Source organism: Triticum urartu, chromosome 2A (assembly GCF_056163025.1).
Source record: "Triticum urartu cultivar PI428250 chromosome 2A, HENAU_Tu73, whole genome shotgun sequence".
NCBI lineage: Eukaryota > Viridiplantae > Streptophyta > Magnoliopsida > Poales > Poaceae > Triticum > Triticum urartu.
The window spans coordinates 740,547,722-740,619,810 of NC_141874.1; the positions used below are offsets into that span (position 1 = coordinate 740,547,722).

Below are 72,089 nucleotides of genomic sequence, written 5' to 3' on the forward strand. Positions count from 1 at the left end.
ACTTTATTAATTATTTATACAAGACCTTACAAAGGCATACAATAGTAAGACTGAAGCCACCGTCTAGGCAACAAAAGTGTCGCTACTCCTATTCAATTGATGAAGGGATGCTGATAGTCTGGGCCTAATACCAAACAGACCACGCAGCCAAACCTAACATCTAAGATCTGAGGTCCCAACCAGGACGCCTGGCGGGTATGGGCACCCACCACTCCGGCGTGCTCCTCAACCAGGATGCCTGCCAGGTATGAGGCCGCCGCAGCCACCTGCCACCAATCCATCTTCAGAGCTATACTGCTGCATGAACGTTGCCCGGTCTAGTTGCCGCCGACGCCACCACGACGCCAGACAGCGATGACCTCCTGCGCGAGTCCATCATCGCACATCAGACGCCAAATCTCCAGAGCGCCATGCCATCGAGATCCGACACCATCAATGTGTGTGATGAAGCACCGCTCCTCCTCTTGTCACCTCCAGCCATTACTTGCTCCAAAACGATGCCCCCATGAGGGAAAGCGTTACTAAGAACGTCATCATCGTCCGATCCGGGAGACCCAGATTTAGAGTTTCCCCCGGAGCATCCCGAGCCTGATGACGCCAACTGCAACAACGATGCCTCGACAAGGAAACGACATCAAAGACGCCGCCATCGTTCGCCATGACCATAGTCGGCGCGATTTTCATCGGCACTTGCGCCACCGGGCATACGACACCGGCCTCGCTGGTTCCTTCGACCGTAGCAAACTCCAAAACGATGCCCTGAAGAGGGGCTACGGCGCAAGAGCACCGCCATCGCTCGATCCCATGAAGATCTAGGGTTTCCCCCAGAGTTGCCCAGGTTGTCAAGGACCAGACAAAGATGCCGACGTGTCGCACTTGCCATCGCGCCGACCGTGACCCGGAGACCAAGCTCACGCCTAAGCCCAGATCCGGCCGCGCCGCCGCCGATCTGGTCACGCCGCCGTCGTCCCTGGCGACCGTGGCGCCCCAGATCTTGAAGCCGCTTGCCATGGGGAATGGGATCGCCGGAGCGCCGCCAGCCCCCGTCGTGACGTCCGGCCGCACGCCACGCTCCAACCCGGGGGCGCCGGCCTGCGCCAGCTCCTCACGAGCAGGAGGGCACCTAGTCCCCGCCGCCGCCGTTGACGGCAAGGCTTTGCCTGGCCGCGCCCTTGGGCGGCGGCGAGGGAGGAGGAGGACGAGAGGGGGAGTCGGGGGCGACGGGATCTGGGAGCCTCCCCCAGCCGCCGCACGGGGGCGACTCGGGAGGGACGGGACTCCCTACTTATCATGGCGTATCTAGATGTGCTTTAGCAAAATGGTAGAAAAAAAAGGCTGTTGGCTCTATGGTATCCATCAGACTGGTAACATTGGTAACGAGCTGGTGGGGTTGGGTTCTCACAGGCACAAGAGAGTTACGACTTTGAAGTCTAATGGCCGGATGCTAATGGCGATTAACAATAAAAAGCTCCCTACTTACCATGGCGTATTATTCTTGGCGTGCTGCTTTAATCGAGTCCATCATGCTAAAGTGTGTACATATGCATGCTTGTTCTCTTTGCGAATGTGTACGGATGCTTGTTGACGATTATTTAATGAATGATGATTTCCTGATGGTTGCTTCTTTATAGGCGATCTGCAGGTGGATGGGGAGAGAGCGAGAGAGAGGGAGATCGAGATGGCACAATGGTGGTGGGAGGGGCGGGAGCTGCGTATCCTCGTCCTAGCCAGCCTCAGCGCCCAATACTTCCTCGTATTATTTGCCGGCGTCCGTAAGTTCCATATCCCGCCATGGCTCCGAGTTTCATTCCGGCTGGCACACATCGGCAGCGACGCTCTGGCCATCTTCACCCTCGCCACGCTCTTCAGCCGCCAAAAGAATGGGCTGAGCTGCAGCTATGCGCGTGGCAGCCATGGTTTGGAGCTGTTATGGGCGCCGATCGTGCTGATGCACCTCGGTGGGCAGGTCGTCATAACCACCTATAAGATTGAAGACAATGAGCAGTGGAGCCGCCACATCCTAACCTCTCTATCCAAGGTCAGTAGGAAAAAAAATTCTAGCCCACTTTTCATTTAGTCATATATATGTCCCAAGAGTTCAGCCGGTGTCCGCATCGCAAACATGTTTTTCTTCGTATACCCTGTTAATTATCCAGGTTTACTAGTGTTCTCTACATACATCATAAATGTGTATATATCCGAACTCTCTCCTCTTGTCCTCTTAAGAGTTGTCGTTTTCGACACCACTCGGTCTCTAAAATACAACCTTGACCATTTTTTTCTTCTGTTAAAAGGCATTGCAAAAATCCAAATAATTATACGATGTGGAGGTACTTTTCGATATAAACTGATATGTATGATTTCCAAGTATCAAATCCAAATACTGGTAAATACATTAGTACTAAAACTCAAACTTGTACTCTATTAAAAGTTTAAAACCATAAATTCTTACAAAAATAATAATTAGGGTTACTTTATTCACTTCAAATATTATTTGTTCTTTACGGAATGCAAAGTACACTCGTGTATAAAGCTGGGCGAAAGCCTATTTAGAGAATGAAGGAGCTTAGGAGAAAGCAAAGTGATTGATCAGTAGTTTCTAAATTTTTCTTAAATTTAAGAATTTCATGATTTTTTTTGTTAGTGGTCGGACAAAACCCAAATGGAGGGAGTAATTTCATGCTTACAACACTAGTATTAATTGGTACTTTAGGAGAGTGGTGCAATTAGGTAGCATCTTGAAAATATGTACATCCTATTAATTGGGTTATATCCACCTTGTCAGGTCGTTGTCGCACTCTATGTGTTTTACAGGTCATGGTCGTCAAATGACAAAAGTTTGTTGGCTGCAACAATTTTGCTTTTCGTCATGGTGATTATCAGATGCTTCCAGAAGGCCCTGGACCTTAAGAGCAGTAGCTTTAATGCCCTACGGAAGGCCAGCTCGTCCGGGATTAGCATCATTCAGGACACCTATGTCACAGAAAAAAGCAGGCTTGACAAATTTATAAAAAAAGCAAGAAAGGTCGTGCACCGTGATGGACCGCGGGGATCATCGGCAGACCTCCCAAGGCTACCATACCAGCTATTTTTGGACTTTCCATGTCTCTATTCTGATCGTGTTGGAATCCTGAATTTCTGGTTGCTTGACCCAAAATCAGCTTATCAAGCAATAGAAGGCGCACTGTCTGCTATGACCAGTTTTCTCTACACCAAAGATGATACTGTCAAACCCTACCTTGGTTCGAAGGAAGCATCAGCAACGGCCGTCTTCCGTCGGTGCACACAAGTACTAGCTTATGCAACGGTAATCGTAGCCATCTGCCTGGTACAGACTAGTAGCCAGAAAAAAGATTATAACAGTGAAGATACCTGGGTTACACTAGTGCTGTTGTGGGGCACTTTTGTGCTGGAGCTGGTTTACTTGGGCGTACAAACAGCTTTCCGGGACAGGTTCTCTGGCAGAGTTCTCCAACATAGTCTTATTGGATTATTAGCCCATAACAGAAGGCACTCGAGGTTGAGGACGATTGCGGGATGGTTGCAATGCAAGGACTTCCTCGACGATTGTTGGCACATGAAGCCTATCTATTCGTGCGAGGAGATTACAGAACTGGCCCGTCAGCATGTCGAGTCATTGTGGAAGCACTGCATCTTGGACAAGGAGACTTATAGGAGGCATAATGATACCAGAGGCGAATGGACGCTCAGGAGTAAGCGATGCCTAGGAGAACTGGGTTGGAGCATACGGAGGCCATTTGACGAGAGCATTATTCTCTGGCACCTGGCCACAGATCTGTGCTTCCAGGCCATAGATTTAATGTTTCATGGTGAGGTCACGTCTCCTGATGATCGTGAATGTGCCCGTAGGTGCAGAGAAATGTCCAACTACATGATGCATCTCTTGTTTGATAATCCTGAGATGCTAATGCCAGGCAGCAGAAAGAGTTTGTTCACAAGGGCCTATCAAGAACTCGAAGACATGCTCCGCTATGAGGAGGAGGCACGGCTGAACGAGGACCAGATTACACTGTTAGTATTTGAGAGATGCCACAGAGGCATCACTGGTGATGCTTTGAGGCTTGCTGAAAGTTTGTTGGTTGATGCTTACCATGGCGACGCGACCCGAATGTGGAAGGTGATCCAGGGCGTGTGGGTGGAGATGCTCTGCTTTTCTGCCGGCCGGTCTCGTGGATACATGCATGCAGAGACTCTGGGAACGGGGGTGGAGTACCTCTCCTATGTCTGGGCCCTCTTGGCACACGCCGGGATGGAGACATTTCCGGAAAAGCTTCAGAGGGAGGGTCTGTCGGTTGACGGCGATGATCGGGTTTAGCGCGTACCACATTTGTTCTCGAGGAGATTGTGATTGGTTTCGCCGTATGTGTTGTCTCCTTAATTGTTGGTTTTGCCTGCTAGCAGACTCCTCTACTTCTTAACTGAACTACTCCCTCCGTTTCAAATTACTTGTCGTAGATATAGATGTATCTAGATGTATTTTAATTCTAGATACATTCATTTCTGCGACGAGTAATTTGAAACGGAGTGAGTAGTATATAAGCAGCACCATGTCATTCTCCGTGCCCTTCATGTCCGGCTCCGTAAAAATAAGTCGTCAAATGGGTGTGTGCCGCAACTCTCAAAGAGCAGATGATGTGTAAATAACCGACACTTCGGAGAGAACGCATGTCTGTTCGTACTCTTAAGGTACATTGAGCTTCTTGAAGGAAGGACACTGTCAGCATTCTTATGTAAGCACCTATACAAGCAGGTCATTTCTGTGTATGGCTGAGATCGATACTGATGTTTAAGCACTAGTTTTTTTTTTTAGAAGAATGTTGAAGCACTAGGTGGGCAAGACTAGTATAGGATCTGGGCTTTACCTGCGATCAAGTGATTCTGAAATATGGTTGTTTAGATGGTATGCATCTAGAATTTTTGTTGTATTTAATTGGATCATCCACCATGTCGGGTTATGGTTGCGCTCTATGTGCTTTACAAGTCATGGTACGCAGATGACAAAAGGTAGCTGGCTGCACCAATTTTGCTTTTCATCCAGGTGAATATCAGATGTTTTCAAGAGGCTTTGGATCTTAAGAGCGGTAGCTTTATAATGCCCTAAGAAAGGCCAGCTCGTCTGACCTTATATAGACAACAATGAACTCAAGAAGTTGCACGGTAGCTCTGGCCTCTACATCAAACAGTGCACACAACCATCTTTATTATATTATTCAACGAAGCCTTAATGCGCACCGGCACCCGCTCTATATTGGGAGCACCAACCGGTCTAGCATACCCTCAATACGCACCGGCACCCGCTTTATACTCAGTCGTCACTATCTTCCGTCGTCTCATCTTCAGAAGTGATAAATGCATTGACCTTGCCAAACCCTTTTATTGTCGACACCATCATGAGGCCAGACAATACCACCCTCCTATGTGTGCCCATCAACATGCGTCCAGTATCGAGACCCCACTGCACCACACCGCCGAGACCCGCTGCCGTCAACGCTAAAGATGCAACACCACTCCACCTCCTATCTCTTTTAGCCAGCACCTGCTTCAAAACGATGCCTTCGGAAGGGAGAACGACATCAAAGATGTCGTCATCGCCTAATCTGGGAGACCCAGATCTAAGGTTTTTCCTGAAACATCCCGAGTGTGGTAAGGCTGTTAGAATTTTGCTAGTAGGTCTTTGGCCCAAAGCCCAACTAAAATTCTGAAATTCTCTTGGCCCATTCATGCACACATGTGAGTGGAGTGAGTGAGACTAAAGTTTAGTCCCACTCTATGTGGTTTTGCTGCGCATCTGAAGCCGCCCGCCTTTAAGGGGACGCAATATAAGAGGTGGCGCACAAGAGCAGTCTACTGGTTTCAGACCATGGGCTGCTATGACGCCACCAAGGGCAAGCCTGAGGGCGATCTTAATCCATCACAACTGGAAGCTTTTGAGAAGATCGATACTCTCTTTAAAGCCGCTCTTCTGAGTGTTCTGGATGATTCCATTGTGGATTCGTATATGTCGTTTGAAAACGGCAAGGACATGTGGGCTGCGCTCGAGGCCAAGTTTGGTGCCTCGAACGCCGGCAGCGGGTTGTACGTCATGGAGCAATTCTATGACTACAAGATGACTGATGAGCGCTCTGTTGTACAGCAGGCTCATGAGATACAGTCGCTCGCAAAAGAACTTGAGTACTTCAAGTGTGTGTTGCCGGACAAATTTGTTGCCGGAGGCATCATTGCCAAACTTCCACCTTCGTGGAACAATTTTGCTACTTCCCTGAAACACAAGAGACAAGAGTTTTCCGTTGCGGATCTCATTGGTACTCTTGATGTTGAAGAGAAGGCGAGAGCAAAGGACACATGTGCTCGAGTTGCTGAGGGAGCTTCTAGTGCCCACATGGTACAGAAGAAGAACTCCCAGCCCAACAAGTTCAAAAACAACAAGAACAAAACTCAGGGCAAAGGCAAGTTTGATACAAAGAACAAGCCATCACATTCTAGCAAATTCAAGAAGAATTCTCATAAGAAGGGGAAGGGACCTTGCCATGTCTGCGGTGATCCTAATCACTGGGCTCCGAAGTGTCCTAACCGCTTTGAGGAGCACGAACATGAGAAGAGCGACAAGTCCGCTAATGTTGTCATCGGTGATATTGATATGAAGGAATCAGGATACGGTATTTTTCCTACCATCCTTTCAGTATTTCAATCCTCTGTTTGGTTAATTGACACCGGTGCCAACGTACATGTTTGTGCTGACGCCTCCATGTTTTCTTCTTACCAGGCAACAGGGATTTCACCCGTGCTGATGGGGAACGGGTCACATGCCATCGTTCGAGGTGTTGGTACGGTCGATCTGAAGTTTACTTCCGGGAAGACTGTGCGTCTGAAGAACGTTCATCATGTGCCGTTCATAAATAAAAATCTCGTTAGCGGTTCCCGTTTATGTCGAGATGGTTTTAAGTTGGTTTTCGAATCCAATAAAGTTGTAATTTCTAAGTATGGACAATTTGTTGGAAAAGGCTATGAGAGCAGAGGCTTGTTTCGCCTGTCTTTGTCAGATATTTGCACTAAAGTTATTAATAATGTTTGCCACAACAATGATTCTGATATTTGGCATTCACGACTTTGTCATATTAACTTTGGTTGCATGACGCGACTAGCCAATATGAATTTAATTCCGAAAATCTCTACTGTCAAAGGCTCCAAGTGCCAAGTATGCGTGCAAGCTAAGCAACCTCGCAAGTCCCATAAGACTGCAGAGGCAAGAGACTTGGCGCCACTAGAGCTTATACATTCTGATCTTTGTGAGATGAATGACATGTTGACAAAAGGTGAAAAGAGATACTTCATGATGTTGATTGATGACTCCAGTAGATATTGTTATGTGTATCTTCTGAAATCAAGAGATGAGGCTTTAACTTTCTTCAAAAACTATAAAGCTGAGGCAGAGAACCAACTTGATCAAAAAATTAAATGGCTTAGGTACGATCGTGGTGGAGAGCATTTTTCCAATGAATTTGATCTGTTTTATGCGGAACATGGTATAATCCATGAGAGGACGCCTCCCTACTCACCTCAGTCAAATGGGGTAGCCGAAAGAAAGAACCAAACTCTAACTGATATGCTTAACACCATGTTAGGCACATCGGGTCTTTCCAAGGAATGATGGGGGGGGGGGCGCTAATGACTGCGTGTCATGTCCTAAACCAAGTTCCCACAAAGTATAAGACCATGACTCCATTTGGGGAATGGGAAAGGAAAAGATTGAAACTCTCTTACCTACGTACTTGGGGCTGTTTGGCGAAAGTCAATATACCAATTCCCAAGAAGCGCAAGCTTGGACCAAAAACCGTGGATTGTGTTCTTCTGGGCTATGCTTTTCATAGCATCGGCTATAGATTTTTGATAGTAAAATCTGAGGTATCCGACATGCATGTTGGTACGATTATGGAGTCGAATGATGCAACTTTCTTTGAGGACATATTTCCTATGAAGGATATGTCGAGTTCATCAAATCAGGAGATACCTACTCCATCTACTGAGGAATTCGCTATAATTTCTGAACCCACCATTGCGATGGAACACGTTGAGAATCCTGTTGAGGGTGACAATGGAACTCCTGTGAGGAGAAAGAGACAGAGGACTGCAAAGTCTTTTGGTGATGATTTCATTGTGTACCTTGTGGATGACACACCCAGGACTATTTCAGAAGCCTATGCATCTTCTGATGCTGACTACTGGAAGGAAGCTATTCGTAGCGAGATGGATTCCATCTTAGCTAACGGTACCTGGGAAATCACTGACCGTCCTTATGGGTGCAAACCTGTAGGATGTAAGTGAGTGTCCAAGAAGAAGCTTATGCTTGATGGTACGATTGAAAAGTACAAGGCACGACTTGTGGCCAAGGGTTATACGCAGAAAGAAGGTGAAGACTTCTTTGATACTTACTCACCCGTGGCTAGACTGACCACAATTCGGGTGCTACTATCACTGGCTGCCTCACATGGTCTTCTTGTTCATCAAATGGACGTTAAGACAGCTTTCCTTAATGGAGAGTTGAAGGAGGAAATTTACATGGATCAGCCAGATGGTTTTGTAGTACCTGGTCAGGAAGGAAAGGTTTGCAAGTTATTAAAGTCTTTATATGGCCTTAAACAAGCCCCTAATGAGTGGCATGAGAAATTCGAAAGAACATTAACTGCTGCCGGCTTTATAGTAAACGATGGTGACAAGTGCATGTACTATCGCTATGGTGGGGGCGAAGGAGTTATTCTTTGTCTGTATGTCGATGACATACTGATCTTTGGAACCAAACTTGATTTAATCAAGGAGGTTAAGGATTTCTTATCTCGCTGCTTTAAGATGAAGGATCTAGGAGTAGCTGATGTTATCTTAAACATTAAGTTGTTGAGAGATGAGAATGGTGGGATCACACTGCTTCAGTCTCACTATGTGGAAAAGGTCTTGAGTCCTTTTGGGTATAGCCACTGCACGCCTTCTCCAACTCCATATGATGCTAGTGTGTTGCTTCGAAAGAACCGACGGATTGCTAGAGATCAACTGAGGTATTCTCAGATTATTGGCTCACTTATGTATTTGGTGAGTGCCACGATACCTGACATCTCTTTTGCTGTGAGCAAGCTGAGTCAGTTTGTGTCAAAACCGGGAGATGATCATTGGCATGCGCTTAAGAGAGTTATGCGCTACTTGAAAGGCACCGCGAGCTATGGGATTCACTACACCGGGTATCCAAGGGTACTGGAGGGTTATAGTGACTCAAATTGGATATCTGATACTGATGAGATTAAGGCCACAAGTGGTTATGTTTTTACACTTGGTGGTGGCGCTGTTTCCTGGAAATCTTGCAAGCAGACCATCTTAACGAGGTCAACTATGAAAGCAGAACTCACAGCATTAGACACCGCCACTGTTGAAGTAGAGTGGCTTCGTGAGCTTTTGATGGACTTACCTATGGTTGAAAAACCAATACCCCCTATCCTGATGAACTGTGATAATCAAACTGTGATCGTCAAGATAAACAGTTCTAAGGACAATATGAAGTCCTCAAGGCATGTGAAGAGGAGACTAAAATCTGTCAGAAAATTGAGGAACTCCGGAGTTATAACGTTGCATTATATCCAAACGTCGAAAAATTTGGCAGATCCCTTCACAAAGGGTCTATCACGTAATGTGATAGATAATGCATCGATGGATATGGGTTTGAGACGCACCGCATGATTTTTCCATAGTGGTAACCCACTCTATGTGATCGAAGATCCCGTGAAATAGAAGTGGCAGACAAGCTGGTGGTCAGCTGGGAGGAGAGTATCCCTATATTAACTATCCCACTCCGTGAATATGCAATACTCTCCTGATCTGCATGGCAGATTGATACTTATCTTAATGTGTTTCAAGTGGCTTATTCGGGTAAGCAGAGATGTTGTCCTGCAGAACATCTTCTAAGGAACACACCTATATGAGTTTGACTGTTAACGTCGCAGTCTGTGAGAATTGGGTGTTCTCTAATAAATTCATGAAAAGCCCTGGAGTACGACGTATACGCTCCACCCGCGGGGAAGCCTTGCGGCAGCCCAGTATCGGTTAAGAATTTGTGTAAAACTAGTCTCGCAGAAAACTTGTAGTTCAAGGCATAGTCCACTATTCAAGTTGTGATCTAGTGTAGCATAAATCTCTAAGTGGAAGTTCAGCTTCACAGTCTCCGCTAAGCACCGATATATAAACAATGTTTTGGAACTAAATGATGAGATGTGCCAATAAGACTTTGTGGTGGATTGTTGAAATTTTGCTAGTAGGCCTTTGGCCCAAAGCCCAACTAAAATTCTGAAATTCTCTTGGCTCATTCATGCACACATGTGAGTGAAGTGAGTGAGACCAAAGTTTAGTCCCACCCCGAAAGTTGAGAGAGAGTTGCACCTCTTTATAAGGTGAGCTCTTCTACGACTTATATGAGCATGAGAAGAGGAGACCTACACGCGCGCTCCTTCTCCTCGCTCGCCTCGCCACGCCACGCCACGCCACGCCCTGCCTCGAGGACAGAGCTATGCACGTTGTCTATATTTTTGCTGCTCGGAAAAATTAATGAGTCATTAATTAATAACTAACGGACGCGTTTTTCGATTCTTTTGGATCGTGACGACTCGGATGTGGGGTTTACTCCCACGACCTACCCGCCCCGCACTATATAGTCAGGCAGACATCTACCCTAGCCGCCGCCGCTTCGTATGGTTTCTCACCACCGTTCCAGATCATTGCGCCGCCAAGCAAGTCTTCTGCATCCCTTCTTCCGGCGTGCACCGCGAGAAGGGACAGCAGACCTCCAGAACCCCGCTTCTCGTGATCCTGTACGAGAGAGGGGCGATCAGGTTTTTGGGGAGCGCACTCGCGCGACTGCTGGCAGCGACGACTTCGTGAACGACGACTTCTTCCCGACTTTGGCGACCTCATCCTCGACGACATGGGCGACAACGTCAACGCCGGTGGTACTGCTCCCGCTGCACCATATGTGACTCTATCCTTATTGTTCGAGATCGTGGTAGAATTCATGTTTCTAGTGTGCGCCCTAGATGTGATCTACTCATCTGCTATGCTAGTTCGCATGATTAATTTAATCTCTGCTGCTGTAGTCATGATTTGTCTTCTGTTTATCCGGATTAAATCTCGTATTAATTTGCTCATATTTCCAACAAAAGCAACTTGCAACGACGATGCCTCAACGAGGAAGCGATGTCGAAGACCCGTCATCGTCCGCCATTACCTAACTCGGCACGCTTTTTATCAAAAGTCACACCTCCCCGATCTCGCTGCTGACTGCATCCGCGTGCAGCCCTGCCATGTAGACGTACGTGTCGCCGGAATGCCGGTAGAGAGCCTTCAGCCACCCCACATCGGTCCCATCACGCATCGTTGACGGTCGACCGGTCAAAGCCTCGTGGTGACGGATCTTTCTGGTACGCCAGATCCACGGCCGCCGCGGCCGCCCATCACTCAGCAGGGTAGCTTACCGGATCACCCAGCCGGTCATGCGATTACCCCGCCGTCCATTACACAAAGAAGCTTATAGCGGTGAAGATATTAGAGTCGTATTTGTGTTGTTGTATGGCACTCTTCTGCTGGAGCTGGTTTACTTGGGCATACACTCAGCTTTCCAGGACATGTTCTCTGGCAAAATTCTGCAACATAGACTTATTGGATCACTAGTCCATAACAGAAGGAACTCGTGGTTGACGAGCATCGCTGGGTGGTTGCAATGCAAAGACTTGATCAATGATTTTTGGCGCATGGAGCCTATCTATTCATGTAGAGGAGATTACAGAATTGATTTGTTGCCATGTTGAATTTGGGTGGGCGAACTACATAGGGGGTAATGAGAATTACAGGAGGTTTAGGGTGTGTTTGTTTGAGCTTTTTTCGTAGCTTCTCTGACTTCTACCGCCCAAAAGTTGAAGCCCAAACAAAAAAGCATTTTTTGGGCTGGCTTTCAAAGCATCTCCAACAGGTGCGCTATCTTAGCCGTGTGCTGGGAAAACTGCTTTGTTTGCGAGCGCGGAGCCGAAACGAATGCTCCAGCAGCCGTGGAAAAATCGTGCGCGCGGTATGATGGGTTCAGCTCGCGGAGGAAAACGACATCGCGCGCCGTTTATATCGTGCGCCTGCTCCCGCGCGCTGGACATTCGAGCGCCCGTGACCAACTGCCGCCAACCTCTCTGGCCGCCCCGCCTTCGCCCCACCCCGAGCCCCCGCCGGCGAAATTCGACCGATGGAAGGCCGCACTGACATCCCCCAACCCCTCCCTACACCCGTGACCCCTCCGCCACCGCAAACCCTAGCGCGGTGTTGATCTTCGGCTTCGCCGCCGGCGGCTCTCCTCCAAGCACCGGTCTCGTGTGCGGCCTTTTCATGGCGCCACGAACGACCTCACAGGGTGACGTCGCGCCGCCGCCCGCCGTGAAGCCACGGGCCTCCGTCTCCAAGGCGACCGAATGCGGCGGCGGCGACGGTGTCCCGAAAGAAGAACAAAGCTGCGGACGGCTCTTCTAGGCGGCCGAAGAAGAAACTTGCAAGGCGTCCGGCCGCGTCTCCGCCAGCCAAAGCGCCGGAGAGCTCACAATTTGTTGCGCCGACGGCCGATGTGCACAAGGTGTTTGATGAAATGCCCACAAGGTATGATTTCGCCCCCCTTTTTTGTTGTTGTTTTTTACATGAATGGATACATATGGTTAGCTTAGTTTTCTTCTACATACTTTGTAGTTTCAGTGATAAGACATATATGTCAATTATGGGTGTTGGCTCCACAATTCTCATTGGTCTCAAACCAATTAAGTGCATGAAGACGATCATGAGTTGGGGGTGGATGAGGATGGTGAGGGTATCGTCGATGCATCGAAAGGAAGAGTGGGTAACTACACCATGGACGAAGACATCTTGCTACGCAATACATGGTTGCATGTGTCTATGGATGCCAACGTTGGAGGGGACCAAAGTAAAGATGCATATTGAAACTGGATAAAGGAACGCTTTGATTTACACAACAAGAGTGGAATTGACCGCACGGGTAGATCTCTTCGCTCCCGGTGGTCGACAATCAACAAAGATTGTCAAAGGTGGGCGGCGGCAATTAAGGCGGTTGACACGATAAGCCCAAGTAGCACTAATGATAGAGATAGGGTAGGTGTCATTTCTTTTATGTTCCTTCCATGTTCATGCTTCTTTTTTGGTGTTTGAAATGCTAAATTGTTCTTTTGTTTGTAGCTCACTATTGCACAAAACTTATTTCAAGGAGAAGAGAAGAAGACCAAGAAAGGGAAACCATTTGTGTTCACCCATTCCTACAATGTGTTGAAGGATGAAGAGAAATGGAAGCCCCGTGATGACCAAGAGGAGAGCAAGAAAAGCAAGGCAACTATTGATTTGGATGATGATGACGATGAGGTAGCATCAAGTGATGGCGGCAAGAGAAGCCCTACACCAAACTCGGCTGCCTACTCCAAGCCAAAAAGACCAAATGGAGACAAAGAAGAATAAGAAGAAGAAGAAGAAGAAGAAGAAGAAGAAGAAGAAGAAGAGATGATAAGGTGATTTAAAGAATGCTATGGAAACTATTGTGAAGGCAAGAAAGGAAGCAAACGAGGTCAGGATGATGGCAAGGAGCCAAGATGTGGCGGCCGAGGAGATGAAGGTGGCATTGGAGGGAAGAAATTGGCAATGAAGGAGCGATCTAGATTGTTGGAATGGGAGAAGTACTTGTTATTCATGGACATATCTACCCTCGACGATAGGCAAAAGGAGTACGTCAATCTTTCCCATGAAGAAGTTTTGGTTCAAAAAAGAGCCATGGCCATGGAAAGCATGGGAGCTACCATGGGAGGCATGTGTGGCTTCGGAGCTACCATGAGAAGCATGAATGGGGTCGGAGCTACCATTGGAGGCATGGGAGACATGAGTTTTGGGTCTCTCATAGGAGGCATGGGGGCACCTCCGGGTGACATGGGTGGACGCGTGTCTTCTGGTGTGCCTCATACATTCGTATGATGCCGTTGGAGATCTTGCGAACGCCATCCGAGCTCCCGATGACGATGCAGCGCTTCAAAATGAAGAGGAGGAGGACGAATCGTCTTCGGATGAGAAGGAAGAATCGGAGTAAGAAGAGGGCGATGATGATGTGGCGTGATTGTTGATGTGCCATTTGTGTGAACTTTTGTTTGTCATGAACTTGGTAGGGTGATTTTGAACAATGCCGGCAATTGAACTATGCTATATCTTTATTTTGCACATTTAATTAGTGTTGAAACATCAACATATTGTCAAATGGGCATGTTCACGCGCCGGCTGCTCACGCGTGCTAAATATTAGCGCGCTTGCTGAAGCTGCTCGCGCGCGCCATATTTTGCAGTGGCCGCTGGAGTCAGCGCCCTACTGCGTGCAAAAAATGCTGCTTCGGCACTGTAAAAAAGTTTTAGCACGTCGCGGGGTTGCGCGCCTGTTGAAAATGCTTTCACGCAGCACATAGTAGGAGCGCGCCTGATAAAATGACCGGAAGCTCAGATTTTGGGCTTCTTCCGGCAGAAGCAGGCTCGAAATCGTCAAAGACAAATTTGGAAGCTGTAAGGCGCCAACTAGGAGTTTGGGTGCCCACGCAGCCGCGCTCTTGGGCCGACCCAATACGAGGGCACACGCAAAAGGAAAATAAGGGAAAAAATTGGCGCCCATAGAATGAATCGAACCTACGACCTCATGTTTCGTGCTAGGTGGGTGTGAATGTTTACATCTTTTCCCTTTTTATATTGTTTTCTTTTTTCCTTTCTTCTTTTTTCCATTTTTTGTTTTCTTTCTTCTTTCTTATTTGATGATTTTTTTTTCAAATTCATGAACTCTTTTCAAAACGATGACCTTTTTTCATTTTTGATGAACATTTTTCAAATTCAATGAAACTTTGAAAAAAGTCAAATTTTAAGAAAAGTTCATTAGATTTGAAAAAAGTTCATTGGTTTTCAAAAAAAGGTTCATCAAATCTGAAAAATTCATTGAATTTGAAGAAAGTTCATTGAATCTGAAAAAAGTCCCTTTGATCTTGCATGAATATTCGTACAAATTCTTTTTTCAGTTTTTTCTTCTTATGCACTATATCACTTGATTGAGACTTGGTTAAGGCCCAGTCGACTGAGACCTAGACACATCCTACATATATCTGCAATATTCGTCAAGGAGTACAAAGGATCCAAACAACCCAGAAAATAGAAAAACGAAGAACAGAGCCGGTCCAATAACTCGATCGTCATCAGGCATCACTCGCCGTGATCCATTGTCGTTGCCTCCGGATCCAATACCGGTGAAGTGCTGGAGCCCAATTCGCCACACAGGGCTACATACACCATAGCAGAAGCTCGCCTCAGGAGGCTAGACAAAGCCCAGTGTTTAACAACCATCGGTCGGGGACACAGCCCCGAAGGCAACTCACCACAGAACCGTCGCCGGAGCACCGGAAAGCAAGGATTGGAGCACGAACCAGGAGCCCAACAAAGAAACAATCTGGATCCAACACCCCTCCACGCACCAAGCCATGTAAAGGATCAAAAGAGCAGCCACACCGTCGAAGACCAAAGCCGCGGATGCCAGGGCAAGTGAAACGGGCCCGGCTCGACACCACCACCACAGCCACAGCGACGAGTGCAGCGGAGGTCAACGGCGAGCCACAACTCGCAGGACCCATACGCCCAGATCCACGACACCAGAAGGCTCAAGGTCCCTCACCGCCGCCGAGGATGACGACCGACGGGCAAGACGGGACCAGGACCACTTTATTCCAAACGCTACCGCCTCAACACCAAGACGGCTTTCTATTACGGCCTTATTTGTTTGGTCTTTTGCTTTTGCTTTTACAGGTTTTTCACTTTTGCCAAAAAGCCATAAAAGCTCCTAAGTAGGTGCTTTTGGAGTTTTTTTTGGCTTTTGACGAATCAATACAACCTATTTGAGCTCCAAAATCCATAAAAGCTCCAAAAGCACCTATTTCGGAGTTTTTATGGCTTTTTGGCCAAAGTGGAAAAGCTGCCACAGCAGAAGCAAAAGCCCAAACAAACAGGACCTACATGGTCAACATTATTTCTATACACATGTATATTTTTCAGATGCTTGATCAACATTTTTAAAATATTTTTAACATATTTTAAATGCTTGATTAACATATTATACACGATATAAAACTTATGATTTTTTAACACAAGGTCCATATTTTTCTGTACACATTTAATATTTTTCAAATACTTGATCAACATTATTTAAATAATTTTTTAAAAAATTCAAATGCTTGATTAGCATTTTTGTAATACATGAGCAATTTTTAATACATTTTCCGTACAGATAATAAACAATTTTATGTACACATTGAACATTTTTTAATGCTTGGTCAATATTTTTACAGAGTTGTTTTTGTAAAATATATATTTAGAATATTTTAAAGTATAAAAAATAAATACAGAAAATGTAAAACAAAAACAGAACATGTAAAATAACAGTAAAAGGCGTCAGTGGCCTCGACCGCTCCAGGGTCGGCCCATCTTGGTCTCACATCTCCAAGCCCAGCCATGTCTCAAGAAAAAACATCTCCGAGCCCAGCTAAGGCCCGTGCAAGCAACAGCCAGATGCTCTATTTGGCGCTTGAGGCGTCAAATAGAAGCTAATACTGTATCGGTTCTTCTAGCGTTTTTTTTCCTGACGGCCGGTTCTTTGTGTTTTGTTTCTGTCTATTTTCGAAAATTAAAAAAATGATATTTTTTGAAAAATTATAGATGAAAAATGTTCAAATATTTGAATTTTTTCATGATTCCCAAAAATTATTCGTGAATTTAAATAAAAGTTTCACAACTTCAAAAATTGTTGGTGATGTTAAAAGGTTTGAAAAATGCTCGTGAATTTTAAAAATATTCGTGAGTTCGAAAATGCTCATGGATGTTAAAAGGTTTGCATAGTCAAAATGTGTTCACTAATTCTGAAAATATACACGAATTTGAACATACAAATACAAAAGACATCCAAAAAAAGAACTAGAAAAAAAGGTGAAAAAAACGTGCCAGAGGAGATTTACACAGGAGATATCTACATGATTTTATTTAATTATTGTTGCAAATATTCATTAGTGTGGCATTATTTTGGGCTCCTTAGTTCATTATCCCAAATCCACCGTGATCTTTACATCTGCACATGCTTTTCCGACTGGACAGATAATTACCTTTTTTGTGGATGTCCTTGCCATTCCAAAGGCATCAGCTGAGCTCGCTTCGTTTTCTTTCAGCACATAGGTTTTTTTCTATGTTCACTTCAAAAACGACGGTTTCTCGGCAATTCTGTTTTGAGAAAAGCAATTCTGATTTCAGATTCATAAAACAATGAAAAGACGAATCCTTATGTTTCAAAATAACGGAAACAAACTCATGCATATAAAAACGAATGGAAACAAATACAAATAAATTTTGATTACTTACTATGGAAGTATTTTCCGCATGAAAAAGTTACAATGGAACTAGCTGGCAGTGTTTGGAATGGAAGAGGAGCGGCGATGGTTTTGGAATGAACGAGGAACGGCGATAGTTTTGGTTGGAAGAGACGAAGAGGAGCGGTGGTGCGCTGGGAGAGGATAAATCATGATCCCTCCTAATGACTAATTTACCCCTCACTTAAGAAACGACCCCACATAAACTTGAGTATTGACCCCACGTTATGTACTCCCTCGTTCCATCTATATAGGGCTTAACACATTTTTCGAGGCTAACTTTGACCAAATGTTAGAGCAATAAAATATGACATGCAACTTACACAAAGCATACCGTTAAATTCGTATGTGAAAGGAGCTTTCGATGATATAATTTTCACATTATGCATGTCATGTACTATTAATCTTGTCAATAGTCAAAGGTTGTTTTAAAAAATGCATTAGACCCTATATAGATGAAAAGAGGGAGTAGCATTTTTGAGTACTTTCTTGCCAGTGCTATCTAGTACTACTCTTTTATCTACCAACAGGCGGCTTATAAAAATGACAGGCGGCTTATAAAAATGACAACTACCCTAAAACTTGTATTCAAAATAACGGGAAACAAATGCATGCATATAGAAAACAAATGGAAACGCGTACAAATAAATTTCGATTAGTTACAATGGACGTATGTCTACCATTTGGCAGGTAACATGCATTTGTAGTGGGCGCCCGGGCATGGGCTCTCGCACGCACGAGAGTTATAACTTTGAAGCCTAGCGACTGGATGCTAATTGCGATCAACAATAAACCGGGAGCACTGATGAGTATTACTAGCTTGTGCTCTTTTTGTCATGGCGCCGATGATTCTTGGCGTGCTGCTTTGATCGACTGCAACATGGCAAAGGTGGCTGTGGATTGTTGATCACGAACCATCGGAGCATATGACAGCCTGTGCGTGCACTGATGCCAAGCAATAGATCTTGTCCTTGCCGGATTCTTTAACGAATGGTGTCCTCGTAAAGAAGTTTGTTTCTTTATTCGAGATCTGGTGGGCAAGCCGCAATTAAAGCTATTCATTAAGACACCTTCTGGCCTCTTTTGATTCATAGGATATGATTATTATAAGAATAGAAATTTTGTAGAAAATGAGATGGCATGTATCTCAAATCCTATGAGTAGGAATAGGAAACGAGATGTCATTTGATTGACACCAAAGAAATTTTTTCATTGAGTCTAGGTTTATTTTTATTTTTCTATGAAATGTGGAGGACAGAAACCAATCATATGTAGGAATAAGAATCTATTTCTATGAACCAAAGAACTTTAAAAGAAAAATTTTATAAAAATCCTATCCTCTTGATCAGTATTCATGAAGCTATTCACGCGCATCTGATTAAGAGAAGCCATTGGAGCGCATCACGCTGCAGCTCAATCGTCGCGCGCGCGCGAGAGAGACATGGCGCAATGGTGGGAGGAGTGGGAGCTGCGCACCCTCGTCCTCGCCAGCCTCACCGCCCAATACCTCCTCGTATCGATTGCCGTAGTTCGTAAGTCTAATCTAAAGCCACGGGTCTTCATCATTTTGTTCCGGCTGGCGCACATCGGCAGCGACGCTCTGGCTATCTTCGCCCTCGCCACGCTCTTCAACCGACAAAAGAATGGGCCGGGGTGTCACTATGCGCGTGGCAGCCGTGACTTGGAGCTGCTATGGGCGCCCATCCTGGTGATGCACCTCGGCGGACAGGTCGCCATAACCACCTACAGGATTGAAGACAACGAGCAGTGGGGCCGCCACATGCTAACTTCTCTCTCCAAGGTTAGTGCTAGCGCCACACTTTTCATTTACTCACCATGTCCCATGTCAATACAAACCACCGAGGAGAGGTCATCGCACACCGGCGCTTGGATTGATTTATCTTGAATAGTTGAATGGTTTTACGTCGTCCAACTTTATGCATGTGTCAGTATAGTAATATGATGTCCTTGTAGAAGACTCTTAAGCACAACAATATAATATGGCGTATTACTTCTTTCTTTACGGGCCTCGCCAAGAGAGCAGGTTCCTGCAGTTCCATTTTAAAAGAATAGAGGTGATCCAGTTTACAAACAAAAAATGACCAAAATACTCCCTCTGTTTAAAAATGTAAGATTGTTTTTTTGTATCAAAAATAATTTAGGCCTCATTTGGTTCATAGGGTAGGAAAATCGTAGCGATAGAAAAGTCATAGGAAATGAGATGACATATATCTTAAATCCTATGAGTAGAAATAGGAAAGGAGATGCCCTTTGATTCACATCATAGGATTTTTTCCTTTGAGTCTAGGTTAATGTTTATTTTCCTATGAAATATGAAGGATAGAAAGAATTCCTTCATAGGAATATGATTCCATTCCTATAAACCAAAAGGCTCTACAGAAATTTTTTCTATAAAAATCATATCCTATGAAATTCCTACAAGATTCCTCTAAACCAAAGGAGGCCTTAATGTTTTAGGATGGAGGGAGTAGTATACAAGCAAAATTTCTATCTCTACTGCTTAAAAAGCATGTAACGTTCCCATTTCACCTTTCTTCCCACCATCCCTTCGTCCAACCTTCCATGCATATGATAATCAATCATCTTAATTTACTTAGCTTCTGAACCAGTTCTACTTTAATTTACTTACCAAACTTCTAATCAAAATATAAGGTAATTCTCGGTCAGAATTTGATGAACATTTATTTACACAATCACTTTATTAATGTAAATTAGAAGCTAACGTACTAGAATATTTATATCCCGTTGCAATGCACGGGCATTGTTCTAGTTAATTAAAGAAAACCAGAATTAACAACACCAAAACCCATGGCCACAGTACCTTCTGGAGCGCTGCCAAACAAAAGAAACACCAGCAAAGAGCACCAAATTCTGGTATTCCCTAGGAATAGAGGTCTAAAAGAGTTCTGGTGTTTTTTTCTCAAGTGGAACTCATGTGTAAGGGTCAAGTCAGGTCGCGGGGTTCCGCATGACACTATCAAAACCGATAGTGATCAATTTTTTTAGGGAACGATTTGATCAAAATTTAGTCTGATGCAGGTTGTCTAACCGCTATTTGGTTATATACCAAGGAACCTACAAGAGGGTGCCACTTTATTTGGTCCAAAATAATTCCAAATTAAAAAACTGTTTGCGAATTTAAAAATTATTCAAAAATTCTAAGCTCCCTAGAAATGTTGGTTCTTGGTGCATATGGGATTTGACGGTCATTAATGGGCCCACCTAAGAGGGTATTTTGCATTTTAGGATATTTGGATTCGTTCTCAGGCTTTCACGCTTCCGACTTCTTAGTTGTGGGAATAGGGAGATCACTTCTCTTTCGCTAGTGCCTGCCAGCCTCAGAGGCTGTTAATTTGTCTCATGCGTCATGATGGTTCCCTACAAACCCATACCAGGAACTGAGTGACGAGTTGTGGTCGTATGGTTCTCTTTGTGTTACGTCTCGAATGTATGTTGTTTGCTTATACTTGATTGTTTTTGTGGGCTATAAAGGAGCTCACATAACCACCACTGACCGCCAACGATACTAAAACGAGTAAAAAAGCATTACTACAGCCCAAAACCAAACAATTCCACCAACATCTCAAAACAGATACCGCACGAAACAACAAGCAAAGCTGTTAACGAAGAAACAAAACACAACCATGCCCAAGATAATTACCCAACATAGAGAAAAGCAAATTGAAACAACTGATCGTAGTAATGAAAAGTTCGAGAGCTCCGATAAACACAAGATAACAAGTAAATGTGCACTATGTCGCGGACCGTGTGGCACTATGTGTGTATTATGCTAGCGATTATTTTTCTCAATCAGTTTTTCCATCAACCTTTTTTATTTTGGCCGGTTTTCTATTAAAATCCTTTAAAAAGTGATCGTGAATTAAAAAAATCACAAATTTTAAAAAATGTTTGTGAATTAGGGATTAGTCACAGATTGAAAATTGTTCATGAATATGGATAAACTATTCAGGACTTTGAAAAAATGTTCATGAGTTTTAAAAATAGACTCGAAATTATTAATATAATTATGGTTTTAAAAGAGCTTATTTATATAGTTCCAGCTGTCACCCCATCGTTCCCTCCATCAAATGAGGTATTCATTATATGGAATTTTAGGGGCTTTGGCCACTCTGGCCGCCGCCTATAAAACTTAGAGTACATTCACAGAGAGCATCAAGATTTCATCCGTCTTCAAGAGAGACTTAGACTTAAGATTGATCCCATGGAGAAAAAATTGCGTGGCAATGGTTGCAAGGGCATTCGGGAGGAATCACTAGTGAATTTAAAAATTATTCACTAATATGAAAAAAAATCTTCATCAATCCTAAAAAAAATCACAAATATGAATATAATGTAAAGAAAAAATAATTAAAAATCAAAATAAATAAAACCAGTAGAAAAAAGAAAAATTCGAATGAAACCTTCCTAAAATTGGAAGTAGCGTCCTACATGGCCGTCTCATTAACGCATGCAGGGTCTGCGTTTGCTCGACAGCCTCCGTGGTATGCACATAATATGAATTACCTTAATAACCCTTGGGAAGAAACTAGAATTAATTTCAGAACTGAAGAAAGGCGTAACAAAGCACGCATTGCCCTCTTGTACTTTGTAATACCTTTGTCCGGGTTTATTAGGCCCCCTCTTAGTTTGGGCTAAAGTTTGACTCAAAAATTTAACAAATAAAATATGCAAAACTATATGCCATAAAAAGTATACCATGAAAAATCTCTTTCAAATATAAATGCAATAATATACCTTTTGTATCATATAATTTATATTTTGTTAGTTTTATAGATGGTCAAAGTTTTACCCAAAATATAATGGGCCCAATAAACCCGGACGGAGGGAGTACTTGTTAGATGTAGATGCCATGATTGAAAAGAACCAGGCCCCAACAAGTAGTGTTTGGGTTTTCCACCGAAGGTATCGACCCCCAAGGGATGAGGAGGTGTTCGGACTCCACTATGATGAGAAAAAAGGGGGATAGTATCCAAGAGATCCGACACTAAAAGTACCGATGGTCGGGCAAGACTTCCGCTTGAATCCATGAACATAGTAGTCGAACTATCTAAGGGTATCTACAGCCAGACTACGCTAATTTGGTCCCTCAAACGTCCCCTGAGATGCCCGGTCAGTGTTCGGGCATGTACATTTTGACTCCCTATTTGTCGGTGCACGCAGTCATGTCCCTCACTTTTTCCCTATACATCCAGTCACATGCATCTGATTAGTGAAGAAGAGAGAGAAAAAAAGAAATAATAAAGAAACAAAAAAGATGTTCTATGGTGGGCCAATCCTATGTGGCAGACGCAGGACCACTGATCGGACACTTCTCATACTCATCTCATATATGAGGAGTGTCGGACAGTCCGAGCATTTAAGAGGCTTTGAGGGGTCCGATTGGGTCAACATTTTCCTTCTCTCCCCTGTCCAGTGAGTGGTCCTGCGCCCGCCCGCTCAATTTGGGGAGTCCGGTTGTACATGCTCTAGCCCAACATTTTGTGCATTTCATCTAAGACACTACTTATGTGGAGGTGTCAAGGCTACACTACGAATCCACCAAGGAGCAAATAGTGCAGAAGAGCACCACCACTGTCGTCAGCCCCGATACAATAGGGCACAATTATCTCTCAAAGCCATGAACACCGGCATGGTTTAACTGTCATGAAATGTGACGCCCCCGATTCAATCATACACTAATCATATACGCAAACGTGTACGATCAAAATCAGAGACTCACGGAAAGATATCACAACACAACACTAAAAATAAATAAGTCATACAAATATCATAATACAAGTCAGGGGCCTCGAGGGCTTGAATACATGTGCTCGATCATACATGTGCTCGAATACAAGCCAGGGACCATCACTCTCAATTGTATTGCTCACTATCACCTAGTCCGATGCAGTCAATATTCTAGCAACGGAAGAGGTACTAAATCCACGAGTGTGAAGTTGTGGCTGCCGGGCTCCTTGGATCCCATTTTTTTCCAAAAAAAAAGAGAAGAAGTTCGAAAAAGCATAGTTAAAAGTTTCAATAAATATGCATGAATACTTGTATTTGTTCAGTATGAATTTGTAATATAAAATGATTTGTAAGCTACACCAAAAACCAAAATCTTAGACCAACAACAACAAAAATGGCCCTTTTATAAGCTCATTTGTCCTTTTCCATGCCAAGTATGAAAGTATATTATTATAAATTTCACACACATATAGTCTACATATATATGTGTATGTATATATTTTTTGTTTTTTAGTTGCATATGTATATTGAGAAACAGGCTCTATGGAGCCCGTCCTTTTCTCAGAAAGGAGGATTACCCCCTTTAAAAAAAGAGGAGCCCCTCCTCTATATAGCCTTTTCGGTAAATCAACGTGATCGTAGGCCAGTGTGGATGGGGTGATTGCACTTGTTATTATGGCGGAGCTGCAAAATTAGTATTTAAGGGGTACCCCTTGTAAATAAGAATTCCCTTTCGTCTAGTGGTGACAACTGGCGCATTCCATGTGCGATACTTGTCGCAACCTAAAGAGTTTTGTGCTTTTTCTGTAGATTCATTTTTTCAAAATATTTTATCTCCGGAACTGTGTGTCCAAATCACGAACCGTTTTCATGTTGCGTTTCTTGGGTCCAGATCTTCAAAACTAAATCCCATATTAATAAATTAGGAAGAACCTTTTTCTGAAAAATATCTAAATAAATAAAAAGAAATAAAAAAAATCATAAAACACATTTTGTGTTTTTCACTTTTCGGCTTGAAGCACAACCGTGATTTTTTACTTTACCAGAAGCACAGTTGTGCTTCATTGTGAAGCATAATTGTGCCTTTCACTCTTCGGGAAGCACAACTGTGCTTTACCGCAAAGCATATCATGCTTTTCACTTTTAGTCGTGGAGCATAATTGTGCCTTTTACCTTACCTTTTGGGAAGCACGGGTGTGCTTCATCATGAAGCATAATTATGTTTTTCACACGGTGTGTTTCACGCGAAATAAACAACAATAGATTTTTCTTACAAAACCAAGAAAACACTAAACAAAATTAGAAAACCCAAAAAAGAACCAGGAAAAATACCAAAAATAATAAAAAACATGTAGAAAACAGAAAAAAAATTGTGTTGCCAGAGGTGCGCAAGCGCACTACATGTGGCGACAGTTGGATGCACCATGCCCCTGCCCGCCCGCTAGAAGGCGTTGCAAGGGTACCCACTGATTAGTCTTTTTTTGAGACATTTTTTTGAGACATACCCACTGATTAGTCAATCTTGCAGAGTTGGCTCCTAGGGCCCATGCCCGGTGCATTTGATTTTTCTTTAACTATTAACATCAATTTATATATGGGCCCAGGGTTCAGCCTGCCAAAATATAACCCAGGCCTAACTCTCCCTAGGATCTTCAATATTCTTGATCACAATTCGTGAATTGCTCTCCATGATGAATTCAAAATCACTAATTCAGGAGTACTCATTACAAATATCATTTCCCCCTTCCCCGGTTGTGATAATTGGTGCCCCGTATGTGCGTCACTTGTCACAACCTGAGAGTTTTCCCTTTTTTCATAGATCCATTTATTTAAAACGTTTTATCTCTTAAACCGTGCGCCCAAATCTCAAACCATTTTCAACGTTGAATTTCTTGCATCGAGATCTCCAAAACTAGATCTCATATTGATAGTTTTTACGAACCTTTTCTCATGAAAAAACCATGCCTCTCGCGGAAGACAAAAATAAAACGTGTTTTTTCATTTCCGGGAAGCACGGTCGTGCCTCTCACGAAAAAAACCGTGCCTCTCACGGAAGAAAAAAAGGAAACATTTTTTTTCGTTTCCGAGAAGCACGTTCGTGCCTCTCGCGAAAGCAAAACTGTTCCTCTCACGGAAGGAAAAGAAAAGAGAAAATGCGTATTTTTTTGTTTCCGAGAGGCACGACCGTTTCTCTCACGGAAGGAAAAAAACAGAAAACACGCTTTTCCCGTTTCTGATAGGCATGGTCATGCCTCTCACAGGAGCAAAACCATGCCTCTCACGGAAGGAAAAAAAAACCCTTTTTTTTTCTTTTCAAGAGGCACGGCCATGCCTCTCACGCAAGCAAAAACCGTGCCTCTCGTGAAAGCAAAATTAATGCATTTTTTTCTTGAGACTGGTGGGAAACCAGCCAAAAATACCAGGAAAAATCGTCTAAAAAACCGAAAACGCGTGCAGAAAAATAAAAAAATGCGCAGAAAACACCCAGAGCGCGACACGTGGCGGCGGCTAAGAGCGTGCTCTCAGCCCACCCCAAGTGATTGCTGGGAGACTCCGAAAGGAGCGATCGTTAAATACTTGCGCTCAGATGAAGTGATGAATCTGTCTTCAGAGAAGCGAACCACCAGATTCAGACCTATGGCACATATTATCAGAAAAACAATTGGCTTGAGGTTCTATTCAGTCGTGGCTCTGCCACTAAGGGCATTTCCAACCGATCCACTAAAATTAGCGGAGTATTCCACAGCGTAAAACCTTAGTGGAGTATATATACTCCACAAAAATGTCGTCGGACCTAGTTGATTCCCCATATATAACGGAGTAAAATTCTTTTTTCATATGTGTCACGTTTTCGGCCACTGAAACACGTTTTCTTACTTCTTTGTTTCATTCAATGACTTTGGAGTACATAATTCATCAACTCTTCCCCACGAGAGCAAGACCAAAGAAAATAAGAACCACAATTAGATATTTTAGAAGATATTCAATTTCCCTAACTGCCCCCACTAGTTGGATCAATATCTTATCTATGACTTTGTTGTTGATCTGCGGATTCTTGAGCTTCAAACTTCTTCGATTCTAAAGTAGATGTTGCTTCGCATCTAATCTTATCTCTAGGCTCAACTCTAGAAACAAGTGCACGAACATCTATCAATTTTCCTGCTATCAATGGATCGATGTATTCTTCTTCCCAATACCAAAACTTGCATCCATCCTACACACATAGATGAACAAACAATGAGCTACCGATGCGCCGAATCCGGGGAAGAACCGAATGAAAACAAGCACATACCCCACCATTTGTGCACTTGAAGAACACCCATCTAGAATGTTGGGGCGTGGTAGAGAATCGGCGCACCAACTGTCACGTGCAGTCGTCGCACTTATGCCCGGCAACGGTGATCCGTTGTGCTAGCGCCGAGTCCAGGTGATGATCGGGCATATATTTGCCGGTGAAACTTCGAAGGGAGATATTTGACTAGCTAGAGGAGGAGCCGGTACCTGCATGCAGCCGGGAGGCGTTGCCGAGGCTGTGCGGTTCGCTTCCCGGCCAATTCATGGCAAGACACAGCCGCCGGCAACCGGAAGCGCCAAATCCGGCGGCGGCTGGAGCAGTAGCAGATTCACCACTTCTTCGCTACCGACGGGAGTAGGAGGCGCAAATCGAAGTGGTAGAGGACAGCGGCGGAGCCTATGGAGGGGCGGCAGTTGGCGGGTGCTGGCGGGGGGTGGGAGGGGCGGCTTGGGCGCAAATGCTGCGTGGGAGGGGAGGGAGGAAGCAGGGGAGGGGAGGTAATTCCTGCTTGTCCTCGAGTAGGTAAATTTCAAAAACAAAATTTCTATGTGAAATGCTACTTATCAGATTCATCATATAATCTTTTTTTGTGGCATGGACATTTGAACTCAAGTGATTCAAAGCAATAGTCTATACTTTGACATGAAGATATAAATATTCAAGCATACTAACAAGCAACCATGTCTTTAAAAATATCAATGCTAAAATAAGTTATCCCTAGCCCACCATGCTCAGTCATTGATTCATTTATGAAACACACTCAATATTAATAACTACACCCAATGCACAAGTATGACAATACTGCTCTCTAGTTGGTGCTTTATAAGAGAAGATGGAGACTCAAAATAAAAATAAAAATGCATAAAACTAAAATAGATAGCCCTTCACAGAAGAAAACAGAGATTTGCATAGGTGCGAGAGCTCAAAGTGTAAAATAGAGATAAATTTATTTTTGGGATGCATGCTTTTTTTGTCAATGTTACGACCGAAAGTTTCCAATATTTCCCATGCTAGACACATTATAGGCAGTTCCCAAACATAAAATAAAGTATATTTTATTTTCCACCATTCTTTCACAATCCATGCCTAGCTGTATCCACGGGTGCCTTCCAAAATTTCAACTTTCAAAAAAATTTATCATTATTGTTTTCATTTCGGGACCGGGCATCCCCATTACCGGCCATTTTCTGGTGCAATGACAAGTGAATAAACACTCATCTTAAGAATAACCCATCTAGCATGAAAGCTATTGACCACCCCCTGTCGCTTCATGAGCAGTACGGGCATACGAAATGGAAAAGTTTTTTGAATGACTAGAGTTGGCACATGCAAATTACTTGGAACGACATGTAAATACCGCATATAGCTAGATATATTGGACTCATTTGGTACATTTTTGGTTTTAAGGAATTGGATTCACAAGGAGTATTCCCGCTTAGTACAAATGAAGGCTAGCAAATATATTGAGAAGCAACCAACCAGAAAATAAAAACGGTCATAATTATGCATTGAGAATAATTAACACTAAATAATGCACCATAAGTAGGATGTAACTTCATTGCATAACTATGACTTTACGTGCATGCATAGGGAACCACAAATCTTGACACCAATATTCTTACTAAATCACAATTACTCACTAGCATAACTCACATATTATGATCTCCATATCGCAAAACTTTTGCAAGTCAAACTTATCATATCCGATCTACATGAACGTTTTTATTATATCCTTCTTGAATATTCATCACATTGGGACCAAATTCATATCTTGTGCAAATTACCATTACTACTATCAACCCTCAAAAAGATATAAGTTAAGCACGAGTGTTCATCTACTTCTTCAAAATATAATCACCGACGTGCTAAAAAAGATATAAGTGAAGCACTAGAGCAACTATCTAGATCAAAAGATATAAGTGAAGCACATAGAGTATTCTAACAAATCATGAAAGGTGTGTGTCCCTCTCAAATAAGTGTATCCAGTAAAGATGGTTGTGACGAAGTAAGAAAGCAAACAAAACAAAGACTAATATAATACACGACTCTCCAAGCAAAACTCATATAATGTGATGAATAAAAATATAGCTCCAAGTAATATTACCAATTGTCCGTAGAAGAAAGAGGGGATGCCTTCTGGGGCATCCTTCCCCTCTTCTAGGGCATACCCAACCTTAGTTTGTCGGGAATCCTTGAATATTACCTTGGGGGTGCCTCGGGCATCCCCAAGCTTAGACTCTTGCCACTCCTTATTCCTTCATTCATCATGATCTCACTCAAAACTTGAAAACTTCAGCACACAAAACTCAACAAAACCTTCGTGAGATTCATTAGTATAATAAAGCAAATCACTACTTTAAGTACTTCTGCAAACCCATTCATATTTTATTATTGCATTATACCTGTTGTATTCTAACTTCACCATGGCTTATACCCCCCGATACAATCTATAGATTCATCAAAACAAGCAAACAATGCAACGAAAACATAATCTGTCAAAAATAGAACAGTCTGTAGCAATTCAAACAATGACCATACTTCTGTAACTCCAAAAATTATTAAACATTAGGAGAACGTGGGCAATTTGTATATCAATCATGTGTAAAACATTCATAATTTTATCACGCTCTAGGAAATGTCAACAATTCTTCTACTGGACGCAAAAGTTTCCATTTTCGCACAGAGTCAAAGCAACTATCGTCCAAGTCATCCCAAAGGCTTTACTTGGAACAACCACTAATTAAAATACAAAACACAACCATGACAGTAGCATAATTGTGTGCACATAAAAAAAGAAAATTAAACATGGAAATTAAGATAACTATTGGGTTCACTCCCAACTAGCGCTATCATTTTACGTCCCTAGCTAGGCATAACGCATAGTTTCAAGTGTTGTCATCTTTCAAATTAACTCCATAGGTTTCCCTCATAATAGATTCATATGGTGGCTTAATTCTTTTTCTAGGAAAGTGTTCCATACCCTTCTTTAACTGAAACCAAAATTTTCTATTCCCTTCTTTCATATCAATAACAACACATATGGTTCGTAAGAACGATCTACTAAGTATTATGGGAAAAGACATATTGCATTCAATATCAAGCGTAATGAAATCAATAGGTACATAATTTTTATTTGCAAGAATAAAAACATCATTTATTCTACCAAAAGGTTTCTTAATAATAGAATCCGCTAAGTGCAAATTAAGAGAACATTCATCCAAATTGGTAAAACCTAGCACATCACATAGCAATTTTGCTATTATGGAAGCGCTAGCACCCAAAATCACAGAAATCATTGCATTCATAATTTTTAATTTTAACTTTAATGGTGGGTTCCCACTCATTATATAATTTCCTAGCTATTGAAACCTCCAATTCTAGCTTTTTTCTAAAAGTTTCATCATCGCTTCCACAATATGTTTAGTAAAAGCCTTATTTTGTTCATGACCATTAGGTGAATTTAGAAAGGATTGTAACAAAGTAATACATTCAATTAAAGAACAACTATCATAATAAAAATCTTTGTTATCCAAGATAGTGGGCACATCACTATTTAAAGTGTTTACCTCTCCAAACTCACTTTTATCCAATTTTTTGTTAAGATTTTCACCCTCCAAACTATGGGGACGCCTTCTAGCTAAAGTTGACTATTCTTCAGTCCCCTTTTCATGAAGTTTTACATTGCTAAATAAAGATTCAATAGATGAAACACCAATCATTTTAATATCTTCATCATTACTACAATAAAAATCGGGCGGAATCACTTTTTCTTAGAATTCTCGCTTAGCCCTCAACCTAGCGGTTCTTTATTTACTTTCATCCATGGAGACATAAAGAGCTTTAATTGATTCATTAATATCAAGCTTGGGTGGCAAAATTTTAGATTTAAGATTTTCCACATCATGAACGATTCTATCCATATTCCTAGACATACCATCAAGTTTACTCAATTTTTCTTTTATGGTAGTGTTGAAAACCTTTTTTAGCATTAATAATTTTTTAATATTACTTTCAAGATCAAAGGGCATCCTATTATTATTATAAGAATTACCATAGAAATTGCGATAATTATTAGAGGAATTACCAGGGAACGACATAGGATTAAAACTACCTCTATAAGCATTTCAATTAAAATTGTTTCATGAGACAAAATTCACATTTATGGGATCTTTATTTTTCTCAATAAAAGTGTGGACAATGGCACATCATTAGGATTAATAGGAGAATTTTTACTAGCAGCTAGTTTCATAAGCGCATCAACTTTATCACTCAGAGTACTAATTTCTTCAATCAAATTCACTTTTTTACTAGTAGGAGTTATTTTAGTATGCCATTGTGAATATTTTCCATAACATTATCAAGAAATTTGGTGGCCTCACAAAGCGTAATTTCCATAAAACTACCACCCGTAGCGGAATCTAAAATATTTCTAGAAACAAAGTTAAATCTCGCATAAATTTTTTGTATGATCATCCATAAATTTAAACCATGAGTAGGGCAATTTTCTATCATTAATTTCATCATCTCCCAAGATTGGGCAACATGTTCATGCTCAAGTTGCTTGAAATCCATAATTTGATTTCTAAGAGAAATAATTTTCACGGGAGGAAAATACATGGTAATAAAAGCATTTGTACACCTATCCTAAAAATCAATTCTATTTCGTGGCAGAGATGAAAACCAAATTTTAGCGCGATCTCTCAATGAGAACGAAACTAATTTTAATTTGACAATATCGTTATCCACATCTTTTTTCTTTTGCATATCACACAATTCTATGAAAGTGTTAAGATGGGATGCAACATCTTCATTAGGACTACCAGAAAATTGTTCTTTCATAACAAGATTTAACAAAGCGGCATTAATATCACAAGTCTCTACATTAGTGGCGGGAGGAGCAATCGGAGTACTAATAAAATAATTATTATTAGTATTGGAAAAATCACACAATTTTGTATTTTCTTGAGACATCATGACTAGCAAATAAGATAACAAGCAAACAAAAGGCAAAATGGAGAAAAGGGCAAACAGAAAATATTTTTGTAATTTTTGTAAAACCTTTTTAAAAGTGGGGGAGATGAAAACGAGAGGCAAATAACAAGTAATGTAAATGCAAGGATGTGAAATTTTATGCGTAGGTACTTGATAGATGTTGATGATGTCTCCTCGACAACGGCGCCAGAAATTATTTCTGCTACTTCTGAGCTACGTTGGATTCCCCCGAAGAGGAGGGGGTGATGCAATACAGTACAGATAAGTATTTCCCTCAGTTAAGAACCAAGGTTATCAATCCAGTAGGAGACTCACACAACACCTCGTTAGTAGTACCTGCACACAAAATAATAAATACTTTTGCACCTAACGTGAACAATGGGTTGTCAATCCCTTGACGATTACTTGCAAGATTAGATTTTGTAGTGATAGATAGATAAAACACAAAATAAAATAAGTAAAGAAAAATTGCAGCAATGTATTTTTGGATTTTAATATATGATAAAAGTAGACCCAGGGGGCCATAATTTTCACTAGAGGCTTCTCTCTTGAAAATAGCATACGGTGGGTAACAAATTTCTGTTGGGCAATTGATAGAAAAGCGAATAATCATGACGATATCCAAGGCAATGATCGTGTATATAGGCATCACATCCGATACAAGTAGACCGACTCCTGCCAGCATCTACTCCTATTACTTCACACATCGACCGCTATCCAACATGCATCTATAGTATTAAGTTCATAAAGAACGGAAACGTTTTAAGCAAGATGACATGATGTAGAAAAAGTAAACTCACGCATAAGTAAACCCCATCTTTTTATCCTTAACGGCAACAATACAAATACATGTCATGTCCCTTTCTGTCACTAGGATTGAGCACCGCAAAATCGATCGAACCCATCACAAAGCACCTCTCCCATTGCAAGAAAAATCAATCTAGTTGGCCAAACCAAATCAATAGATCGGAGAGAAATACAAAGCTATAATAACCATGCATAAAAGAGTTTAGAGAAGACTCAAATAATATTCATGGATAATCTGAGCATAAACTCACAATTGATCGAATCCTAACAAACACACCGCAAAAAATGATTACATCGAATAGAACTCCAAGAACGAAGAACATTGTATTGAAGATCTGAGAGAGAGAGAGACTCATCTAGCTACTAAATATGGACCCGTAGTTCTGTGGTAAACTACTCACACATCATCGAAATGGCTGTAAGGTTGATGTAGAGCCCCTCCGTGATTGATCCCCTCCCCCCGGAGAGCCCTGGTGGCTCGTGGCCACCTCCTTCGTCTTATGGCCCTCTCTCAAAGCTTCTAGTGTCTCGTTTCTCCAGAAAAAATCTCTAAAAAGTTTCGTGGCATTTGGACTTCGTTTGCTACTGATATTCTAAAAAAAACAAAAACTGACAAAAAATAGCAAACTGACACTGGGCACTGAATTAATAGGTTAGTCCCAAAAAATAATATATAATTACTTGTAAATGCATATAAAATATCCAAGATTGATACTATAATGGAATGAAACAATCAAAAATTGTTGATACGTTGGAGACGTATGAGGAGGCGCGGCTTTGACTCAGCCACCTCGCGGTGGAATAAATATAAGGAGATTTTTAGGGGCAGCGTAAAGTTACTCCCTTATGCCAGTTAAGGGATTGGCTAGGTCCCGTTTAGAGGAGTAAAACCACATTTTTATTTCTCTAGCCGGTTATAAGGGATTGATTAGAAATGCCCTAACTTGTTAGGCTAGGTTGGCACAACACTGAAGCTAGGTCCTTAATCGGCTCAGGCGAGACTACTACCATCACAATACAAATAACTTCACCATGTTCGCTCGCATCTTGTTTTTAAAAAATCATCTTCATATTTTGTTTGTTTGTTTTGCCAACACTTCATTTTTAGAAACTTTTTATTGTTTCCAATAGCATGGCTAAGCATATTACTACTTTGTGTCTCTAAGGGGCTATTTGGATTGTGACTATCTTTGCCCTATATTGCCACATTATTTTTGCCATACTTGCCTTACTTGAGTTGTTCAAATTATTAGCCACATTTTAGTTTGCCTAAGGGAATCTTGCCATTCACTGGGGTTGTAATCAGTTGGTATATATGTTAGGCTGATAATTGTGTGGTATTGGCTATTATCAATATTTTGCACCAAGGGACATAGGGCATAGAAAAATTCTACCATTAAATTAAATAACCATTTCTAGGAAATTAATAATTGTTTTTAGTCAAAGGAAATATATCTCATACAATTATGGGTTCAAAATTATCAAAGTTGGTGCTTATCTGACTCAAAATGGTCTAGGTACTACTCTAATCTCTTTTTTTGAACACAACAGACCCAAGCGCTCATATATGCACACCCTAACTCTATGAGCACCTCTGAGAGAATGAGCCAGCATATCATCTTGTAATTTTACAAAGTCACTGTAGGCGCCTCGTAGTCGTCGGGAACGTCTCCTCACACTGAACGCGCATCGCCAAAAATCCTAAAATAAATCCAGGATAAATACGAGCACCGGGACTTGAACCCTGATGGGTTGATCATACGACTCTCCACCTAACCATCCAACCGCGGGTTGGTTCGCGCTGCTCTAATCTTTCAGTGAATTATTAAAGTGATGCTTGCGGGAGATTCACAATAACACCACCAAGTAAGAAAAAAGGGTCCCCGAAGGTGTCGCCCATCATGGTTGCCAACAATGCTTTCGTCTAGTTCAAAAAAAAAACAAGGCTTTCGCCTCAAGCATCGCAGCTCGGAACACTCTGCACCACGTCGGTCGTCGAGTCAAGGAAATCATAGGAGCGCGAGACCTCACGACCCTCCTTCAACTCGGCGAGCATCCTCGCAGGAGCTAATAAGAGAGCACCACTGTTGTCGCAGCCACTCACCACAAGCACTAGCGCCGATGGGATCGAACATCGGTTGGATCCTATTCGACCTGCGCGTGCATCAAGGAGCCGCGGCTTTGCTAAAGCGAAGTGAGCGGCGGCACCAGAAAGACCGGCCCACTTCTAGAAGGTTCCCTGAACATGTTTTTTCCTGTTAGTTTTTTTCATTTTTTTTTGCTTTCTTCATGATTTTAATTTTTCGTTTCCTTTTTATTTTCTGTTTTTTCTGCTTATTTCTTCTTTTCCTTTTTCATCTTTTTCTATTTGTGTTTTTTCATACATTCATAATTTTTCGTAACTCAAGTTTTTAAAATCTGTGTAAATTTTCAAAAGATGCTTGAAATGCCAATTTTGTTCATGATGCAGAGAATTGTTCATAATTTTTGAATTTTTTTACCTTTCAAAAGAAAATCACAATATTGAAAAATGTGTTCACAGTACATTGAAAAATGTTTGTATAGAAAATTTGTTCAACGTGCATGTTGAAAAACAATTCACCGTATTATTTCAAAAATGTTTAGCATGTATTTGAGTAATGTCCACCGTGTAATAAGAAAATGTTCAGTATATATTTTGAATTCACTTCTTTGAAAAAATGTTCACTTTTCAAAAAAATTGTTTGGAATTAGAAATTTATTTGCAATTTCTGAAAATGTTCACATTAAAAAAATGTTCAGGTTTTTCAAATTTGTTCACTTTTAAAATTTGTTCCCAATTCAAAAAAAATGTGTGGAATTCGAAATTAGTTCGTAATTTTGAAAAATGTTTGAAATTGAACTGCAAATGCAAATTAGCCGGCCCAATCGGATCGTCCTCTTTATGCTCCACCTCTAGCCCACCAGGCCCAGATCCAACATGTGCGAGCCCACAAGCAGTCCACCGTCGATGCACGTCCTGGACGGGACCACCGGACTCGGCCAGCTAGGCACCTTCCCTGGGCACGCACGGACTTCGCCGGGGTCCCTTGCGGCGACGGTGATGCGGGGAAGGTAGGAACGGGAGCTGCCTGAGGGCGACGCGGGGGACGTGAGTGGAATTTTGCAGGAAGAGAGTAATTCACACTGATAGCACAGGCATTGGTATTTCTGTAGCATTGTACTGTAATTAGGTAGCCATGGTGTCCACTAGTTGAGAAACTCCGTCCCCTAATATAAGATCTTATTATATCCAATATACTAATTGGATGAAATAAGATGTTATATTATGGGTTAGAGGGTGTGTATATATTGATTTTGTTTGCATCTTATTAATTAGATTATCAACGGTGTCAGGTTACAATTGCACTCTATGTGCTTTACAAGTCATGGTCGGCAGATGACAAGCGGTTGTTGGCTGCAACAATTCTGCTCTTCGTCCTAGTGATTATCAGATCCTTCCAGAAGGCACTAGATCTTAAGAGCAGCAGCTTTGATGCCCTGCGGCAGGCCAGCTTGACCGAGGAGCACGTCATTCGGGGCAGCGCTGTCACGGAGGAAGGAAGTCTTGCCAACTTTATAATAGAAGCAAAACAATTCATAGATGGGAGGGTAGAGCGGCGATCATGCGAAGAAGACCAACAAGACCTCCCAGGGCTATCGTACCAGCTCTTTTTGGACTTCCCAAGTCCCTATCCGGAGCGTGTCAAAATCTTGAAGAAATTCTGGCCGCTCGACCCCGGATCAGCTTATGAAGCAATAGGGCGCGCGCTGTGTGCTATGACCAGCTTCCTCTACACCAAAGATGACAGCGCGCTCTTAGCTATGATCAGCTTCATCCGCACCGGGGGTTATCACCGACCACTTGTTGATTTCAAGAATGCGCTACCATCATTCATTTGCCGTCGGCGGACGCACGCACTAGCTTATGCAACGCTAGTGGCAGCCATCTGCCTGGTGCACACGAGTAGCCACAGCAAAGCTCATAGCGGTGAAGATACCCGGGTTACACTTGTGCTCTTGTACGGTGCTCTCGTGCTGGAGCTGATTTACTTCTGCGTACAAGCAGTTAGACCGGACGGCTTCTCCGGCGTAATTCTCCAACACAGTATTATAGGACAGTTAGCCAATAACAGATGGCGCCCCAACATGTTGATGCTGAGGAGGGTCGCCGGAAGGTTTAACTGCAAGGATTTGGTGGACCAATACTTTACCTACATGGAATCTAGCCATTCGTGTGAGGAGATTACAGAATTGGTCCGCCAGCATGTTGAATCGGGGTGGAAGTACATACATGACAATGAGACTTACAGGAGGTTTAATGATGCCAGGGGCGAATGGACGCTCGGCCGTAAGAAATGTCTCCCGAGACTGGGTTGGAGCATAAAGAGGCCATTTGACGAGACCATTATTCTCTGGCACCTCGCCACTGATTTATGCTTCCAGTATATGGACAGGTCTCGTGATGATGGTCATTGTGCCAGCCGCTGCAAAGTAATATCCAACTACATGATGCATCTCTTGGTAGCTAATCCTGAGATGCTAATGCCAGGCAGCAGAAAGAGCTTGTTCACAAAGGCCTACCACGAGCTCAAGAACATCAGCACCGAACCCCAGGACGAGATAGAGTTTATACAAGCGGCAGTTCACAAATGCAACCAAGGTTATAGTGACAAATCTTTTATTCAGGACGCGTGGGAGCTCGCTGAATTCTTGTTGGGTGATGAACTTGGTGGTGAAGTCACCAGGAGGTGGGAGCTGATCCAAGACGTGTGGGTGGAGATGCTCTGTTTTTCTGCAGGCAGGTGCCGAGGATACTTGCACGCCCAGACTCTGGGAGGTGGTGTGGAGTACCTCTCCTATGTCTGGGTCCTGCTGACATACGCCGGGATGGAGACATTTCCGGAGAAGCTTCAGAGGAGGGAGGGTCAGACGGTTGACGGCTACTACGAGTCTTTGGCTCCTCGTGGAAGAGAAGACCCTGCTGCTGCTGCTACATCTGCTTCTGAAACTGAAGACTATGTATGAGCTCGAGGATTGATATTCTGTTGAGTCCTTCCATGTGTTATCTCCTTACTTGTTTGCCTTGTCTGTTAATAGGCGCCTCTACTTTTTAACCACTGATAAGCAGTGCCATGTCTGTATCTAATTAATACTATGTTGTCACTCCAGTCTTTCTCACTGTTCGGTGCAAGATATATACTAGTATGACTAATGTAACTGCAACCCATCTAAGACGACTGAAATGTATGTCTTCGTTTCATTAGCCTGTCCATGCGTCCAGGTTCTGCTGCTACTGTTTGCACTGAGCTTAAATTTCTTGTTTCAAATCATCCATGCTGTCACTATCGCAAATGCTATTGCAATGCAAGCTTTGAATACAGAAGCCCCTGACAGCAGAAGTAGGTTCCTTGTTTCGAATCGTCCAAGGTGTCACTCTTGAATGTAGGAGCTCCACTGCGTGTAGCTGTTTGTATTCCGTTCTTGAATGTGTAGCCCAGCCTCTTGTGCCTGAAGAGCAGATGATAAATAGCCGACATTTCAGAGACGGCATCAGCTTGTAGTCTGCGGATAAAGAGTAAATTTGAGACTGTAGCCCAAAACTGACACAACGAACCTCCTTGGTAAGATGGTCATGCATTGCGTTGGTCCGCCATCGTGACTGTGGACTCCATTCGCCACAGATTTTCGCCCGAAGCTGCGTCATGGTTCTGTAATGTGGAGCGGAACTTTTCATTCTTTTGCCATGTGCTCAGCCGCGGCATTAGCTGGTGCTCTTCCTGAGTGCCGCCTTGTTCGCATGATCTCTTTTTACTATGTTTCCTTTCACGTATTTTGGTTGTGGTCTTGTAGAAACTTAACAGAAACCGGGGGCCAAGTCCTTGCTTTTAAAAAAGGCTAACTGAAAGAGAGAATTGGGCAGAGCAAGACGAGCTCCAACACTCTGCACATGGATGGTATTAAACCGAGAGTCGCCCCATCGTTCTCATTTCTAGTCACAGCAGTGTGGATCAAAAAATCCATAATGGATACAATTAACAGTGTGTGATTGCCACCTCGGGGGTGTAGCTCATATGGTAGAGCGCTCGCTTCGCATGCGAGAGGCACGGGGTTCGATTCCCCGCACCTCCATCCTCTTTTTTACTCCATCCTCTTTTTTAATTTATAAAGATAAGAATGAGGAAATGATTCTTTTTTTTATCGTTTTTGCGGGGACTGTGAGAAGGAAATAGTTCGCTCGGGGCTTGACAACTACTCGTTTCCGGCCTTGCGATGTTTTGCTGTCATCTCTAAGGCCCAGCTAAGCCCCGTGCAAACAACACACGCACAAAGGCCGACAACTAACTGCAGAAGGTGGATCCTACTGAACGCGGCTATAGGTCGCCTACAACGCGCTCAACCTATTTGTTTTTGTTCATATAATAGCACGTCCGTACATACTAGTTTTTGTTCTTTTTTTATATTTTTAAATACTCCAAATAAATATGCATCAAAATTTAATATAGATATTTTAATTTTAAAACGTCCATGTCACATTTAAAAAATGTTAACACATGTTCATACCATTAGAAAAAAAATGTCCGTAACACTAGAAAATATACAAGAATTTCAAACGATGTTTGTGCCATTTGTAAAGATATTTTTACAATTTTGAAAAATGTTGCGTAAATTTTGAAAAATGTTTGTACCAATAATTTTTAGACATTTCTAAAAAATGTTCATACGTTAGCAAAATGTGTTAGTGACATTTAGAAAATGTTAGTATGATGTTAAAATGTTCAAATTATATAGGAAAATGTTTATCATTTGTTCAAAAAACATGTCCAAACATGTATTTAGAAAAATGTACATCATGTACTTAAAAAATGTTAAAAGTGTATGAAATAAATGTTACGCGTCTATAACAAAATAAAGTCGACATCTATTTGAAAAATAAGGGGGAAAATACAAAGAAAAGGAGAAGAAGAAAAACACATGAAAGTTTCTAAAACTGGTCCAAACCAGTCCATGACCTTCCCGAAAGAGCTTTGCAACTTGCTATCTAGCTTGGAGGTGGCTTGCCCTCGGTCTGGTAAGGTGATTGCGTGCATCTTGAGTGAGAAGGTTAACAAAAGACAAGATCAAGAAGGTGATGAAGTCTCTCAAAAACAAAAATAAGAAGAGTGATGCCATAGAGAAGGCATCTGCGGCTGCTTAATGGTTGCTCCTCAGTCTTTTGGGTCATCCTCATGGTTTATCTTATCATCCTGGTTTTGATGGGATCAATTGTCCACATCTGAGGCATCCTTATTGGGGATTCCTTCGCGATATAAATGTGTGACGGTTTGGGACTCTTGCATGTTGGGAATGCCTATAGGGTTGATGGTTCTGTCAAGGGGTTTCAGACCTTGGGAGTAGTCTGTATGTGGTATTGTAATTGTTTTCAACCGGTTTTCCATTAGTTAACTGGACAACTCTCTTCTACTTAATTAATCGATGAGGTAAATCTTTTGCCTCCGTTTCAAAAAAAATACTCCAGGTACTATAGTTGTCGTGGAATTGTCAAGGCAGGTGTCCTTAGTGTCAGGACTTAGTCGTGAGGCCAACGCATCTATGTAGTAGTTTGGAGGGGTTGGTCGGAATCGAGAGATGCGAGGTTTTACCTAGGTTCAGCCCCTCACGGTGGAGATAAAAGCCTAGATCCTGCTTCATTGATATTGATGATGATGATCACGATTAGAAGGGTGCTCTATCTCGAGAGCTATTGACTTGTATATCTAAACATAACTTGTGAAACCTGTGAAACTTGTCCCTCTTGGGGTGCCCTGCCCCTCCTTATATATGTTGAAGGGGTGGCTTACATGACTAGTCCTATTAGGATTAGGATTACTCTATTACAAGTGGAGTCCTAATCTTTCTTACTTTGTAAGGGAATATTCCTTATGCTTTCCTCTTAAGCCGGCCCGCCATAGCTTGAGCCGGACTTCCATGAACTGCCTTCTGGGCCATCGGGTCTTGTCGCTCCTCTAACCCGCCTGTCAGGTCACCAATGAGTCACCTGACTTGGCTGGGTCATCAGTGAGTGGAGAGATCCAGGCGGGTCACTTAGTGAGTCGCCAAGTCAGGACGGGTCACCAGTGAGTCGCCAACTTCGGCCGGGTCATACATCCGGCCGAGTCATACTGCGGGGTATATCCCCAACATTAGCCCCCAGTTTAATTTGGATTTATCCATATTAAACTTATCCTGCAAAATAAACACAAGAACAAATTTGACAGGAGCCTCATAATCAATTTGCTGTCACTGATTTTTAGCCGGCTTGAAGATGTAAAACTTGCCGGTTTATCATTACCAAAATTGTCGAGTTATAAAGCAGACGATGCCGGGTCATAATTGTTGTTGACACCGGGTCATGTAATTGATCTTTCTGATTTACTCAAAACTGATAATTTGAAGACGTTCCCCCTTTATATGCATAATACCTGTAGCCCCCAAGTCTTAAGAGGATAACATAGTGATAGCTTAAGACTTGCTCCAGTATAAGTGTTGCAACCTTGAAGAAATCCTGGTTGTTCATCTCAGTCATTAGTCATAAACTGAATATTCCACATATGTAGCCCCCAAGTGTCAGGTTGTCATGCTTGCAGCAACCTGGGACTTGTAATTGCCTGATGCCCATAAAAACTTCAACCAGTGTAGCCCCCAAGGGCCGGGTCATTATGCAATAATGAGCAGGGACTTTGTAGATACGATCATGTAAATTTGAGTAGCAACATGTAGCCCCCAAGGGCCAGCTCAGTAAGATAATATTGAGCCGGGACTTTTTATATATATACTTAAATTTTTTACAGGAGCAATTGGTAGCCCCCAAGGGCTGGCTCATTTACAATGTGATGAGTCGGGTCTTCAATAGGGTGAGAAAAAAATGATGTTGCATTAGCCCCCAAGTGCCATGGTGCATGCTGGCAGTGACATGGGACTTGCATATTTGATGTAATCTTCAACTTGAATAATGTAGCCCCCAAGTGCCGGATCGTAAGCTTGCAGCGACTCGGGACTATTCATTCCATTGTATAATAAATTATATCCATTGCGCTGAAGCGACTTTGAAAACCTCAATCATAACATTGGTTATTGATAACCATAATAAAAATCCAGCCATATTGGCTATTAAAGATTTGAATAATATAAGCCGGTTTGAAACCTCAATCATTCAATATCATCATGAAAATTCAGCCAAGTTGGGCTATTATCATATACTGGCGACTTAGAGTCTGCAATCCTGGCGGGTTGCAAAGACCCGAAGATGCTTCAAATATGAACCGTAAACAGGGCAGCTGGGCCCGACTTATAAAAACCGGAAAGCAGCGAAAAACTCAAATACGAATAAGAAATCAAAAGAAATTCAAGGCTTTTGTAGACTGTCAAATTAAAGTGTCTTCTTCAATGAAACTAGTCGGAGCCCCTAGATTGTTCGTGCTTCCATGATCCTGACTCATAGTGTGCCCAATCGACATTTGGACCCTAGATAAGTCTGGTCTTGCTCAAAGACTTATGAGGAGTACGCGGGGCCAGAGTAACAGTATCATGGGCCGATTTATCCATGTTTCAAGGAAGGCGGCTTATGAAGCCTGGATCCATCTGACTTTGTAAACCGTACTCTCACATGACAAGCCGTCGTTTGAACCTTAATCGAGCTCAGATCTTGGTCGAATACGCCGTAAAGACTGATTGTTAAGAGTTCGGCGGGTCAATCAGGATGACCTGATGGAGTTGAAGCAGCTGGTGTTACAGGTAGGACGACCCGGTCAGAGTTTGTTCTCTTCGATCGAATACGCCTATGTTTGGAAAAACCTGGTCAAGAGGGTAGTAACGCTATGTTCTCTTTGGTTGAATACGCCTATGTTTGAACAGGAAGCCTCCAAGTGACATGCTTACAAGCGTGGCGTTGAGAAGATCAAAAGGGTACTGCCATCTATGTTCTCTTTGGTGAATACACCTATGTTTGAACAGGAAGCCCCCAAGTGATCATATAAACTTTTGGCCTTGCGCCGATCAAGAGGGTACCGACAGCTATGCTCGATGAGCAGGAAGCCCCCAAGTGATCACAAGTTTTGGCATTGCGTCAATGAAGAGGGTAGCGACAGCTATGCTCGATGAGCAGGAAGCCCCCAAATGATCATAATAAGATAAGCCGTAAGGCAGGATACCCATGTTTGAACCGCGCATCATGACAGCAAGTTCTCTTTGGCAACCTTTAATTTTTCTGAGAACTCAAACTTGCGAGAGATGGATATTCTTCTTGAGCCGGTGTTTTAAACCGGATTTGAGAGCTTCAGAGCTTTGTGGGAGACAGTTTCCTCTTAAAACGGATTTTGAACCAGATATTGAGAGCTTCAGCGCTGTGTGGGAGATGTGATTTCCCTTGACCGGATTGTAAACTGGAAGCATCATTGTGAGCCGGAATTTTTCTGATGGCCTTTTAAATTTTCATCGATATAGTAGTAATCTCCGGGGCCGGGTTATTTTTTCCCTCCAATGTCCTGGGGTTCTTGAATTTACTGAAATTGGTAAGACTTGCTGAGTCATATCATTGTAGCCCCCGGGTCTTAAGACGACTCGAGGAGTTGTCTTGAGATTCTCCGTATTTGACCATAGTAGAAAGTGTATATCATTGGCGTTGATAGCGCGATGTGAATCGACAGAATGTTGAGGTGACTGCGGCGGGTTATAAATGATCTCGTATGAGCCGTGTTAGCAACTCGGCCAATGATTCCTTCCAACTGGCTGTTTGAAGTTAACCAAACTGTAGTGGCGGCGGCTTGTGCGCATGCCCATTGAGCCATCAAGTGAAGATGGCGGCTGAGAATACATGATATTTTGCCTACAATTTGTTGGAAAAAAACCGGGCTACCCAAGCAGTGACTGCTCATACTCAATAAAGAGCTCATGCAGATAGGTGCGGCCCAGTGTTTTGATATAGACCAGGCCGCGAGAGACGGACGGAAAAGATGACCGCATCATCAGAGGCGGCTCAGACAGATGAATCGGTCGCGGCGTTGTAAGCCGGCGGATGGGGGAGTCAATCGCAGGCGCGGTAAGCCGCGCGGACGGGTGAGTCAACCACGTCTTGTTGATGTAGTGAACAATTGTCTGATTGTTCGGATGACGGATGATCCGTTCAACGCAACAGAGACGGCTCGACGCAGATCGGCAACTCTGTATAACCCAGCGGCTCAGGCAGACCGGCGACGCAATTAGCCCCGACGGCTCAGGTAAACCAGCGACCTGGGGCGTAACCACGACAACGGTAGAGGGTCCTAGCAGAAAGTCGCGGAAGCGAGCAACAAGGCAGGTCAACAAGGCGGGCCACAGCGGAGGCGGCGCTCGGTGACCCAGTGCTTAGAGCTGCGGGTCCGAGGCAGGTGAGACGAGCAGAGGCGCTCTGGAGGAATCCCGACACGGATGTACCGGCATGGACCAGCTTCGGCAGCACACGCTGGCATGAAAATACAGCCCAGTTCAACCATAGCATCTCGTGCTTCTTCAGTCCACTCACTGTTCAATTACCCTTTAAATGCTTCAATAAAAAAATCCATGCAATATCCATGATGACTGTCAGGCAACACCGATGGTACTTCACCTTGTAATACATTTTTCTCCATTAGTAACTGGATGCATGGCTCATTATACGTGCCATAAAATTCTCTCTGAAAAATTGATCTTCCACGTCCCGAATCTGTGATATCAGTTAGTGAGCTTGGTAAGTTTAAGCTAGAACACGGCCTTATTAGGCATGCAATTTTTGCTGGTCCTAAAAGCTACTTCACGCCTGCGAGTAATTTAGGGACAGTCCATACTCCAGTTGGAGACCACATGCCATATCTCTTGGCCTAAAATATGGGCTATCATGTAACTTTTCCTTAATAACATTAGCAACCCATCGCTGTGTCCCCAAATGATGACCTTTCACGGTTTCAGCTTCACAGGTGTGTTTCAGACAGGCCCGGCGGTTCGGCGTACAGTGACCCAACGTGATTCGAGAGCAGGGGCAGGGGCGCAGGGCCGGCAAAGACCGGCGGCTAGATGCGCATCCACCGCGGAGGCGTGCGGGGAACGGCCTCAACGGCTGGTCAACCACTTGGCGGCAGTGGCTCACGATGGACGCGGGCAGCTCAAGGCCGGAACGTCGTGTGCCAACAACGGCTCATAGCGGACGCACCCGACCATGGCAGAGGCGAGAGACCGTGGAAAAGGCTCTCTAACACGGCATGGCAGGGGAGGCGCTCAGAGGCGGAGGACCCGGCCGGGTGGGTCGTGAAGGAAATATGCCCTAGAGGCAATAATAAAGTTATTATTTATTTCCTTATATCATGATAAATGTTTATTATTCATGCTAGAATTGTATTAACCGGAAACATAATACATGTCTGAATACATAGACAAACAGTATGTCACTATTATGCCTCTACTTGACTAGCTTGTTGAATCAAAGATGGTTAAGTTTCCTAGCCATAGACATGAGTTGTCATTTAATTAACGGGATCACATCATTAGAGATTGATGTGATTGACTTGACCCATTCCGTTAGCATAGCACTTGATCGTTTAGTTTATTGCTATTGCTTTCTTCATGACTTATACATGTTCCTATGACTATGAGATTATGCAACTCCCGTTTACCGGAGGAACACTTTGTGTGCTACCAAATGTCACAACGTAACTGGGTGATTATAAAGGTGCTCTACAGTGTCTCCGAAGGTACTTGTTGGGTTGGCGTATTTCGAGATTAGGATTTGTCACTCCGATTGCCGGAGAGGTATCTCTGGGCCCTCTCGGTAATGCACATCACATAAGCCTTGCAAGCATTGCAACTAATAAGTTAGTTGCGGGATGATGTGTTACAGAACGAGTAAATATACTTGCCGGTAATGAGATTGAACTAGGTATTGAGATACCGAGGATCAAATCTCGGGCAAGTAACATACCGATGACAAAGGGAACAACGTATGTTGTTATGCGGTCTGACCGATAAAAGATCTTCGTAGAATATGTAGGAGCCAATATGAGCATCCAGGTTCCGCTATTGGTTATTGACCGGAGACGTGTCTCGGTCATGTCTACATTGTTCTCCAACCTGTAGGGTCCGCACGCTTAACTTTACGATGACAGTTTCATTATGAGTTTATATATTTTGATGTACCGAAGGTTGTTCGGAGTCCCGGATGTGATCACGGACATAACAAGGAGTCTCGAAATAGTCGAGACATAAAGATTGATATATTGGACGACTATATTCGGACGCAGGAATGGTTCCGGGAGTTATCGGATATAAAACGGAGTACCGGGGGTTACTGGACCCCCCCCCCCCCCGGGGTTAATGGGCCTCATGGGCCCAAAGTGGAGCAGAGGAGGGGCGGCCAGGGCAGGCTGCGCGCCCCCTCCCCCTCTAGTCCGAATTGGACAAGGAGGGAGGGGTGGCGCCCCCCCTTTCCTTTCTCTCCTCTCTCCCTTCCTTCCCCCTCTCCTAGTTGGACAAGGAAAGGAGGGAGTCCAACTCCCGGTAGGAGTAGGACTCCTCCCTGGCGCACCTCGTCCTGGCCGGCCGCCCCTCCCCCTTGCTCCTTTATATACGGGGGCAAGGGGGCACCTCTAGACCCAACAATTGATCTATTGATCTCTTAGCCGTGTGTGGTGCCCCCCTCCACCATAATCCTCGATAATATTGTAGCGGTGCTTAGGCGAAGCCCTGCGACGGTAGAACATCAAGATCGTCACCACGCCGTCGTGCTGACGGAACTCTTCCCCGACATTCTGCTGGATCGGAGTCCGGGGATCGTCATCGAGCTGGACGTGTGCTAGAACTCGGAGGTGCCGTAGTTTCGGTGCTTGATTGGTCGGGCTGTGAAGACGTACGACTGCATCAACCGCGTTGTGCTAACGCTTCCGCTTCCGGTCTACGAGGGTACGTAGACAACACTCTCCCCTCTCGTTGCTATGCATCACCATGATCTTGCGTGTGCGTAGGAATTTTTTTGAAATTACTACGTTCCCCAACAGTGGCATCTGAGCCTAGGTTTTATGCGTTGATGTTATGCACGAGTAGAACACAAGTGAGTTGTGGGCGATATAAGTCATACTGCTTACCAGCATGTCATACTTTGGTTCGGCGGTATTGTTGGATGAAGCGGCCCGGACCGACATTATGCGTACGCTTACGTGAGACTGGTTCTACCGACGTGCTTTGCACACAGGTGGCTGGCGGGTGTCAGTTTCTCCAACTTTAGTTGAACCAAGTGTGGCTACGCCCGGTCCTTGCGAAGGTTAAAACAGCACCAACTTGACAAACTATCGTTGTGGTTTTGATACGTAGGTAAGAACGGTTCTTGCTAAGCCCGTAGCAGCCACGCAAAACTTGCAACAACAAAGTAGAGAACGTCTAACTTGTTTTTGCAGGGCATGTTGTGATGTGATATGGTAAAGACATGATGCTAAATTTTATTGTATGAGATGATCATGTTTTGTAACCGAGTTATCGGCAACTGGCAGGAGCCATATGGTTGTCGCTTTATTGTATGTAATGCAATTGCGCTGTAATGCTTTACTTTATCACTAAGCGGTAGCGATAGTCGTGGAAGCATAAGATTGGCGAGACGACAACGATGCTACGATGGTGATCAAGGTGTCGCGCCGGTGACGATGGTGATCATGACGGTGCTTCGAAGATGGAGATCACAAGCACAAGATGATGATGGCCATATCATATCACTTATATTGATTGCATGTGATGTTTATCTTTTATGCATCTTATCTTGCTTTGATTGATGGTAGCATTATAAGATGATCCCTCACTAAATTATCAAAGTATAAGTGTTCTCCCTGAGTATGCACCGTTGCGAAAGTTCTTCGTGCTGAGACACCACGTGATGATCGGGTGTGATAGGCTCTACGTTCAAATACAACGGGTGCAAAACAGTTGCACACGCGGAATACTCAGGTTAAACTTGACGAGCCTAGCATATAACAGATATGGCCTCAGAACACGGAGACCGAAAGGTCGAGCATGAATCATATAATAGATATGATCAACATAGTGATGTTCACCATTGAAACTACTCCATCTCACGTGATGATCGGACATGGTTTAGTTGATTTGGATCACGTGATCACTTAGAGGATTAGAGAGATGTCTATCTAAGTGGGAGTTCTTAAGTAATATGATTAATTAAACTTTAATTTATCATGAACTTAGTCCTGGTAGTATTAGCATATCTATGTTGTAGATCAATAGCTCGCGTTTAGCTCCCCTGTTTTATTTTTGATATGTTCCTAGAGAAAACTAAGTTGAAATATGTTAGTAGCAATGATGCGGATTGGATCCGTGATATGAGGTTTATCCTCATTGCTGCACAGAAGAATTATGTCTTTGATGCACCGCTAGGTGACAAACCTACTACAGGAGCAGATGCAGATGTTATGAACATTTGGCTAGCTCAATATGATGACTACTTGATAGTTTAGTGCACCATACTTAAACGGCTTAGAATTGGGACTTCAAAGACGTTTTGAACGTCATGGACCATATGAGATGTTCCAGGAGTTGAAGTTAATATTTCAAGCAAATACCCGAGTTGAGAGATATGAAGTCTCCAACAAGTTCTATAGCTAAAAGATGGAGGAGAATAGCTCAAGCAGTGAGCATGTGCTCAGATTGTCTGGGTACTACAATCGCTTGAATCAAGTGGGAGTTAATCTTCCAGATAAAATAGTGATTGACAGAATTCTCTAGTCACCATCACCAAGTTAGTAGAACTTCGTGATGAACTATGATATGCAAGGGATAACGGAAACGATTCCCAAGCTCTTCGTAATGCTGAAATCGACGAAGGTAGAAATCAAGAAAAATATCAAGTGTTGATGGTAGACAAGACCACTAATTTCAAGAAAATGGCAAAGGGAAGAAGGGGAACTTCAAGAAGAACGGCAAGCAAGTTGCTGCTCAAGTGAAGAAGCCCAAGTCTGGTCCTAAGCCTGATACTAAGTGCTTCTACTGCAAAGGGACTGGTCACTGGAAGCGGAACTGCCCCAAGTATTTGGCAGATAAGAAGGATGTCAAAGTGAACAAAGGTATATTTGATATATAGATTATTGATGTGTATTTTACTAGTGTTCGTAGCAACCCCTTGGTATTTGATACTGGTTCAATTGCTAAGAGTAGCAACTCAAAACGGGAGTTGCAGAATGAACATAGACTAGTTAAGGGTGAAGTGATGATGTGTGTTGGAAGTGGTTCCAAGATTGATATGATCATCATCGCACACTCCCTATACTTTTGGGATTAGTGTTGAACCTAAATAAGTGTTATTTGGTGTTTGCGTTGAGCATGAATATGATTTAATCATGTTTATTGCAATAAGGTTATTCTTTAAGTAAGAGAATAAATTGTTGTTCTGTTTACATGAACTAGTAAGCTTGCACGTGCAACGCACGTCTTAGCTACAATACATTAATTCTAGGCAAACGATTTTACCCGACCGACCGACAGAGTCAGCCGGTCGTGCGCGAGGTCGTCGGATCGTGAGAGATCATGTCTCCCGTCATGTCCCGATTCACCATATCTCTTGTCCTCTTGTTTTGCTTGCTCTCACCATCTCATCCTCCCTTGTTCACCCATTCCCCTCCCCTGGCTCCACACCTCCCCCCTAGAGCTGCAAGCAAGTAGGGGCGAGGTATACACAGGCGGAGGCATGGGACGCATGGGGAAGCGGGACACAGAGGCAGGGGCAGAGTCAATCCCGTGCACGAGGGAGGCGGGCGAAATAGGGATGCGAAATCCATGGTTGCAATCGCTGAAATCAGGCGGCTGGACGGTGACCTGCCCAAATTTGGGCCGATCGTCCCTTAATTCTATCATTAAATAGACCTAATTTTTTGAAAATTTTGAATCTCATACAGAGTACATATAATACCTAATTTTAGAGTCATAAAAATGACTGGAAATGGTGCGTTTAGGAATTAAGATGCCCACGTCCACTGCTTAGCAACTATGAAGAGCATTGACTAACTGGTACTCCCTCTGTCCCACAATATAAGAACGTTTTTCAAGCTCTTGAAAAACGTTCTTATATTGTGGGACGGAGGGAGTAGAATATCAATTCCATGTTTCAGCAGGCAGTATATGACATCATAAATCTATGAGCCAATCTATCTGTATCCCAAACTAAAATCCAAGTACATACAAATGTTTTACATAGGCAGATCAAGGAACAAATCCGAAGATGGGTGCTCGTTATGCTCTAGCTGTAAACTATACAGCTAAAAGTATATGATCTACATGTCAAAAAATGAACTACCTCCGATCCAAATTAGTTGTAGCTCAAACGGATGTATCTAACACTGAAATACGTCTAGATACATCCGTTTCAGCGACAAGTAATATGGATCGGAGGGAGTACATGACCTGAAGACATGGACTACAAACTGATTGAGAACGGCAATTGAACAAAGACAGTCGGGGACCGAAGGATTTACCTTGATGGAAAAGGGAATCAAAGAACAGGAATCTGGTTGAGCGCAAGATGGTTCCTGGCCTGGACAAGAAGAAATCAAAGGAGAAAAAAATGTGTTTTCTCGGCTGAGCTATCCATCTAAATTTTATCTCACTTTTGTAAGTGTTGCATCTAAAATACGTGAAGGTGGCTTAAATTGGGTAGCGAACCTTTTGATAGCTATCGACAAACAAATATCACTCCACAGATGAGAGGTTTACCAATTCTGCAATCGATAGAGATAGACTGGGCATTCAGTCGTTCACCAGAATCATCACCAAAATCCTTCATAGCCACTGACTCTGTTAACCTGACCAGGTAGCTGACATGGAGAAAAGCAGAGTGTTTATGAAACCAGATGTAAAGTGTGTAGGGTAAAATATTATTAAATCATGCTTTGCATCATCACAACAAAATCTTTTGTAGTACCTCATGAATATGCAATGCATAAAAATATGAAACACGTGAGAATACGGTTGCAAGTAATTTTATTTGAACAGAAATAAAGATCCCCAACTTACACTATTGTTCCAAACATAGAAGTCCCAAAGAGGAAGATTTTGGCCCAATCCTCCACCTCTTATGCCAAACTGATTCGAGCAGGAACTGGAGTACTGTATCTCTAGCACAATCAACAGCTAATAAAAAAATTGAACTATAGAGTCAGAGTGCTCAATCACAAATTAGTGCATGTCTGCAGCTGCACAATTTCCAAAAAAATATGGTGGAGAGATGAGTTACCTTCTTGCTGCTTAACTACTGAGCATTGTACCAACTTTCTGTCTCCGTGGTGCTTCCCAAACCCCAGCTTGAGGTCTGTACATGGAGATAAGCATGGAAAGTGAAGGGCACAATTGGAGGTAAAGAAATCAAAAGGATAAATAGTTCACCTGGGCTTGGGGCGACGATGGCATGGCCATGGAGAAGAGATCGAGCAATAGGCTCTAAACAATCCCATATATTTACATGACAACAGGACCTGGCTAGATACATCTCCTCTTGGAAAAGATCTCTTGATTTGGTGAAGCAATGAAACTGACACCATAATATTTTGAATTAAAATCAGAAATCATTTTCCTCTTTTGGCTAAGTAAAAGGAATGTAAAACAGTTATTTTTTAACTGATATCATCAAGAAACCTTTGTTTCTATCATGTTTTCACCTGTATATATGATGCATAGTAGTACACCATTACATAATAACCAGAGCTTGAATTTACATGAGTTCATTACTCTCCAGATCTAGCAATGGCTCCTATAAGTATGCAATTCCTACAATGCAGTTATATTCTAGACAAGGTCCTGATAAAGAACTTGATTACTACCAGGATAAGAAGATGCTAATGATTAAAAATAGAAGGTGCCAGTGAACTAAAATAATAGAAGGTGCTAATGCTTTCATGTTTCTGAACTAAAATGCAAAAGTTGAAACAACCGTTTTCAGTCGAGCATTGGCGCAAAAACTTTTTTTGCAGGGAGGCGCAAACTCTTGTTGGGCACACATACAACAAATCTGATTACCCTAGTCAACACGCACGCACAACACACATGTCTGTCGGCCGGCCGGCCGCACGTGCCCTTAGTAATCCATCCAACACGCATACCACGTCGGCAGCATCATGCACAGACAAGCCAGAATTTGTAGGGGGCATTGGACACTGAGGCGGCCATTACAACGACGATCGAATGATTAGAGTCAGCCTGCTATAATGTGCCCCAGAAATCAGGCTTGTTCTACAGTTCCTATTGTATAGTGAGTCATGCATAAACAAAATCCCATGCGCAAAACCCTAATGTATAGGATTGAGAACCGTAAGGCATGAACAAAATCCCCTGTACAGTTCAGCAATAGGAAATCCCCTGAACAAAATCCCCTGCCCTTTGGTTGGAAGTGCAAAAGAAAATCAGTTTGGTATGTTGCAGATTGGTATGTCACACACTATGGCAATACTTTTACTCATTTTATTTAGTTATCAAATCTTACTTGAAAGAACACCTAAATTTATACTCCTTCATCTTCTTCATGCAAGGCATATTTTGATTGCTCAAATCCAAGTGCTGACTAATAGTACAGTGGGGTTCATTTAACACAACGGTGAACATTTTCATGCCCCGGTGATCTGATACTTCTATCTCTGCTACAGTTTTACCGTGATTCAAATAGGACCTTGAGGCATTAGGCATTACCAAAAAAAGATAGAGAACTGCCATAATTTACAACTGGCTTTTGGTTTCCGAAACTCTATTGCATTAAGTGGGTTCCAAAAAAGAAACAAAGAAGAATTTACTAACTTTGAGTTGTAGATGAAGAGTGCAGACCAAAGTGTAGTTGCCATGCACGTAGTATTAAGTTCACTTGTCAGGGATTGCCAGCCAGGTAACGATTATCAAATCAACTGATCTCCAATTTCACAAGTTAGTTCGGCGAGGCATCGATCCACCCAAATTTAACAGAAGTTAAAAGCCTGAAAAAAAATTTAGAGTCGTGAAACAAGTGAATCTTCTAACCATACAAGTAAATCTTAAATTATGCTACACACTTGGTTTTGACACCATAAACAAAGTTTCAGACAGCTACATGAAAATATTCTTTCTCTTTCAAATTTCAATAGCCATGATTTATTAAATATACAATTGTTACAAATAATATCAGTATTAGCTTACTTATAATTACTACTGTAGCCTTGACAGGCCATAGCTCATAGATGAATCCATTGGTGACACTCAACTACCATTGATGAATCCCTTAGGAGTGTGCCTGCTGAATCAGCACATCTTGCCATGATCGTCCAGTTCTCTGCTAACATAGATTCCAATGCTTGTAGTAGGTTGAGTTCTTCCTAGAGGCATCTGGCAAAAAGAAACTTACTTGCGATGGAGGCGGAGTGGCGGCGAGGCGGAGGCCAAGCTGCGACTCCGGAGGCGGCGAAGGGCGCGGCCGGGTGGCTCCGGCAGCTGGGGTGGCGGCGACCCGCGGCGGGGCGGCTCCCACGGCTGGGGAGGCGGCGACACGCGGCGCCGTGGGAGGTGGCGAAGGGCGCGACGGGGCGGCTCCCGCGGGTGGGGAGGCGGCGACCCGCGACGGCTCCCGTGGCTCCGGCGGCGCGAGGCGACGGTGAAGGGCGCGGCTTCCCATGGCTCGGGGCGAGCCTGCGGCGAAGGACATGGTTGCGGGAGGCGAACGGCGCGGGAGGAGGAGGAGGAGATCATGCGGGAGAAGGAGGAGGTCGTGCGAGCGAACGTTTTTTTTACTGCAGGGCAGATTAGCGATCGATCGATTGTGCCTTATTGCGTGGTTGGTAGCGTTAAACACAGAAGGATTAAGGGCCATTAGATTTTGATGATGGATGGGTGTGATTGTTTGGATCTTCCCCTCTCTTCCTTTTATAGTGGTAGTAGATGGCATGGTGGGTAATTAAAGCGTAAAACACGTTTAGTATGCTGGAAGAATGTAGACCATCAGATTGCAGGTTTTGATGGATAGGATGATCTGGTTCTCCGCCCTCTCTTTCTTTTATAGTGGTAGTAGATAAAACCTTATATGGTTACACACCCAATGAAAATGATTCGTTGGATCTCGATCGTAGTGATACACATATTCATAATATTGAAACCAAAAGATGCAAAGTTAATAATGATAGTGCAACTTATTTGTGGCACTGCCGTTTAGGTCATATTGGTGTAAAGCGCATGAAGAAAATCCATGATGATGGGCTTTTTGGAATCACTTGATTATGAATCAGTTGATGCTTGCGAACCATGCCTCATGGGCAAGTTGACTAAGACTCCGTTCTCCGGAACAATGGAGCGAGCAACAGATTTGTTGGAAATCATACATACTGATGTATGTGGTCCGATGAATATTGAGGCTCGCAGTAGGTATCATTATTTTCTGATCTTCACAGATGATTTGAGCAGATATGAGTATATCTACTTGATGAAACACAAGTCTGAAACATTTGAAAATTTTAAAGAATTTCAGAGTGAAGTGGAGAATCATCGTAACAAAAATAAAAGTTTCTACGATATGATCGCAGAAGTAAAATATTTGAGTTACGAGTTTGGCCTTCAGTTAAAAACAATGTGAAATAGTTTCACTACTCACTCCACCTGGAACACCACAGTGTAATGGTGTGTCTGAACATCATAACTGTACTTTATTAGATATGGTGCGATCTATGATGTCTCTTACCGATCTACCACTATCGTTTTGGGGTTATGCATTAGAGACAGCCGCATTCACGTTAAATAGGGCACCATCTAAATCCGTTGAGACGACACCGTATGAACTATGGTTTGGCAAGAAACCTATGCTGTCGTTTCTTCAAGTTTGAGGTTGCAATGCTTATGTAAAAAAGTTTCAACCTGATAAGCTCAAACCCAAATCGGAGAAGTGTGTCTTCATAGGATACCCAAAAGAAAATGTTGGGTACACCTTCTATCACAGATCCGAAGGCAAGATATTCGTTGCTTTGAATGGATCCTTTCTAGAGAAGGAGTTTCTCTCGAAAGAAGTGAGTGGGAGGAAAGTAGAACTTGATGAGGTAACTGCACCTGCTCCCTTATTGGAAAGTAGTTCATCACAGAAATCTGTTCCTGTGACTACTACACCAATTAGTGAGGAAGCTAATGATGATGATCATGTAACTTCAGATCAAGTTACTACCGAACCTCGTAGGTAAACCAGAGTGAGATCCGCACCTGAGTGGTACGGTAATCCTGTTCTGGAGGTCATGTTACTTGACCATGATGAGCCTACGAACTATGAGGAAGCGATGATGAGCCCAGATTCCGCGAAATGGCTTGAGGCCATGAAATCTGAGATGAGATCCATGTATGAGAACAAAGTATGGACTTTGATTGACTTGCCCAAAGATCGGCGAGCCATTGAGATTAAATGGATCTTCAAGAGGAAGACGGACGTTGATAGTAGTGTTACTATCTACAAAGCTAGAATTGTCGCAAAAGGTTTTCGACAAGTTCAAGGTGTTGACTACGCTGAGAGTTATTCACTCGTATCTATGCTTAAGTCTGTCCGAATCATGTTAGCAATTGCCACATTTTATGAAATCTGGCAAATGGATAAACAAAACTGCATTCCTTAATGTATTTATTAAAGAAGAGTTGTATATGATGCAACCAGAAGGTTTTGTCAATCCTAAAGGTGCTAACAAAATATGCAAGCTCCAGCAATCCATGTATGGACTGGTGCAAGCATCTCGGAGTTGGAATATACGCTTTGATAAGTTGATCAAAGCATATAGTCTTATACAGACTTGCGGTGAAGCCTGTATTTACAAGAAAGTGAGTGGGAGCACTACATCATTTCTAATAAGTATATGTGAATGACATATTGTTGATCGGAGATAATGTAGAATTATTCTGCATAGCATAAAGGAGTGTTTGAAAGGAGCTTTTCAAAGAAAGACCTCGCTAAAGCTGCTTACATATTGAGCATCAAGATCTATAGAGATAGATCAAGACTCTTGATAAGTTTTTCAATGAGCACATACCTTGACAAGATTTTGAAGTAGTTCAAAATGGAATAGTCAAAGAAAGAGTTCTTGCCTGTGTTACAAGGTGTGAAACTAAGTAAGACTCAAAGCCCGACCACGGCAGAAGATAGAAAGAGAATGAAACTCATTCCCTATGCCTTGGCCATAGGTTCTATAAAATATGCCATGTTGTGTACCAGATCTATTGTATACCCTACACTGTTTTTGGCAAGGGAGTACAATAGTGATCTAGGAGTAGATCACTGGACAGCGGTCAAAATTATCCTTAGTGGAATAAGGATATGTTTCTCGATTATGGAGGTGACAAAAAGGTTCGTCCTAAAGGGTTACGTCGATGCAAATTTTGACACTGATCCAGATGACTCTAAATCTCAATCTGGATACATACTGAAAGTGGGAGCTATTAGCTAGAGTAGCTCCGTGCAGAGCATTGTTGACATAGAAATTTGCAAAATACGTACGGATCTGAATATGGCAGACCCGTTGACTAAACTTCTCTCACAAGAAAAACATGATCACACCTTAGTACTCTTTGGGTGTTAATCACATAGCGATGTGAACCAGATTATTGACTCTAGTAAACCCTTTGGGTGTTGGTCACATGACGATGTGAACTATGGGTGTTAATCACATGGTGATGTGAACTATTGATGTTAAATCACATGGTGATGTGAACTAGATTATTGACTCTAGTGCAAGTGGGAGACTGAAGGAAATATGCCCTAGAGGCAATAATAAAGTTATTATTTATTTCCTTATATCATGATAAATGTTTATTATTCATGCTAGAATTGTATTAACCGAAAACATAATACATGTGTGAATACATAGACAAACAGTATGTCACTAGTATGCCTTTACTTGACTAGCTCGTTGAATCAAAGATGGTTAAGTTTCCTAGCCATAGACATGAGTTGTCATTTGATTAATGGGATCACATCATTAATCAAATGATGTGATTGACTTGACCCATTCCGTTAGCATAGCACTTGATCGTTTAGTTTGTTGCTATTGCTTTCTTCATGACTTATACATGTTCCTATGACTATGAGATTATGCATCTCCCGTTTACCAGAGGAACACTTTGTGTGCTACCAAACGTCACAACGTAACTGGGTGATTATAAAGGTGCTCTACAGGTGTCTCCGAAGGTACTTGTTGGGTTGGCGTATTTCGAGATTAGGATTTATCACTCCGATTGTCGCAGAGGTATCTCTGGGTCCTCTCGGTAATGCACATCACATAAGCCTTGCAAGCATTGCAACTAGTAAGTTAATTGCGGGATGATGTATTACGGAACGAGTAAAGAGACTTGCCGGTAACGAGATTGAACTAGGTATTGAGATACCGACGATCAAATCTCGGGCAAGTAACATACCGATGACAAAGGGAACAACGTATGTTGTTATGCGGTCTGACCGATAAAAGATCTTCGTAGAATATGTAGGAACCAATATGAGCATCCAGGTTCCACTATTGGTTATTGACCGGAGACGTGTCTCGGTCATGTCTACATTGTTCTCGAACCCGTAGGGTCCGCACGCTTAACGTTACGATGACAGTTTCATTATGAGTTTATATATTTTGATGTAACGAAGGTTGTTCGGAGTCCCGGATGTGAACACGGACATAACGAGGAGTCTCGAAATAGACGAGACATAAAGATTGATATATTGGACGACTATATTCGGACACAGGAATGGTTTCGGGAGTTATCGGATATAAAACGGAGTACCGGGGGTTATCGGAACCCCCCCCCCCCCCCCCGGGGTTAATGGGCCTCATGGGCCCAAAGTGGAGCAGAGGAGGGGCGGCCAGGGCAGGCTGTGCGCCCCCTCCCCCTCTAGTCCGAATTGGACAAGGAGGGAGGGGTGGCGCCCCCCTTTCCTTTCTCTCCTCTCTCCCTTCCTTCCCCCTCTCCTAGTTGGACAAGGAAAGGAGGGAGTCCTACTCCCTGATCTATTGATCTCTTAGCCGTGTGCGGTGCCCCCCTCCACCATAATCCTCGATAATTTTGTAGCGGTGCTTAGGCGAAGCCCTACGACGGTAGAACATCAAGATCATCACCATGCCGTCGTGCTGACGGAACTCTTCCCCGACATTCTGCTGGATCGGAGTCCGGGGATCGTCATCGAGCTGAACGTGTGCTAGAACTCGGAGGTGCCATAGTTTCGGTGCTTGATCGGTCGGGCCGTGAAGATGTACGACTACATCAACCGCGTTGTGCTAACGCTTCCGCTTCCGGTCTACGAGGGTACGTAGACAACGCTCTCCCCTCTCGTTGCTATGCATCACCATGATCTTGCGTGTGCGTAGTAATTTTTTGAAATTACTACGTTCCCCAACAGGTCGATCCCATGGCAGTAGAGAACAGCGGCTCATAGGCGGCTTCAGACCACGGTGACTTGAGACAAAGGCCACGCGAAGGCACAGCAGAGGAGGCCGGCTCAGTGCAGCCGCGGTCGCGAAAACAACTTAAAGCTGCGGTGGCGGCTTGGCGGCGGAGACCCGTAGTGCCGCAGAAGGAGCGGCGACTTATCCTGCTGCAGTTGAGGCAATTTGGAAACAGCACCGTGGCGGCTGGGTGTGGTGTCGCTCGAGGCGAAGCTGGCATGGCGCAGAAGCGGTCGCCAGCTTCCGACGACTCAACGTGCGATAGCTGAGGCGGCCCGCGACAGTGAGAGACGCGGGACGGCGGCGCTTCGGCAGCGGCTCAGCGCAGGACAGCGGCTCTTCGGCGGCGGCTCAACGCGGGGAGGCTCTCTGGTGGCGGCGACTCGGACGGGAAACGAGGCGCGGCAGTGACTCAGATGGGAGGCAGAGTTTTGACCGGGGGCGGCTTCCGGTGCAGTCGAGGCTGCAGAAACAGTGAAGCAGGGCACTCCACGGCGGGTTGTCGGGCCGGACGGACCACTCGCGGAGCGAGCCGGAGGAAGTCCCGCGGCCGCGAGTCCGAGTTACGGCTGTATTTTTGTTTCCGGGTCGTAGACCCTCCTTTCTTTTTTCTTCATCAGTTTTGACTGTATGTTGGCGTACCGATCTAGACTCTGCATCTCGTGTCTCCTCATGCCGCCTCGGGACCTGATGCACCGGTGAAATATACTATAACAGTAGAACACGGTCTCGGCGACTTATGATTTCGCCGCTCACTAATCACACAACATGCTGCAAAATCTCGGTGACAAGATCCTTGCATTGATCGATCTTGAACACATCTTCAACTTGCAGTGGCGACGGCGTACCCGGACGCAATATTAATTTCCTTGAACTCAAACTTTCATCTGTCTAATCACGAGCTCCTCGATCCTTGAAGATATCCCTTCAAGAACTCAACACCACCATACGCAGGCCCCACGGTGGGCGCCAACTGTCATGGAATTGTCACGGCAGATGTCCTTAGTGTCAGGACTTAGTCGTGAGGTCAACGCATCTATGTAGTAGCTTGGAGGGGTTGGTCGGAATTGAGAGACGCGAGGTTTTACCCAGGTTCAGCCCCTCACGGTGGAGGTAAAAGCCTACATCCTGCTTCATTGATATTGATGATGATGATCAGATTACAAGGATGCTCTATCTCAAGAGCTATTGACTTGTCTGTCTAAACCTAACTTGTGAAACCTGTGAAACTTGTCCCTCTTGGGGTGCCTTGCCCCTCCTTATATGTTGAAGGGGCGACTTACATGACTAGTCCTATTAGGATTAGGATTACTCTATTACAAGTGGAGTCCTAGTCTTTCTTACTTTATAAGGGAATATTCCGCCATAGCTTGAGACGGACTTCCATGAACTGCCTTTTGGGCCACCGGGTCTTCTTGCTCCTCTAACCCGACTGTCGGGTCACCAATGAGTCACATGACTCGGCTAGGTCATCAGTGAGTGGAGAGATCCGGGCGGGTGCTACCTGTTGAGCATTGCATTGGATTTCCCCGAAGAGGAGAGGATGATGCAGCAAAGTAGCGTAAGTATTTCCCTCAGTTTTTGAGAACCAAGGTATCAATCCAGTAGGAGGCTACGTGCAAGTCCCTCGTACCTACACAAAAACAATAGCTCAACGCAACCAACGCACTTAGGGGTTGTCAATCCCTTCACGGTCACTTACGAAAGTGAGATCTGATAGAGATGATAAATAATATTTTTGGTATTTTTGGTATAGAGATGCAAAGTGAAAAGTAAAAGGCAAAGTAATAAGCAAAGCAATAATAAAGCGATGGAGATTGATATGATGAGAAAGAGACCCAGGGGCCATAGGTTTCACTAGTGGCTTCTCTCAAGAGCATAAGTATTCTACGGTGGGTGTACAAATTACTGTTGAGCAATTGACAGAATTGAGCATAGTTATGAGAATATCGAGGTATGATTATGTATATAGGCATCACGTCCGAGACAAGTAGACCGACTCCTGCCTGCATCTACTACTATTACTCCATTCATCGACCGCTATCCAGCATGCATCTAGAGTATTAAGTTAAAAACAGAGTAACGCCTTAAGCAAGATGACATGATGTAGAGAGATAGTTTCATGCAATATGATAAAAAAAATCATCTTATTATCCTCGATGGCAACGATACAATACATGCCTTGCTGCCCCTTCTGTCACTGGGAAAGGACACCGCAAGATCAAACCCAAAGCTAAGCACTTCTCCCATGGCAAGAAAAACCAATCTATTAGGCCAAACCAAACTGATAATTCGAAGAGACTTGCAAAGATAACCAATCATACATAAAAGAATTCAGAGAAGATTCAAATATTATTCATAGATAGACTGGATCATAAACCCACAATTCATCGGTCTCAACAAACGCACCGCAAAAAGAAGATTACATCGAATAGATCTCCCCGAGAGAGGGGGAGAACATTGTATTCAGATCGAAAAAGAGAGAAGAAGCCATCTAGCTACTAACTATGGACCCGTAGGTCTGAAGTAAACTACTCACACTTCATCAGAGGGGCTTGGATGATGATGTAGAAGCCCTCCATGATCGATGCCTCCTCCGGCAGAGCTCCGGAACAGGCCCCAAGATGGGATCTCGTGGATACAGAAAGTTGCGGCGGTGGAATTAGGTTTTTGGCTCTATCCCCGATCGTTTGGGGATACATAGGTATATATAGGAGGAAGAAGTACATCGGTGGTGCTTCGAGGGGCCCACGAGGCAGGGGCGCGCCCTACGGGGGGGCGCCCTCCTCCCTCGTGACCGCCTCGTGGCTTTCTTAACGGAGAGTCCAAGTCTCCTGGATCTTATCTGATGAGAAAATCACGTTTCCGAAGGTTTCATTCCGTTTGGACTCCGTTTGATATTCTGTTTCTCCGAAACACTGAAATAGGCAAAAAAACAGCAATTCTGGGCTGGGCCTCCGGTTAATAGGTTAGTCCCAAAAATAACATAAAAGTGGAAAATAAAGCCCAATATAGTCCAAAAGAGTAGATAATATAGCATGGAGCAATCAAAAATTATAGATATGTTGGAGACGTATCAAGCATCCCCAAGCTTAATTCCTGCTCGCCCTCGAGTAGGTAAATGATAAAAAGAGAATTTTTGATGCGGAGTGCTACTTGGCATAATTTTAATGTAATTCTTCTTAATTGTGATATGAATATTCAGATCTGAAAGATTCAAGACAAAAGTTCATATTGACATAAAAATGATAATACTTCAAGCATACTAACTAAGCAATTATGTCTTCACAAAATAACATGGCCAAAGAAAGTTCATCCCTACAAAATCATATAGTTTAGTCATGTTTCATTTTCATCACACAAGAATGCTCTCGTCATGCACAACCCCGATGACAAGTCAAGCAATTGTTTCATACTTTAGTAATCTCAAACCTATAAACTTTCACACAATATATGAGCGCGAGCCATGGACATAGCACTATGGGTGGAATATAATATAATGAGGGGGTTATGTGGAGAAGACAAAAAAAGGAGTCTCACATCAACAAGGCTAATTAATGGGCTATGGAGATGCCCACCGATTGATGTTAATGCAAGGAGTAGGGATTGCCATGCAACGGATGCACTAGAGCTATAAATGTATGAAAGCTCAACAAAAGAAACTAGTGGGTGTGCATCCAACTTGCTTGCTCACGAAGACCTAGGGCACTTGAGGAGGCCCATTGTTGGAATATACAAGCCAAGCTCTATAATGAAAAATTCCCACTAGTATATGAAAGTGATAACATGAGAGACTCTCTACTATGAAGGTCATGGTGCTACTTTGAAGCACAAGTGTGGTAAAAGGATAGTAACATTCTCCCTTCTCTCTTTTTCTCTCATTTTTTTGGGCCTTTTCTTTTTTTATAGCCTTTCTCTTTTTTGGGCCTTCTCTTTTTTATGGCCTTTCTTTTTTTAATTCCTCACTTGGGACAACGCTCTAATAATGATGATCATCACACTTCTATTTATTTACAACTCAATGATTACAACTCGATACTAGAACAAAGATGACTATATGAATGCCTCCGGCGGTGTACCGGGATATGCAATGAACCAATAGTGACATGTATGAAAGAATTATGAATGGTGGCTTTGCCACAAATACTATGTCAACTACATGATCATGCTAAGCAATATGACAATGATGAATGTGTCATGATGAACGGTATGATGGAAAGTTGCATGGCAATATATCTCGGAATGGCTATGGCAATGCCATAATAGGTAGGTATGGTGGCTGTCTTGAGGAAGATATAAGGAGGTTTATGTGTGAAAGAGCGTATCATATCACGGGGTTTGGATGCACCGGCGAAGTTTGCGCCAACTCTCAATGTCAGAAAGGGCAATGCACGGTACCGAAGATGCTAGCAAGGATGGAAGGGTGAGAGTGCGTATAATCCATGGACTCAACATTAGTCATAAAGAACTCACATACTTATTGCAAAAATCTACAAGTCATCAAAAACCTCGGCACTATGCGCATGCTCTTAGGGGGATAGATTGGTAGGAAAAGATCATCGCTCGTCCCCGACCGCCACTCATAAGGAGGACAATCAAATAACACCTCATGTTTCAAATTGGTTGCATAACGTTTACCATACGTGCATGCTACGGGACTTTCAAACTTCAACACAAGTATTTCTCAATTTCACAACTACTCAACTAGCATGACTTTGACATTATTACCTCCATATCTCAAAACAATCATCAAGCATCAAACTTTTCTTAGTATTCAACACACTCATAAGAAAGTTTTATTATTAATCTTGCATACCAAGCATATTAGAATTTTAAGCAAATTACCATGCTATTAAGACTCTCAAAATAATCTAAGTGAAGCGTGAGAGATCAATAGTTTCTATAAAACAAATCCACCACCGTGCTCTAAAAGATATAAGTGAAGCACTAGAGCAAAACTATAAAGCTCAAAAGATATAAGTGAAGCACATAGAGTATTCTATCAAATTCCAAATCATGTATGGCTCTCTCAAAAGGTGTGTACAGCAAGGATGATTGTGGTAGAATAACAAGCAAAGACTCATATCATAAAAGACGCTCCAAGCAAAACACATATCATGTGGTGAATAAAAATATAGCTCCAAGTAAAGTTACCGATAGAAGTAGACAAAAGAGGGGATGCCTTCCGGGGCATCCCCAAGCTTTGGCTTTTAGGTGTCCTTAGATTATCTTGGGGGTTCCATGGGCATCCCCAAGCTTAGGCTCTTGCCACTCCTTGTTCCATAATCCATCAAATCTTTACCCAAAACTTGAAAACTTCACAACACAAAACTTAAAGTAGAAAATCTTGTGAGCTCCGTTAGCGAAAGAAAACAAAAGACCACTTCAAGGTACTGTAATGAACTCATTATTTATTTATATTGGTGTTATACCTACTTTTTCCAAATTCTCTATGGATTATAAACTATTTTACTATCCATAGATTCATCAAAATAAGCAAACAACACACGAAAAACAGAATCTGTCAAAAACAGAACAGTCTGTAGTAATCTGTAGCTAGCGCAAGATCTGGAACCCCAAAAAAATTCTAAAATAAATTGCTGGACGTGAGTAATTTATCTATTAATTATCTGCAAAAAGAATTAATTAAATAGCACTTTCAAAATAAAAATGACAGCAGTTCTCGTGAGCGCTAAAGTTTCTGTTTTTTACAGCAAGTTCAACAAGACTTTCCCCAAGTCTTCCCAACGGTTTTACTTGGCACAAACACTAATTAAACACAAAAATACAACCAAAACAGAGTCTAAATAATTTATTTATTACTAAACAGGAGCAAAAAGCAAGGAATAAAAATAAAATTGGTTTGCCTCCCAACAAACGCTATCGTTTAACGCCCCTAGCTAGGCATAACAAGCAAGAATAGATCTAGGTATTGCCATATTTGGTAGGCAATTCTTCAATGAGGCATCTATCTCCCTTAGGAATTTCTTTATTTCTAGTGATTATCAAACTCTTAGGTACAAGATCGAAAAATTCATTTGTAGCAATTGGTTCCTTAATGATAGCAAAAAGATTGGGATGAATACTTATAGATTTAAGATCCGCGGTTTCCTTACTAGATGATTCACCCTTATTTTTAGGAACATACATGAGCTTGGAAATTTTAGTAGGAGGACTTGGAGTATTCTTTACGGAGATAAAGCGGTTCCCAAGTTCGTAATGATACCCTCAAGTTTATCGATTCTAGTGGAATCTAGATTTATTTTCTCATTAACTATGGGTTCATTTTCCTTGATATTTTTCAAAGTCATTCCTACCTTAGATCCATATTGGGTAATTTGATTGTGGCTCTTTTTGTCTAGATTTTCAATTAATTCAATAGTAGCAACTTTATTTTCAATAATTTCAAGTCTTTGCATAACATGCTCCAAAGTTAATATAGTTCCATTAACCAAAAGAGGTGGTGAGCCAAATAAATCTAACATAGCGTTATAAGAATCAAAAGTATGGCTACCCAAGAAATTCCCTCCGGTAATGGTATCAAGGATATATCTATATCAAGGACTAGCACCTACATAAAAATTGCGGAGAAGAACGGAAGTACATTGCTTCCTGGTAGATCTATTTTGAGCATTGCAAATTCTATACCAAGCATCTTTTAGATTTTCTCCCTCCCTTTGTTTAAAATTTAGAACTTCATTCTCGGGAGACAACGGAGAAGATATGAGACTAGCCATAACGACAAGCAAGCAAACAAAAGGCAAACGGGCAAAAAGAGGCAAATAGAGAAAGAGAGGGAGGATAGAGAGAGAGAGGGCGAATAAAACGGCAAGGGTGAAGTGGGGGAGAGAAAAACGAGAGGCAAATGGCAAATAATGTAATGCGGGAGATAGGGATTGTGATGGGTACTTGGTATGTTGACTATTGCGCAGACTCCCCGGCAACGGCGCTAGAAATTCTTCTTGCTACCTCTTGAGCATTGCGTTGGATTTCCCCGAAGAGGAGAGGATGATGCAGCAAATTAGCGTAAGTATTTCCCTCAGTTTTTGAGAACCAAGGTATCAATCCAGTAGGAGGCTACGCGCAAGTCCCTCGTACCTACACAAAAACAATAGCTCAACGCAACCAACGCGCTTAGGGGTTGTCAATCCCTTCACAGTCACTTACGAAAGTGAGATCTGATAGAGATGATAAATAATATTTTTGGTATTTTTGGTATAGAGATGCAAAGTGAAAAGTAAAAGGCAAAGTAATAAGAAAAGCAATAATAAAGTGATGGAGATTGATATGATGAGAAAAAGACCCGGGGGCCATAGGTTTCACTAGTGGCTTCTCTCAAGAGCATAAGTATTCTACGGTGGGTGAACAAATTACTGTTGAGCAATTGACAGAATTGAGCATAGTTATGAGAATATCTAGGTATGATCATGTATATAGGCATCACGTCCGAGACAAGTAGACCGACTCCTGCCTGCATCTACTACTATTACTCCACTCATCGACCGCTATCCAGCATGCATCTAGAGTATTAAGTTAAAAACAGAGTAACGCCTTAAGCAAGATGGCATGATGTAGAGAGATAGTTTGATGCAATATGATAAAAAAAACCATCTTGTTATCCTCGATGGCAACGATACAATACGTGCCTTTCTGCCCCTTCTGTCACTGGGAAAGGACACCGCAAGATTGAACCCAAAGCTAAGCACTTCTCCCATGGCAAGAAAAACCAATCTAGTAGGCCAAACCAAACTGATAATTCGAAGAGACTTGCAAAGATAACCAATCATACATAAAAGAATTCAGAGAAGATTCAAATATTATTCATAGATAGACTGGATCATAAACCCACAATTCATCGGTCTCAACACACACACCGCAAAAAGAAGATTACATCGAATAGATCTCCACGAGAGAGGGGGAGAACATTGTATTGAGATCCAAAAAGAGAGAAGAAGCCATCTAGCTACTAACTATGGACCCGTAGGTCTGAAGTAAACTACTCACACTTCATCGGAGGGGCTTGGATGATGATGTAGAAGCCCTCTGTGATCGATGCCCCTCCGGCAGAGCTCCGGAACAGGCCCCAAGATGGGATCTCATGGATACAAAAAGTTGCGGCGGTGGAATTAGGTTTTTTGCTCTGTCCTCGATCGTTTGGGGGTACGTAAGTATATATAGGAGGAAGAAGTACGTCGGTGGAGCTTCGAGGGGCCCACGAGGCAGGGGGCGCGCCCTAGGGGGCGGGTCCTCCACCCTCGTGACCGCCTCGTGGCTTTCTTGACGGAGGGTCCTGTTGGGTTTCGTAGTAATTTCAAAAAAATTCCTATGCACAGGCAAGATCATGTGATGCATAGCAACGAGAGGGGAGAGTGTAGTCTACGTACCCACGCAGACCGACTGCGGAAGCGTTGACACGACGTAGAGGAAGTAGTCGTACGTCTTCACGATCCAACCGATCAAGCACCGAAACTACGGCACCTCCGAGTTCGAGCACATGTTCAGCTCGATGACGATCCCCGGACTCCGATCCAGCAAAGTGTCGGGGAAGAATTCCGTCAGCACGATGGCGTGGTGACGATCTTGATGCACTACAGTAGCAGGGCTTCGCCTAAACTCCGCTACAGTATTATCGAGGAATATGGTGGCTGGGGGCACCGCACACGGCTAAGGAATAGATCACATGGATCAACTTGTGTGTTCTAGGGTGCCTTTGCCTCAGTATATAAAGGACTAGAGGGGGGAGGCTGGCCGGCCAAGGTGTGGCGCGCCAGGAGAGTCCTACTCCCTCTGGGAGTAGGATTCCCCCCCCCCCCCAATCCTAGTTGGAATAGGATTCGCGAAGGAGGAAAAGAGCGAGAGGGGGCCGGCCACCTCTCCTAGTCCTAATAGGACTAGGGGAAGGGGGAGGCGCGTAGCCCATCTAGGGCTGCCTCTTCTCTTTTCCACTAAGGCCCATCATGGCCCATTTAGCTCCCGGGGGGTTCCGGTAACCTTCCCGGTACTCCGGTAAAATCCCGATTTCACCCGGAACACTTCCGATATCCAAACATAGGCTTCCAATATATCAATCTTTACGTCTCGACCATTTCGAGACTCCTCGTCATGTCCGTGATCATATCCGGGACTCCAAACAACCTTCGGTACATCAAAATGCATAAACTCATAATATAACTATCATCGTAACCTTAAGCGTGCGGACCCTACGGGTTCGAGAACAATGTAGACATGACCGAGACACGTCTCCGGTCAATAACCAATAGCGGGACCTGGATGCCCATATTGGCTCCTACACATTCTACGAAGATCTTTATCGGTCAGACCGCATAACAGCATACGTTGTTCCCTTTGTCATCGGTATGTTACTTGCCCGAGATTCGATCGTCGGTATCCAATACCTAGTTCAATCTCGTTACCGGCAAGTCTCTTTACTCGTTCTGTAATACATCATCTCGCAACTAACTCATTAGTTGCAATGCTTGCAAGGCTTATGTGATGTGCATTACCGAGAGGGCCCAGAGATACCTCTCCGACAATCGGAGTGACAAAACCTAATATCGAAATACGCCAACCAACATGTACCTTTGGAGACACCTGTAGTACTCCTTTATAATCACCCAGTTACGTTGTGACGTTTGGTAGTACCCAAAGTGTTCTTCCGGTAAACGGGAGTTGCATAATCTCATAGTTATAGGAACATGTATAAGTCATGAAGAAAGCAATAGCAACATACTAAACGATCGGGTGCTAAGCTAATGGAATGGGTCATGTCAATCAGATCATTCTCTTAATGATGTGATCCCGTTAATCAAATAACAACTCATTGCTCATGGTTAGGAAACATAACCATCTTTGATTAATGAGCTAGTCAAGTAGAGGCATACTAGTGACACTTTGTTTGTCCATGTATTCACACATGTATTATGTTTCCGGTTAATACAATTCTAGCATGAATAATAAACATTTATCATGATTATAAGGAAATAAATAATAACTTTATTATTGCCTCTAGGGCATATTTCCTTCAGTCTCCCACTTGCACTAGAGTCAATAATCTAGATTACACCGTAATGATTCTAACACCCATGGAGCCTTGGTGCTGATCATGTTTTGCTCGTGGAAGAGGCTTAGTCAACGGGTCTGCAACATTCAGATCCGTATGTATCTTGCAAATCTCTATGTCTCCCACCTGGACTAGATCCCGGATGGAATTGAAGCGTCTCTTGATGTGCTTGGTTCTTTTGTGAAATCTGGATTCCTTTGCCAAGGCAATTGCACCAGTATTGTCACAAAAGATTTTCATTGGACCCGATGCACTAGGTATGACACCTAGATCGGATATGAACTCCTTCATCCAGACTCCTTCATTCGCTGCTTCCGAAGCAGCTATGTACTCCGCTTCACATGTAGATCCCGCTATGACGCTTTGTTTAGAACTGCACCAACTGACAACTCCACCGTTTAATGTAAACACATATCCGGTTTGCGATTTAGAATCGTCCGGATCAGTTTCAAAGCTTGCATCAACGTAACCTTTTACGATGAGCTCTTTGTCACCTCCATATACGAGAAACATATCCTTAGTCCTTTTCAGGTATTTCAGGATGTTCTTGACCGCTGTCCAGTGATCCACTCCTGGATTACTTTGGTACCTCCCTGTTAGACTTATAGCAAGGCACACATCGGGTCTGGTACACAGCATTGCATACATGATAGATCCTATGGCTGATGCATAGGGAACATCTTTCATATTCTCTCTATCTTCTGCAGTGGTCGGGCATTGAGTCTTACTCAATTTCACACCTTGTAACACAGGCAAGAATCCTTTCTTTGCTTGATCCATTTTGAACTTCTTCAAAATTTTGTCAAGGTATGTTGTTTGTGAAAGTCCAATTAAGCGTTTTGATCTATCTCTATAGATCTTTATGCCTAATATGTAAGCAGCTTCACCGAGGTCTTTCATTGAAAAACTCTTATTCAAGTATCCCTTTATGCTATCCAGAAATTCTATATCATTTCCAATTAGTAATATGTCATCCACATATAATATTAGAAATGCTACAGAGCTCCCACTCACTTTCTTGTAAATACAGGCTTCTCCGAAAGTCTGTATAAAACCAAATGCTTTGATCACACTATCAAAGCGTTTATTCCAACTCCGAGAGGCTTGCACCAGTCCATAAATGGATCGCTGGAGCTTGCACACTTTGTTAGCTCCTTTTGGATCGACAAAACCTTCTGGTTGCATCATATACAACTCTTCTTCCAGAAATCCATTCAGGAATGCAGTTTTGACATCCATTTGCCAAATTTCATAATCATAAAATGCGGCAATTGCTAACATGATTCGGATGGACTTAAGCATCGCTATGGGTGAGAAGGTCTCATCGTAGTCAATCCCTTGAACTTGCCGAAAACCTTTCGCGACAAGTCGAGCTTTGTAGACAGTAACATTACCATCAGCGTCAGTCTTCTTCTTAAAGATCCATTTATTCTCAATTGCTTGCCGATCATCGGGCAAGTCAACCAAAGTCCATACTTTGTTCTCATACATGGATCCCATCTCAGATTTCATGGCTTCAAGCCACTTTGCGGAATCTTGGCTCACCATCGCTTCTTCATAGTTCGTAGGTTCATCATGATCTAGTAGCATGATTTCCAGAACAGGATTACCGTACCACTCTGGCGCGGATCTTACTCTGGTTGATCTACGAGGTTCAGTAGTATCTTGATCTAAAGTTTCATGACTATCATCATTAGCTTCCTCACTTATTGGTGTAGGTGTCACAGAAACAGTTTTCTGTGATGTACTACTTTCCAATAAAGGAGCAGGTACAGTTACCTCGTCAAGTTCTACTTTCCTCCCACTCACTTCTTTCGAGAGAAACTCCTTCTCTAGAAAGGATCCATTCTTAGCAACGAATGTTTTGCCTTCGGATCTGTGATAGAAGGTGTACCCAATAGTCTCCTTTGGGTATCCTATGAAGACACATTTCTCCGATTTGGGTTCGAGCTTATCAGGTTGAAGCTTTTTCACATAAGCATCGCAGCCCCAAACTTTAAGAAACGACAACTTTGGTTTCTTGCCAAACCACAGTTCATAAGGCATCGCCTCAACGGATTTTGATGGTGCCCTATTTAATGTGAATGCGGCCGTCTCTAGAGTGTATCCCCAAAACGATAGCGGTAAATCAGTAAGAGACATCATAGATCGCACCATATCTAGTAAAGTACGATTACGACGTTCGGACACACCATTACGCTGTGGTGTTCCGGGTGGCGTGAGTTGCGAAACTATTCCACAATTTTTCAAATGTACACCAAACTCGTAACTCAAATATTCTCCTCCACGATCAGATCGTAGAAACTTTATTTTCTTGTTACGATGATTTTCAACTTCACTCTGAAATTCTTTGAACTTTTCGAATGTTTCAGACTTGTGTTTCATTAAGTAGATATACCCATATCTGCTTAAGTCATCTGTGAAGGTGAGAAAATAACGATATCCGCCACGAGCCTCAATATTCATCGGACCACATACATCTGTATGTATGATCTCCAACAAATCTGTTGCTCTCTCCATAGTTCCGGAGAACGGTGTTTTTGTCATCTTGCCCATGAGGCACGGTTCGCAAGTACCAAGTGATTCATAATTAAGTGGTTCCAAAAGTCCATCAGTATGGAGTTTCTTCATGCGCTTTACACCGATATGACCTAAACGACAGTTCCACAAATAAGTTGCACTTTCATTATTAACTCTGCATCTTTTGGCTTCAACATTATGAATATGTGTATCACTACTATCGAGATTCATCAAAAATAGACCACTTTTTAAAGGTGCATGCCCATAAAAGATATTACTCATATAAATAGAACAACCATTATTCTCTGATTTAAATGAATAACCGTCTCGCATCAAACAAGATCCAGATATAATGTTCATGCTCAACGCTGGCACCAAATAACAATTATTTAGGTCTAATATTAATCCCGAAGGTAGATGTAGAGGTAGCGTGCCGACCGCGATCACATCGACTTTGGAACCGTTTCCCACGCGCATCGTCACCTCGTCCTTTGCCAGTGCCCGCTTATTCCGTAGTCCCTGTTTCGAGTTGCAAATATTAGCAACAAAACCAGTATCAAATACCCAGGTGCTATTGCGAGCTCTAGTAAGGTACACATCAATAACATGTATATCACATATACCTTTGTTCACCTTGCCATCCTTCTTATCCGCCAAATACTTGGGGCAGTTCCGCTTCCAGTGACCAGTCTGCTTGCAGTAGAAGCACTCAGTTTCAGGCTTAGGTCCAGACTTGGGTTTCTTCTCCTGAGCAGCAACTTGTTTGCTGTTCTTCTTGAAGTTCCCCTTCTTCTTCCCTTTGCCCTTTTTCTTGAAACTAGTGGTCTTGTTGACCATCAACACTTGATGCTCCTTCTTGATTTCTACCTCCGCAGCTTTTAGCATTGCGAAGAGCTCGGGAATAGTCTTGTTCATCCCTTGCATATTATAGTTCATCACGAAGCTCTTGTAGCTTGGTGGCAGTGATTGGAGAATTCTGTCAATGACGCAATCATCTGGAAGATTAACTCCCAATTGAATCAAGTGATTATTATACCCAGACATTTTGAGTATATGCTCACTGACAGAACTGTTCTCCTCCATCTTGCAGCTATAGAACTTATTGGAGACTTCATATCTCTCAATCCGGGCATTTGCTTGAAATATTAACTTCAACTCCTGAAACATCTCATATGCTCCATGACGTTCAAAACGTCGTTGAAGTCCCGATTCTAAGCCGTAAAGCATGGCACACTGAACTATCGAGTAGTCATCAGCTTTGCTCTGCCAGACGTTCATAACATCCGGCGTTGCTCCTGCAGTAGGCCTGGCACCCAGCGGTGCTTCCAGGACGTAATTCTTCTGTGCAGCAATGAGGATAATCCTCAAGTTACGGACCCAGTCCGTGTAATTGCTACCATCATCTTTCAACTTTGCTTTCTCAAGGAACGCATTAAAATTCAACGGAACAGCACGAGCCATCTATCTACAATCAACATAAACAAGCAAGATACTATCAGGGACTAAGTTCATGATAAATTTAAGTTCAATTAATCATATTACTCAAGAACTCCCACTTAGATAGACATCCCTCTAATCTTCTAAGTGATCACGTGATCCAAATCAACTAAACCATAACCGATCATCACGTGAGATGGAGTAGTTTTCAATGGTGAACATCATTATGTTGATCATATCTACTAT

General features: G+C 43.0%; 2 protein-coding genes and 1 non-coding gene across 3 annotated transcripts; all 3 read left to right on the forward strand.

Annotated features, from left to right (window-relative positions):
- The first annotated feature begins 859 nt into the window (after nucleotides 1-859).
- LOC147987511 (uncharacterized) lies at nucleotides 860-4,590 on the forward strand. The gene is made up of 3 exons (XM_087542411.1): nucleotides 860-1,148; nucleotides 1,632-2,038; nucleotides 2,786-4,590. The coding sequence occupies exons 1-3, from the start codon at nucleotides 860-862 to the stop codon at nucleotides 4,334-4,336; spliced, it is 2,247 nt and encodes a 748-aa protein (XP_087398537.1). The 3' UTR covers nucleotides 4,337-4,590.
- Nucleotides 4,591-18,884: 14,294 nt separating this feature from the next.
- Nucleotides 18,885-37,653, forward strand: LOC125540255 (uncharacterized). Its single transcript, XM_048703840.2, has 2 exons — nucleotides 18,885-19,310; nucleotides 35,748-37,653. Exons 1-2 carry the CDS (start codon nucleotides 18,951-18,953, stop codon nucleotides 37,416-37,418), a joined length of 2,031 nt encoding a protein of 676 aa, XP_048559797.1. The 5' UTR covers nucleotides 18,885-18,950; the 3' UTR covers nucleotides 37,419-37,653.
- A 796-nt stretch (nucleotides 37,654-38,449) lies between these two features.
- TRNAA-CGC (transfer RNA alanine (anticodon CGC)) lies at nucleotides 38,450-38,522 on the forward strand. Its single transcript has one exon. It is a non-coding gene; the product is annotated as a tRNA-Ala (tRNA).
- Nucleotides 38,523-72,089: the final 33,567 nt, after the last annotated feature.

What these genes read in the sequence shown, in the direction of transcription:
- LOC147987511 (XM_087542411.1), top strand. Translation starts at nt 860, where the DNA reads ATGCCGACGTGTCGCACTTGCCATCGCGCCGACCGTGACCCGGAGACC. An exon ending in CCCCGCCGCCGCCGTTGACG is followed by an intron (nt 1,149 to 1,631) that starts GCAAGGCTTTGC and finishes GCTTCTTTATAG; the next exon opens with GCGATCTGCAGGTGGATGGG. An exon ending in TCCTAACCTCTCTATCCAAG is followed by an intron (nt 2,039 to 2,785) that starts GTCAGTAGGAAA and finishes CCACCTTGTCAG; the next exon opens with GTCGTTGTCGCACTCTATGT.
- LOC125540255 (XM_048703840.2), top strand. Translation starts at nt 18,951, where the DNA reads ATGGCGCAATGGTGGGAGGAGTGGGAGCTGCGCACCCTCGTCCTCGCC. An exon ending in TGCTAACTTCTCTCTCCAAG is followed by an intron (nt 19,311 to 35,747) that starts GTTAGTGCTAGC and finishes CAACGGTGTCAG; the next exon opens with GTTACAATTGCACTCTATGT.